This window comes from Agelaius phoeniceus, chromosome 24, assembly GCF_051311805.1.
Source record: "Agelaius phoeniceus isolate bAgePho1 chromosome 24, bAgePho1.hap1, whole genome shotgun sequence".
NCBI classification, from domain to species: domain Eukaryota; kingdom Metazoa; phylum Chordata; class Aves; order Passeriformes; family Icteridae; genus Agelaius; species Agelaius phoeniceus.
Genome location: NC_135288.1, coordinates 5,729,379 through 5,799,507, shown reverse-complemented (window position 1 = coordinate 5,799,507; position 70,129 = coordinate 5,729,379). Strand labels below are relative to the sequence as shown.

General features: G+C 44.8%; 3 protein-coding genes across 5 annotated transcripts in view; 1 reads left to right on the top strand and 2 right to left on the bottom strand.

Moving 5' to 3' along the window:
* Positions 1 to 9,923: 9,923 nt before the first annotated feature.
* LOC129129783 (transcription factor HES-5-like) lies at positions 9,924 to 12,103 on the top strand. The gene is made up of 3 exons (XM_054647838.2): positions 9,924 to 10,477; positions 10,695 to 10,875; positions 11,005 to 12,103. Exons 1-3 carry the CDS (start codon positions 10,415 to 10,417, stop codon positions 11,244 to 11,246), a joined length of 486 nt encoding a protein of 161 aa, XP_054503813.1. The 5' UTR covers positions 9,924 to 10,414; the 3' UTR covers positions 11,247 to 12,103.
* Positions 12,104 to 16,884: 4,781 nt separating this feature from the next.
* MMEL1 (membrane metalloendopeptidase like 1) lies at positions 16,885 to 48,987 on the bottom strand. Of its 2 annotated transcripts, none has more exons than XM_077190335.1 (23): positions 48,788 to 48,987; positions 42,789 to 42,952; positions 34,071 to 34,130; positions 32,899 to 33,060; positions 32,423 to 32,503; positions 31,751 to 31,846; positions 31,387 to 31,505; positions 30,620 to 30,685; positions 28,304 to 28,438; positions 27,614 to 27,703; positions 27,246 to 27,382; positions 26,690 to 26,783; positions 25,783 to 25,911; positions 24,715 to 24,813; positions 24,255 to 24,338; positions 23,893 to 23,996; positions 23,067 to 23,125; positions 22,359 to 22,478; positions 21,259 to 21,392; positions 20,851 to 20,916; positions 19,818 to 19,913; positions 19,486 to 19,562; positions 16,885 to 17,868 (listed from the first exon to the last, which is right to left on the bottom strand). In XM_077190335.1, exons 2-23 carry the CDS (start codon positions 42,940 to 42,942, stop codon positions 17,769 to 17,771), a joined length of 2,262 nt encoding a protein of 753 aa, XP_077046450.1. In that variant the 5' UTR covers positions 42,943 to 42,952; positions 48,788 to 48,987; the 3' UTR covers positions 16,885 to 17,768. The 2 variants fall into 2 exon arrangements, with proteins under 2 accessions (XP_077046450.1, XP_077046449.1); XM_077190334.1 differs by lacking the exon at positions 48,788 to 48,987 and adding an exon at positions 43,081 to 43,893.
* An 11,841-nt stretch (positions 48,988 to 60,828) lies between these two features.
* Positions 60,829 to 70,129, bottom strand: part of TTC34 (tetratricopeptide repeat domain 34) — a 16,136-nt gene continuing 6,835 nt past the window's right edge. Inside the window, exons 6-8 of one of the 2 annotated variants that reach the window (XM_054647989.2) lie at positions 69,614 to 69,881; positions 68,458 to 68,672; positions 60,829 to 62,917 (exon numbers count right to left, since the gene is read on the bottom strand). In XM_054647989.2, coding sequence (XP_054503964.2) covers positions 62,399 to 62,917; positions 68,458 to 68,672; positions 69,614 to 69,881 — 1,002 coding nt within the window. In that variant the 3' untranslated portion in view covers positions 60,829 to 62,398. The remainder of the gene's footprint in view (positions 62,918 to 68,457; positions 68,673 to 69,613; positions 69,882 to 70,129) is intronic. The other variant, XM_077190309.1, reaches the window with a different exon arrangement.

Sequence of the window (70,129 nt, the reverse complement as noted above, 5' to 3'; positions counted from 1 at the left end):
GTGAGGATGAAGCCAGCTCTGACCTCAGTTTCAGGGGGAATGTGCTGATGGCAGCAATGACACTGCCAGAGTCCCAGGCAGACCCACCTGGGGGGGAAATCTTTGGATTATCTTTGGATTATCTTTGGATGCTGTTCAAAACGATAAACCCTGGTAAACTGCTGGGTCTGTGTGTCACTGCTGGGTGATCTGATCTAATGGTGAAGGTGCACAGATTTCAGCACCACAAATCCCTGCAGTGTTAGCACATCCCCTCCTCACCCTCCTGTTCTCACAGCTTCCTCCCTGGAGGTTCTTGGCCAAGGACCTGTTTGAGGTGACCCCTAATTATCCTCTGGCAGCTCTTAATTGAGGAGCCACTGCTTCCTTTGGTGTCTCCAAGATGAAGATCCCTTCTCCCAGCCCTAACCCTGCCCTTAACCCTAACCCTAATCCTGCCTATCATGCTCTGCTCAGGGTCCTTCAGTGACATGAAACACAGAAAATAATATAAAAATTGTTTGGCTGGAAGGAAATATATAAAGAAATAACCATGACAAACTTGTTATTCAGGACTGGTTTCTGTTCCCACAGGGAACTCTGCATGTGAACCAGTGGAGTGGGAGTCAAGGGAAATCTGCTTCTTCCAGGGGAAAAGGTTATGTTGTTATTAGAACTGTTGTATGAAATATTCCATTAAATGTCATTAACATGGCATTATCTTGCCTCCTTGAGACACCAGAACCCACTAAAAAAGGGGTCTTAATACTGTAAAGTCCATTCTTCACAGATTTAACCTTTTTAATTAGTTTTTCTTCAGATCCAGAATGTTTAATATACTGCCATTCCCAGGTGCATGAGTGAAGGAAAGTGGACTTTGATCATTAAGAAACATGTGAGACAACTTGATCTGCATTTTTAGGGTTGTTAGAGCCAAAAGCAATTTTCTATAGCTGCTTGTGTGGTGACCCCCGAGCAGCCATGCCCCAACGACATAGTCCTTCTACAGAGAGTATCACAAATAATTAAAAATTAAGGAGAATTTATTATTTTTCTGCCCAGCTGAAATTCCCACAAGTCACCTCTCGGCACATTCAAGAGTGCACAAGAGGGATTTATTATTTCCTGGTATATTGACTCTGAAAGGTCCGGGGATTACAGCTGCTTTGCACATGAATGGCTGGAGTGTGTTGTACAAAAGGCATGGTCTGTGGGATAATGGGCTTGGATGTGGGAAAGAGCTGACCCTGGGGGAGAGCAGGCTGGTGCCTGATGGCAGGAATCAATTATGGCTCAAAGGAACACATTGCCCTGGGAGCAGGCTTGGCGGGAGCCACCATGGGCTCTGTTTATCACCCTCCTCCTTCCAAACCTGGAAAAAACAACCAGGGGATGGATTCTGGCCTTCTGCTCCTCCCTGGGACTCAGGGCTGGGTTGCTGAGGAGTTTGGAGATGCTGCTGCTCCCCACCTCTGGGATGGGGCTGAGGGATCTCCTGTCACCCTGATTTTTTAAGATTTTCTGAGCCTTCTGATGTTTACATTCCTGCAATGAACTTTCTCACACACTCCATTTAAATAACTTATTGTTTTGCATTCTTTTATGGAGGAGGAGAAATTTGATGGGCTGTCGGTTTGTCCAGTGTCATTGGAGAGGTGGCACTGTCACTTTTGGAAAACTATAAATTGTTGGAGCCAGAAAATAAAAAGTCCTAAAGTCCTTTTTGCCTTGGAAAGAGCAGCGAGTCTGTGTCGTTTTGTGTCCTGTAGTGACAGATCTCCCACGTGCAGCCAGATGGGTTTGAGGTCCCTCCCAACCATCCTGGTGTTAGGAAAATTAACCCACAAACACCAGAGGTTTATGTCCAAAAAGGAGACAGAGAAGCCCTTTGAATTTATTCCAATAAAGGCAGAGGCCATGGGGCATCCCCTGGGGTCTCTCCAATTTTTGGAGGATGCAGCCTCCTTTTTATCCCCATTTCCAGCCACATTTCCCTTCTCTCTTTCCCCATCTCTGAGGTACTTGAGAGGTTCAGACTTCCCAAAACACCTGATACCAAAGATTTCCCTCTATTGTATAACGCTCCCTTTTAATTTTTAATTCTTATGGAATTTAGGGGTTTTTCCCCATTTCTGAGGTACTTGAGAGGTTCAGACTTCCCAAAACACCTGATACCAAAGATTCCCCTCTATTGTATAACCCTCCCTTTTCATTTTTAATTCTTACTGAATTTTGGGTTTTTTTTCTTCCCCATGGTTTCTTTCATCTCTCAATGTCTAATTTCGTTTATCAGCAAACCCAAAGTTTACTTGTAAAAGCAAATATCTCTTTCCATTCATCAATCAGTGGAATCCTTCCCATTGTTTTTTTATCTCCCAGTGCTGGTTTTATCCACCAGCAGCCCCACAGCTTGTTTGGAAACACAAATCCACCATTCCTCTCAACTGGGAGCTCCCTGAAAGTCCCCTGGAACTCCCCATCAGTCCCCTGCCCTGTCCTGGCCAAGGGAGGACACAGCCTGTCACTGACAATGCAGGGTGGACAGCAAACAGAAGCTGCTGGGTTCATGCACTTCTGTCACTGTTTGGTTTTGGGTGAGTTTTTTAGGAGGTGGTGGCACCCAGCCCTTACAATGGGCTCTGCGCTTCTGTGGGTCTGGCAGTGCTGCCAACCTTCCAAATATCAAAATTTGGGCTCTGGGGAGCCAAGAAATAGGCTGAACATCACAGAGGTTTAACAGAAACAATTTGATGTTTCCCATAAAAATAAAAGCATTTTGATGGAATTTTTTTTTTTTTTTTTTGCTGAGCATTTGGATTGATAGAATTAATTTTCTCTCTTTATAGAATGATGAGGCTTGGATGTGAAGTCCTGCTGAAGGCCCCAAGTATTATGAGTGCCCTGATAAAAGCCCCAAGACTCAGCAAACAGTGCTGCCAAGCTTTTGGCAGGGAGCAGGTGTCCTGCAGAGAGGATATTCCAGCAGAGCAGGTTGGGAATGGGACATGTGGCTCCTGAAGTCTGGCCCCAGCAAGCACTTAGTGTCATTAACCAGAGGGGAATGGTGTTTCTGTGCCAGGCAGGAGGGTCCTGGCAGCACCAGCAATTAACCCCATCTGCATGGGGCAGATATTTAATCACCCAGAGGCCACGAGGGCAGTGCTGGGAGATAAGAGCCAGAGGCATCCATGGTGTCCCCTGAGCCTCCTTTGCTTGTCCCTGCCTTGGGAACAAGTCTATGGCCTGAAGAGTCATCTCCCTTATGCCCCACTGGATTGCTCCTTTTCCCTCGAGCTCAGCCTGGGGTTTGGGGTGAGTTTTGGGGTGGGTTTTGGGGTGTTAGCTCCCACTGGAACTCATTTTCTTGTGCTTGGCAGCCATCAGTCACCAGCTGCAGAGCCCAAAGTGTCCCAGAGCTCCTGTGAGGTCCTGCCCTGCCAGGCAGGTGGGTTTTGGAGACATCTTTGTGTTGTGGTCCCAGGGCAAGGGAGGAGATGAGAAACTTGACTCCATGTTTCAGAAGGCTGATTAATTATTTTATGATATATGTTATATGAAAAGAAAATAATATATTAAAACTATACTAAAAGAATAGAAGAAATTATTTCATCAGAAGGCTAGCGAGGAATAGAAAGGAATGGAATGATAATAAAATCTTGTGACTGACCAGAGTCTGAGACAGCTGGACTGTGATTGGCCATTAATTAGAAACAACCACATGAGACCAATCAAAGATGAGCCTGTTGCATTCCACAGCAGCAGGTAATTATTGTTTGCATTTCGTTTCTGAGGCCTCTCAGCTTCTCAGGAGAAAAATCCCAGCAAAAGCATTTTTCAGAAAATATGTCAGGGACACCTTTGCCACTCTCAGCTGGCAGCGGAATGAAGAGAGGGTGTCTGATCAAAGCAAGAAGGGCTTTCAAGAGGTGGAAAATCTGCTCCTGAGCCAGGCAAAGGACTGGCAGAGGGGCACACACAGGAGCTGCCAGGCCATGGGCAGGGTTGGGTGCTCTCATCTCCATCCACAGGACAAGGCACGTTGTCAGATTTCCTCATATTCCCTTAGGAGTCCATTCAGGGCCCACTGCATCCCTTCCCTGAGGAGCTCCAATCCCAGGACAACCATCCCTGCTGGAAGCAGCTGAGCAGAATTCCATGGTGCTGACAGACAGACAGACAGACAGACAGACAGACAGACTTGCCCAGGGACTAAGCACAGCTGCAGGGGTATGAATAAGCAAATGAAAAAACTTAGTTTACTTTCTGGAGAGATGGAGTTATTTTCTGTTGAGCACAACAATAAGTATTTCCTGATTGGGGATTTATCTTCATTTCCAGCTGTTTCATGGGCTTAGAAAAATTATGCTAAATAACGTTTTCAAAGCCCACTGCTGCACCTGAGGGCAAAGGAGAACTTTGGTATCTGCTTATCTGGGTGGTGCATGGCTGTGAGTGTGGTCCAGCCTGGAAATCCAATTCCTCCCACAAGCAAGGGAGCTGGCCCCATTCAGAGATGCCAAAGCTAATTAAAACAAAAGTTGGTGCTGAGCATTTTTGCAAACCAGATGTCTCAAACAACCTCCTGGCCATAGAAGCCTGGGACCTGAAGGCTGTTTGAAATCTTGAAATCTTGGTTTTTCTCCCCTCAGCCTCATTTTCCCTCCTTTGTAAACCACTGTGCTAATAATACATCCTCACCCACGGAGGAGGTCGCTGAGAATTCATTAGCTGGTATTTGTAAAGCACTTTGAAAATGCAAAGCCAGTGCATTATTCCTACTCTTCTGGATGCTTTCCATGTTATTAAAATCAGGATTTCAGAAAGGCTTATCTGGGATCAAAACAGCATCCCAAACTTGAAAGGAAGCACGACTGTTAAACCATCAAGTGTCGCCTCCCCCTCCAGCCAGATGTTAAGCCCCAAAGAACTGAAGTGGCACAAGGAATTACTTTCCCAAGTTCCCCCAGCTGGGCTGACAGGCCTTGATCAATGGTTTTCTCCACGGTGAGGGCTATGCAGATGGTCTGCCCAGAGCAAGGTTTCTGTGCAGTACAAAGGGAAGTCAAACACCATTTCTAATTCAGCTTGTAGCATGGCACACTTCCTTTATCCTGAGCCTGAATGCCCTGAATGGGAGAGCAGTGTGGGAAACTGGAGGGAACTCCACACTCACCAGGGCTGTGGGGCTCTGAGACACCCCTGTCCTCAAACCACATCTGCCTGTGACAGCCAGGGGGGGAAAGGAGTGACAGATCGAAAAATCAGATTATAAAACCTGCACGGAGGGAAAGCAAACCATGAGGAAAAAGGAAAAAAAAATAAAAAAATTAAAAATAAAAAGGGAAGGAAGCTGTGAAGGCAGACAGAAATTGCACCAGCCAAGCAGCAGGACAGGGAAGGGCAGGGAGGAAATGTAGGGAAGGGTTAGGAGGAAAGATGGGAGGAAATGACAGGGAAAGGAGCTGCAGGGCAGACTTGCTCATCCACCAAAGCCAGCTGTCCCACTGGAGGTGGCAGAGGTGGTCAGATTGCTCTGAGAATTCTAATCCACATCCCCTGTTTGCCTCTTTAACTCCCCAATCTGTTTAATACATCTCAGGAAATGCAGCAACTCCTGTGGAGCATGAAGGTATTGTGAGAGTTTTGTATGGCCCATGTGGAGCCATGGGAGCTGAGAAAACTCAGCCAAATTTTATACCAGCAATACCAGCTGGAGAAAAGAAATGAGAAACAACAGATCTGATTCTTGTTTTGGTATTTGGCAGGAGAAAATGCAAATTTTGATTAGGTTTTGCTAAATTCTGAGGTAGTCATGGAGGTAATTTGTATTTACACGTTTACAGAGATCAGAAATAGCTCCAGAGGTAGGAAGTCTGCAGAGCAAATCTTGGAGTCCAGATTCTCTGTTGGCCTCAGTGTGGATCTCAGTAAGGCCCTTGGGATTGGACCAATTTTATTTCCCACCTCAGGATGCTCTGCAGGACTCAGCACTGGCTAAATATCCCAATTTTGCTGTTTTTCCTGTTCCCAGTTCATCTCTGCCCCTGCTCCCCTTTCTGAATGACTCACTAACACACAGCTGGGGAAGTTTGCTGGGGAAGTTTGCCTTGCTCCTATTCTGGAGTTTCCCACACCTTCCTTAACCACATTGCCTCCTGTCACAAAGGAAGTGTGCCCGACTACAAACCACATTAGCAACGGTGCTTGGCTCTGCTTTGTGTTCAGTGGGAAACCCCTGCTCCCAAAAGGCCATCTGGGCAGCACGGGCTGCCAGGGCAGCACTGGGAGCATCTCTCCACACTTGGGAAAGCAGCACCATCCTTAGGGCTGTCTAAAGGGCCAACATCTGGCAGGGGTTCTGGGGCAAGGCTGTTGCTGATGCCCTGTTTCAAACATCCAGATCTGTGGTGTTTGTGGGGTCCCCAGGAGGAGGTGAGAGAGGAGAGTCTGGCTCCACGTTCTCAGAAGGCTGATTTATTATTATACTATATTATATTATATTATATTATATTATATTATATTATATTATATTACATTACATTACATTACATTACATTATATTACATTATATTACATTATCATATAATTATATTAATAATATAATTATATTATATTAAAGAATGCTATACTATACTAAAAATATATACACTACATATATATACTATACTAAACTAATATATATACTAAACATATATTATATATGTTTTTTTACTATATATACCGTATATATTTATATAAAAATATATTTTACTTATATATATTATTTTTATATATTAAATATAATTTTATTTATTAAATATATTTTATTTATATATATTATATATATTTACATAAATATAAATATAAATATATATATTTATACTATATATACACTATACATATATAATATATATAATATAGTATCTATATAGTAGTGTGTAATATAGTATCTATATAGTAGTGTGTATATACAGTATATATAGTATATATGTAGTATATGTAGTATATATATACTGTATATATACACACAGTATAGAATAGTATATATATACTAAATATATACTATACTAAAACTATACTAAAGAAAGAGAAAATTAATTTTTTTTAATTTTTTTTTTTTACTGGGCATTTGGACTTTGTATTCAGCTTCCTCAGGTGCAGGTTCTGGGTCGGTTTGGATGCTGGTGGGGAGGAAATTCTGAGCACTGGGCCAGTGCACAACCACTCCCAAGAGCAAGGAGGGTGAGGTTGATTCCATGGGCTGTTCCCATGGAAATAATGTAGTTTTTATCTGGGTGCTGCGTGGAGAACCACAGGAAAGCAGCAAGAGGGAAACAAAAATTTTCTCTAGCAAAACTTCCCTGCCCATCCCAGGACTGGCACTTTTCTTCTTCCTGTGCTCAGTTAATGAGCTGGAGTAACGAGTCCCAGCTCTGGAGTTTCTGTTTCAGGGAATCTCCCTGAGAGGGATGCTCAGAGGGGAAAATTGGTTTCAGAGGTGGAGGAATTAATGTAGTTTTTATCTGGGTGCTGAGTGGAGAATCAGAGGAAAGCAGCAAGAGGGAAACAGCAATTTTCTCCAGCAAAGCTTCCTTGCCCATCACAGGACTGGCACTTTTCTTCTTCCTGTGCTCAGTTAATGAGCTGGAGAAACGAGTCCCAGCTCTGCAGTTTCTGTTTCAGGGAATCTCTTGCACAGAGGGCAAGATTGGTTTCAGAGGTGGCATTACATGGGCTCAGAGATAATCCACAGGCTTTGAGGAGAACATGTGAAACGGTGTCACAAAAGCTTTCCCACAAGTTGACATAAAAGACCCTGAGCTCAACAGCTGCTGCTCTGTGCTGGGAGAGGGGAGCCCATTCAGGGCAGCACAATGGGGATGGAAAAGCAGAGCCTGGAAGAGGTCATTGAAGCCTTACCTGGTGCACCAATAATGAGCTGCAGAGGGAGGGAGAAATGTGTCCCTGTGCTCTGGGGGTGTGCGTTCACATTGATGTGGCCACACACACATGAATGTAAAGGTGAGCTCACCTACAGGTATATTAATGTGAATACAACTGGTATTTACTCACTGCAGTAAGAGCTCCACAAACATAAACCCTGACATTACCTGTTGGATAAATTGCTGGCAGATTTGGTTCAGGTTTTCCAGCAGGAATCCCTGGCTGTGTTTTCATCAGCTCTCCCAGCTGCAGGCACCTCCTGAGCACAGACACAGCAACTGGCCCAGGGGAGGATAATGAGGAATCAGGAATTTGATTTCTAATAAGTTTATGAGGGTATAAATCTCTTCTGCACTCAGTTTTCCTTTGTTTATAGACTAAATGAAAATAATTAGAGTAAAATGTGATTTGAGGAGGAAGCAAGAGGCAGCATGTGATACTGAACTGATTCTGAAACAATCCCAAGACCCTTCTCCACAAGTATTTGTCTTGCAGGTATTTGGAAACAGAAACATAAAGCACCTATGAGAGTTTTCTAAAAGGCTGCATAAGGACCTGAGGGAAGGGAATATTAGGAAAACTGATCCACAAACACCAGAGGTTTATGTCCAAAAAGGAGACAGAGGAGTCCCTTTTTACTTTATTCCAATAAAGGGAGAGGCCATGGGGCATTCCCCTGGGATCTCTCCAATTTTTGGAGGATGCAGCCTCCTTTTTATCCCCATTTCCTGGCTGCATTCCCCTTCTCTCTTTCCCCATTTCTGAGGTACTTGAGAGGCACAGACTTCCCAAAACACCTGATACCAGAGATTTCCCTCTAATGCATAACCCTCCCTTTTAATTTTTAATTCTTATGGAATTTAGGGGTTTTCCCCATTGTTTCCCTTTATTCGAATAAAGTAAAAGAACTCCTCTGTCTTCTTTTTGGACATAAACCTCTGGTGTTTGTGGATTAATTTTCCTAACAGTTATCACCTAAAACTATATTTAACACACTACTTAAGAAAATTAATACATTACTTTCTAACATAACACATATAATATTCATTTTAATATTTGCAAAAAGCCAATCATAAACCACGCATTTTTCACAATATCCGCTTTAATATTTGCGAGAAGCCAATCATAAAATACACATTTTTGCATGACCTAAAACTATATTTAACACATTAAAGAAAATGAATACAACATAACTTTCTAACATAACACATGTAATATTCATTTTAATATTCGCAAAAAGCCAATCATAAAATAGGCATTTTTCACAATATTCACTTTAATATTTGCAAAAAACCAATCATAAAATACACATTTTTGACGATATTCACTTTAATATTTGCAAAATTCCAATCATAAACCACACATTTTTCACAACATTCACTTTAATATTTGCAAAATTCCAATCATAAAATATGCATTTTTCACAATATTCACTTTAATATTTGCGAAAAGCCAGTAATAAAATAATATGCATTTTCCACAATATTCATTTTAATATTTGTGAAAAGCCAATCATAAAATGCACATTTTCCACAATATTCATTTGAATATTTGCGAAAAGCCAATCACAAAATGCGCATTTTTCGCAATATTCATTGAATATTTGCGAAAAGCCAATCACAAAATGCACATTTTCCACAATATTCATTTGAATATTTGCGAAAAGCCAATCACAAAATGCGCATTTTCCACAATATTCATTTGAATATTTGCGAAAAGCCAATCACAAAATGTGCATTTTCCACAATATTCATTTTAATATTTGCGAAAAGCCAATCATTACATAGGCATTTTCCACAACATTCATTTGAATATTCGCGAAAAGCCAATCACAAAATGCGCAGTTTCCGCAATATTCATTTGAATATTTGCGAAAAGCCAATCATAAAACGCGCATTTTCCACAACATTCACTTTAATATTTGTGAAAAGCCAATCACAAAATGCACATTTTCCACAATATTAATTTGAATATTTGCGAAAAGCCAGTCACAAAATGCCCATTTTTCAGAGGCAGGAGCTGCTGGCGTGTGCCTGGTGCCTGCTGCAGCGTGCGCCTGGAGCAGCAATCCCTCCATGGGCAGCTGACCTTCCTCCTGCCTCCTCCTCCTCCTCCTCCTCCTCCTTCCTCCTCCTGCCTGTGACCCCCGGGCTGCCCCTGGAATGCCACAGATCCCTGGCATTAGTCAGCAGCCTTCCCCAGCCCTTTCCCAGCTCCTGACACGCACACGGAACCGCGCTCGCGGCCTTTCGGGGAGCGCGCACTCCCCACCTGCTCATCTGGGAGAAGAAGAAGGTCATTATCCCCTGAGCTATTCAGTGCCACTGGAGCATGCAAGAATAGCTGCTTCTGCCTTTGTGCTGCCCCGTGGCAGGGATTGGCTGTGGAGTGTGGGAAACGCCGCCGAGCCGCAGACCCACACGCTCAGGGTGTATAAATATCAGCTACGGGCAGCTCCCAGCAGCACGTTCCTCCTGGATTCCGCTCCAGATCCTCTCTCTGCTCAGGACAGATGGCTCCCAGCGCTGTTTTCCTGGAGCCCGACAGCCTGCTGACACCAAAGGAGAAAAACAAAGTAAGTGCAGGCGCAGCAGAGCAGTTTGCACCAGATGAGACCTTGCCTGGCTCTGCTGAGGAGCAGCGGTGGGCAGCAAACAGCCCTGGGGAGGGTCAGGGACAGGATCCTTTCATCACAGGGCTCTTTTCCTTTGCTTTTTGCAGCTGAGGAAGCCGGTGGAGGGTCAGGGAGAGGATCCTTTAATCACAGGGCTCTTTTCCTTTGCTTTTTGCAGCTGAGGAAGCCGGTGGTGGAGAAAATGCGCCGGGACCGGATTAACAGCAGCATCGAGCAGCTGAAGCTGCTCCTGGAGAAGGAGTTCCAGAGGCACCAGCCCAACTCCAAGCTGGAGAAAGCCGACATCCTGGAGATGACTGTCAGCTACCTGAAGCAGCAGAGCCAGCTGCAGATGAAGAGTAAGTATTGAATTTTCTTTCAGTCTCCATTTTACCATAAATCTGTGACTGTTGTGTGAATCTCGAGCCATGGACAGCTGTTCTAAACTATTCTTTCTTCCCTTCTCCCTCTTTTCCTCCCTTCTCCAGCTGCAGGATCCTTCCATAAAAGCTCCCAGTTTGACTTCAGAGAGGGCTACTCCAGGTGTTTGCAAGAAGCTTTCTATTTCCTCTCTCTCCACAAAGTCCGAACTGAAACACAGACCAAACTTTTAAGCCACTTCCAGAAGAGCCAGGCAGCTGCTCCAGAGGTCTCCTTCTGCCCTGGGAATGCCAGTGCCCTGAAACAAGTGTCTCCAAAGGACAGCAGCCCTCTCTGGAGGCCCTGGTAATCAGAGGAGTCCTCACTGCACAGACCTGTGACAGTCCAGAGGAAGGATCTGACTGCATCTGATAGTCCGGCTCTGATCCTCTCTCCCGTAGGGAATTTTATTTCCCCCCACTTGTTTTATTTATGTGTGAGAGAATGCCGTGCTTTTAACTTTTTTTGGGGTCCTCTGGCAAAAGCTGAGGTGTTCTGTTTAGTGTTGAAGCTGTGTAGGCACTGGTGCAGTGCTGCCCAGGCAGGGGCAACGTCTTCAGAATGAAGGAGGGTGTTTGTAAATGTTACACTTGTGATGGACAGGAATTGCTGTAGGAGATTTTCTCTGATATTCCCAGTAAGAGCCATCAGCATTGCTCTGGCTTGACTGACAACTCTGGTTGGCTCAGTCACTCTGGAGGATAAATTGATTCCCTTTGGTTCATGCACACTTGATTGAAGTATTTCCCTCTGTTTGCTCATCAGTTGTGCAGCATCAGAAACGGGTTTGGTTTTGGTTTGGATTTCTCTCCCATGGCCCTTTCATAGTCCTGTACATACAGTGTGAGGGATGACCAGGAGTTAGGAAACTATGTGGAATATTTCTACTATTTGATGCTTTTTTCAATTTAGAGAAAGAGTATGTTATTGCTTTATGTTAAAGAAAAGTAGTAGGTAACAGGCTTTATTTGTCAATGTTATACATTTTGGGTGTAAGCTATGCTTTTTTTAGCATTTTCATTATAATAATGATTTTTATCTGTATTGAGTGGTTGAATTCCTGGTGGATGATGTTTCTCCCAGTGCTGGGACTGCCCTATGGCTTACCTGCATACTGTGTATGCATCTCTGTGTGTGTAGAGAGCAATAAAATGCATTTGTGTGCAACTTCTGTGTGGGTCTCTCCATCTGAAGGATGTGCAGCTGCCTGCACCTCTGAGAAAGGCTGTCATTCTGAAGAAATGGGGTTTTTTTGTAAAGCTCAAGGAACTCCCATTCATGTTTACTTTGTACATTCTTGTGAATCCCACAGATTTCTGCAGAATCCCACTGAGCATTCCCTCAGTCCTGTCCCAAAACCCCTCACCTGTCCTGCACCTGCCCAGAACCTGACTCCTATTTCCACAGCATTTGGTCACAAATTTTGCCCACCAAGCCAAGTTTTGAGGGTTGGGGTTGTACCAGGTTTAGTGAGGTTTGTTCCAGGATTTAAGAGGTTGGTTTTCTGGGCTTTGAGGGGTGAATTTAGGCCAGGATTAGTGGGGTTTGTACCAGGATTTAAGGGGCTGGTTTCTACCAGGATTTGAGGCCTTGGTTTGCCAGGTTTTGAGGGGTGGGGTTGTGCCAGCTTTAGAGGGGTTTGTATCAGGGTTTAAGGGCTTGATTTTCTGGGCTTTGAGGGGTGAGTTTAGGCCAGGATTAGTGGGGTTTGTACCAGGATTTGAGGGGTTGGTTTGCCAGGTTTTGAAGGGTGAGTTTATGCCAGGTTTAGTGGGGTTTTTACCAGGATTTGAGGGCTTGGTTTGCCAGGTTTTGAGGGTGAGCTTATGCCAGGTTTAGAGGGGCTTCTATCAGGTTTTGAGGGCTTGGTTTTTACCAGAATTTGAGGGCCTGGTTTTCCAGGTTTTGAGGGGTTTGTACCAGGATTTAAGGGCTTGGTTTGCCAGGTTTTGAGGGATGAGTTTATGCCAGGTTTAGTGGGGTTTCTACCAGGATTTGAAGGCTTGGTTTGCCAGGTTTTGAGGGGTGGGTTTGTGCCAGGTTTAGTGGGGCTTCTAACAGGATTGGAGGGGTTGGTTTTTACCAGGTTTTGAGGGCCTGGTTTTCCAGGTTTTGAGGGGTAAGTTTATGCCAGGTTTAGTGGGGTTTTTACCAGGGTTTAAGGGCTTAGTTTACCAGGTTTTGAGGGGTGAGTTTATGCCAGGTTTAGTGGGGTTTTTACCAGGGTTTAAGGGCTTAGTTTACCAGGTTTTGAGGGGTGAGTTTATGCCAGGTTTATTGGAGTTTTTACCAGGGTTTAAGGGCTTAGTTTACCAGGTTTTGAGGGGTGAGTTTGTGCCAGGTTTAGTGGGGTTTTTACCAGGATTTGAGGGGTTGGTTTTTACCAAGATTTGAGGGCTTGGTTTACCAGGTTTTGAGGGGTGAGTTTGTGCCAGGTTTAGTGGGGTTTTTACCAGGATTTGAGGGGTTGGTTTTTACCAAGATTTGAGGGCTTGGTTTACCAGGTTTTGAGGGGTGGGTTTGTGCCAGGCTTTGAGGGCTTGGCTTGGGATTCGAGGGGTTTTGAGGGGGTTGTGCCACAATTTAAGGGGTTTGTCCGGCTTTGAGGCGTTTTCTCCCATCACACCTGAGGAGCAGAACACTTCCCCAGCTCCACCTGTGCCAGCAATCATGGAAATCCTTGTCTCTGTGGTTCTGCTGGCTGCTGCAGCTGCCCTCACAAATATCTGGGAAAGGAGGAAAAGTTATGTGCCCCACAAATATGAAGAACATCACAGTAAAGGGGCAGTTTTGTAATAACACCCTGAAGAATGATCTGATTTCTCCCGCTGAAAATTCCCCTCCCTGCTTGTTGGTGGGGCTGTTTCCTTTCCTTTGCAGCAGTGCAGGAGTCAGAGGTACCTCTCTTTTTGGGTAATGCATTAAAATCTGATTTGAGAGTGACCCAACAGAGATTCTTGCTCTTAAGAGAGCAGTAGAAGCCTGGCTGTTAGAGTGGAAAGAGTGGGATTTGCTGATAAAAGCTGATAAAAGCTGACTCTTTATACTCTGTGTTTCCCTTTGACGTGGTTTTGATGTTAATGAGGAGAAAGGAGATCAAACAACTCTTCCTGTGCAGGAACTTGGTGCCTACCCCAAAGAAACCAGGCCTGAATTGGACATGGTTTGAACTGTGACACACAATGGGGATGGTTAAAAAACCCAAGCACAACCCCCCCCCTTTTTTTTTTTCTTTTTTTTTTCCCTAAATCATCATGAAGAGAAAGGCAGCTTGAAAATGAAAAGGAGGGTTTGCAAAGGAGTTAATGAAACAGCCCAGTGGCATCTTGTGAAGCATCAAAGTTGGCAATAGCTGAGTGATCAAGGCACTGGGAGTGTCACAGGGGCTGGAAACTCTTCCTTTTTACATCCCCTTCAGGAGCAGTGGGCTGTGTGGAATGCCTGAATTTTTCTTCTTACCCCATGGACAGTTGACACTTGGTATGCATTAATTGTTCCACTTGTTGCTTGTTGGTGGGAAAAAAAATTGGCTTTTTTTTTTTTTTCCCATTTTAAACATTCTGCACAATACACAATGCAGTTTCCAAATGGATTTTTGTACAGATTTTTTTCAGTTTTTAGGAGAAAAGAAAGGAATTGTACACAGCAATTCCATGTAAAACAAATTTAAAAAATTCCATTGTGCCAAGCAAACTATGTAGTTTTTAGTAAATAAAGTTAACATCCACTGTGTCCACTGTGTCTAAAAATAAAGTTTTTACTGAAGAAAACACATTCTCTTTCTGGAGAGAGAATGTAAGTTCTTCTTACTGATGAAATTTCCTGGTACCTGCAGAAAGGAAAACTCTGAGTTATGTGGGTGTTGGCTTTGCCTTAAGGAAAAGGATTTTTCAGGAAGAGCATCCCTGTGAATGTTTTTAAGGAAGAATTTGGTGAGGATAGAAATGCTTTAGCTATCAGAACTGTTTATAAAATGAGACGTGGAAGAATCTGGAGAGGCGCAGAAGAAAGCCCTGAATGGGTGTGCTGGGACATCTGGGAGGTGACATCCACATGGCCATGAGGAGTGGAAAAAAAGGGAAATATTGGCTTTTTTTTTTTTCTTTAGGAAAATATGATAGACAAAATCTTAATTTTTTTTTTTTTTTTTTTTTTTTTTACCGTGTTGGTTTTTTCCAGCAGAATTAGTTCTGGGTGTTTTTGCAGAGTAAGGTGATGTTTCAGAAATTCTGTGGTTTTTAGGAGTGTCTGTGCAAAATCCCGGCTGCTGCAGGTGAGCTGGGAGCTCTGCACAGCCAGGGACAGGGGTTCAGCATCCACCAGGATCGGCAATCCACCAACTAAAAGCGAATTATTTTGCAGGATTCGATGCCTGCACCAGCTGCTGTTCCATGGAGCTAAAAGCCGCTCCTGTGGGATGAGTTTTTGTCTTTTAGGAGGCTGGAGCAGGATTTGTCACCAGGTGGCAGCATGGGAGAGGGAAAGGCTTCGGATTCCTCCTGGGGAGCATCAGGATCTTCCTTCTTTTCCCGAGCATAAATAAATAAATAAATAAAGCTTCTCCGAGGCTTCACTGTCTACCATCTAAAGTGCAGCGAAACACCTCCGGGTGCAGAACTTCGCCCAGGGTTGAGGCATTTTGTGATCGTGGAAAGGTGACACAGCGGTCAGTAGGAATTCAGGGCCGTTTCTGTCATCCCCAGTTGGTGAGCGGGCACAGTACCAGGGCCAGGGGGGCTGCAAGGGGAGGCTGGAGCTCCTGCCCTTGGCACTGGCACAAACTGGGGGCTGGAAAGTGTTCTGCAGATGGGAGATGGTGCTGGGAAGGATGAGAGTTTGACAAGAAAGTCTCACAGGTGTGTGTGTGTGCTTGGCAGAAAGATTTTTGAATGTAGAGGCTGATGAAGGAATAGAGATGGAAGCAAGTTTTGATATAGAAGAAAGGAATTGCTGAGCCAGTCTCACTGGATAACCAAGGAGGCAAAGGGTGTGTGAGTTAGAAGGGGTTTTTATGACTTAGAACAAAGGATAAACCCACCTCAAACAAGGAGATGTTTTTACCAAGCAGGAAGAGAGCACAGGCAAACAAGTCAGCAAAGTTACAAGAAGAAAAAAAGGTCTCAGAATTTTCCACTGCAAGAAAACTGAAAAACAACTTCTAGCTTGAACTGTAATGTGCTAACTTTTAGTGATTGGAGAACAGTAACATGAATATGGTAATTATAGTAGTTATGACAGGCTATAGGTAAAAGTTAAGGCATAGATTGGTTCTATGTATTAAGATGCTCAGCAAAGAAAAGTATAGAATGCATTGTAACCAAAAGAAAAGTCTAGAATGCATTGTAACCAAAAGAAAAGTCTAGAATGCATTTGTAACCAAACCCACAGGGTGTCCAGGCCTGCCTGCAGCTGGAGCTGACAGCTGTGGGCACAGCTCTGTCACCCATGACCCTGGGCTGCTGTAACCTCTCGGATACAATAAGCTGCATTTTGTATACAAGAAACTGCATTTTGTATATAATAAACTGCATTTTGTATACAATAAACTGCATTTTGAAGAGCTGCCTGGAGTCCCACACCCCTCATTCTGGGTCTTACAAGATGGGATAAACTTACATGAAAAAACAGAGGAACTTCCATGTGCTGTGTGTGCAAGTGTTGATTCACTTGGAATTAACCCTCCCAGGCACATTTTAGGTATCCCTTTAGCAGCTGCATGTGCCAGAACCTTTTAGTGGCCCATCTCCAGGGCTCAGAGATTTTGCAGAGTCACACAGGCAGCTACTGCCTTGTGATTCCTGTGCTAGGAAGAAAAGCATTTGCTGGAATAATATTCAGAACTCACTATTAAATGTTGCAAGTTTAAGATATTCTCATTATATTAGGATGCTTACCAAGGAAAGCCCCCCATATAGAAATCCTGGCTGAATTCACCACCATGATTTTTTTTTCTTTTAAATTTTATTAAAAATTAATACATGTTACATTTTCAAGTGTAAATACTGAAAAATAGCCTATGGCAAAAGAAAAAGGCACAGGATTAAAACCAGCTTAATTGTTTCCATGGATACACGTCTGCTATTTGGCAAAAGGTATTTTATACACTTTCTACAAGAATAAGCATCATTTTAAATATATCTCTGAAGGGTGGGACCCTGTAATTTAACCATAAAGACAGAATTTGTACTCCTACAATGTGATAATTGTAGTGATGCCTCACTTGAAGGGAGTTCTTTGGAGCAGAGGAACTCAAGTGCAGGAGGAGAGTGCGACAGGCATCTTGACACAGAGCTCACTGTCACCACAAATAGCAATCCATGAACAACAAAGCAGTGATCAAAGTGCAGGGGCACAGACAGCACGAGAGTTTACACCAGCCCTAACCTGGTCTGGGGGAAAAATGCACCAGAACCAGAACCAGAACACTGGAAACGGAGCAGTGGAACAGTCTCAGACAGCATTGCTGAGCCCCCAGAAAGCGGGGCTGGCGTATTAAAATTATTATTCCTTTCTGAAAAATAGATTCGTGGCTGCTTGTTGGTTTCGTTTTCTTGTGTAAGAATGAGTCCTTGTAACCCTGAAGCAGTGTCTCAGTAACAGTCAGGATGTCCTTGGAAACAGTCCTTGAGCCTGGGGACACAGCGTGGCTTCGCCAGCCCCGAGCTCCATCCCCGTCATGCCTGTGAGATTCCCAGTGGCACTGGGGACAGCTGAGGGCTTCCCTGGCTCTCCCTGCAGCAGCTGCCCCTGCTGCTGCCCCTGGGGCTGAGCAGGACACCGGGCACATCCCTGCCAGCAGCTGGTGGTGGTGTCACCAGTGTCCCATCCTGGGTTACCACACGCGGCACGTCCCCGCGGGGTGCATGGCCGTGCCCTTCTTGCAGTGGAACACCTCGGAGAAGGCCTCAAAGTTCTGCAGGGAGCCCATCACCCTAAACAGAGAGAAGGGACTCTCATTTACATGGAAAATTGCTGCTCTGGGGGAACAGAAAGTGGCTTGGGGCCTCATGTTGGGGAAGATGAAACAGGAAAGCTGTATAAATATGACTGCCTGGCAAAAGATTTTGAGAATATGGAAACTATAAGTGAGATTGAAATGAAAGCAAGCTTTGAGATCCCTCAGTTACTGAACAACTGGAAAACAATGGCATGGCTGGCTGAAGGTGATCCCCTTTTGATGGAACAACACCCTCTGCTTGCAGGCAGCTCCAAGGGTCAGAGCAGACCCTACCAGCTTGGCAGAAGGGGTCCAAAAAGGAGTTTTTAGGGTTTAAAATGTAACACAGAATGGTGATGTAATGATTCTTATAGGCTGCATGTAAATGCTATAGGATTTGTATATTGTACTAGATTGGTTAGTGAGAATTAGAATATTCAGCACAGAAGAAGATTTATGGTATTGTAACGGGAACCTTGCTCTCTTTTACTCTTCCTCACTCTCTCATCCTCTTTACCATGCTCTTGCCTTCTTTCTCTTTACCTCTCTCTCTTTTTTGGGCCTGCTCTGAGCTGTGGCTGGCAGCTCCCAGCAGGGTCCTGCACCCAGGCCCTTTGCAATAAACCCCAAGTTCCAAGCCCTGGATTCAGAGATCTCTCATCTCCCTCCATCCCAACCATCCTACCCCTAATGATCCTACACATCAGAACTTGATTGCAGCTCAGAATATGGGATGCCTTAGGAAATATTAAGGTAATATGAGCAATGAAATGCCAGGACAGAGTGGGTTTGGTCCTGCTCTATCCCCTATTGTCACTGTCAGATTTTCTGAAAAATCCCTTCACCAGGATTTCTTCTCCTGGGAAGCTGAGAGGCCTCAGAGAAAAATGAAAACAACAATTATCTGATTGCTTCTCCTGTGTTTGCTGCTTTGGGATGTGGTCTGGAGATTGTTTACCAACAGGTGCATGTTTGATTTGTTTTATGTGAATTGTTTTTAATTAATGACCAATCACCATCAGCTGTGTCAGACTCTGAGGAGTTAGTCACGAGTTTTTATTATTCATTTTTGTTAAGCCTTCTATCTGTATCCTTTCTGTATTCTCTTTATAGTTTTAGTATAGCAATATAATGTAATATAATATAATGTAATATAATATAATATAATATAATGTAATATAATGTAATGTAATATAATGTAATATAATATAATATAATATAATATAATATAATATAATATAATATAATATAATATAATATAATATAATATAATATAATATAATATAATATAATATAATATAATATAATATAATATAATATAATATAATATAATATAAACCTTCTGGGAACATGGAGTCAGATTCATCTCTTCCCTTGTCCTGGGGACCCAGCAAAGACCACACCCTATGGACTGGCAAATTTACCTGCAGGTAAGTTCTCTCCTGCAGTGTCCTACAAGCCATGGGAGAAAATCTGGAAATCACTTGGGAGTTATCTTGTTATCAGTTATCAATTATAAGTAACAGTAATCTGTTATCAGACTCTCCTGTGCTGTCGTGGTGCAAGGGGTTGGATGAAGTGAGTTGTGAGTTAGTAAATGAATAAAACACACCTGTACTTCAGAGGGCTGTGAACATCTGTCTTTATGGACTGACTGGCATATTCTGGTCTGTAGGAACCACACCAGACCTGCACAGGGAGATTCATCATTAATGGCTCAGTATTGGGAATTCATGTTGGGAATCTCTCAGTGGCTTTCCTAAGAGCCATCCCAGTTTGCTATGATATCACTGGGGTATGTTTTATAGACAGGCAGAACAGATGCAATTATTTATTAATTAGCTGTTGTTTTATCAAGGTCTGGTGCTCTGGGACAGATCTATCTGCCCTTGATTCCCCCCAGCAAAGTCCAAGGGCCTGAGGCACAGCCCTGTGTGTTCTCACCTGGGCAAAGTTGAGGAAGAAAAGCTGTTTGTGGGACATGTTCAGTCCAGGCAGCTTTGGCTCCTTCCCTTCCTGTTCCAGCCACTTCAAGTAGGCCTGGAAATGATCACAGATCAACTCAGAGGAGCAGCAGGAGGATTTTGAATGGGAGGAGGGATTTTAGTCACCATATGCATTAACCAGCATGCTTCCCTTCTGTATTTGTATACATTTTCTCTCTCTAATACAAACAGTGCAGAGAATTTTATGAAAAAGCTGTCAGCATAAGCACTGTTGACTTCATGGTCTCTTTCTACAGGAATTTCTATCTGTAAATAAAGTGTTAAATCTCCTCTGCTTCTCTATAGTGATGATTTTTCTCTCTTCAGGTAACTGCTCATTAAATAGCAGATAACAACCTTGCTCAATGTTAAATCCATTACCTGTTATTGTTGCACGTTATTTGGCCAATTTGCTTTTTTTAGGTATATTGACGTGATGGAGACAAGTTAATGTGCCCTCATGCTGGTTAATTCCCAACATTCTGTTTCTGCAGCCTCTCAGGTGCTGAGGCAGGCCCAGAGCATGAAACAAAAGGGAGAATAAGGGTAAAAAGAGATCCAGCACCAGGGAACATCCATGGATTCCATGTGCAGGCACTTTGTGTCACCCCACACATTCCCTCCACACCTGTCACGGCTTTTAGAACAATCCTAATGAAGTAATTAATTGGAATGGTGTCCCTTAGGGCTGGAATTTAAATTTCCAAAAATTCTACAAACACCATACTCAAAACACCAAAGATAAAAGGTTTTACTGTGCCATCTGTTAGGGTTCTTTGTAGGGAAGGACTTTCCCTGCTCACACCTGAGCTCCACCTTTGGGCTGCTCCTGGGTGCAAGAATGGCAGCAAGCCATGGGCTCATGAGCTTCCAGGTGTGCACCTGAGGTTTTAGCTTTTAGAATATGCTAATAACATGTTAATTGTCAAATTAATTTAGCATAGAATAGTTCACAGAACAGGTAAAGTTAAGGTTTTAAAGTTGAGGATTACCTTATAAGCCTGTCGGACTCCTCCGTTATCTGCAATGTTTTCTCCTAATGTGCTTATGCCACTGACCTGTGAAAATAATAATTAAAATAAAATAAAAAAAGAATGACAGTCATACAACAGCCTGACATGCCTGGAGCAGAGGGAAGATGTGACTTTGTGCTGGCACAAGAAAGGAGAGAATGAAATTAGAGAAGTCACAGTGTAAGAGCTGTAGGTTGGAACAGAACACACACAAATATAACATGGACAGAACATCACTGCACACAGACCCTGGCCTTTCTGGGCCACACCAGCGTCCCCAGTTCATCCCAGCCCTGTAGCAGATGGGGTTTGTGCTTATCCCCCATGGGGATCCCCTGTGAAATTCAGTATTTGTGCAAAGCCAGAGCTGTGGCTGTTGTCACTCACGTTCTGTCCCCCTGCCAGCTCCCAGGTGTAATTCCCATACTGGTGCACCATGCACAGGGACTGCTCCTTGAAATGCAGTGCTGAGAAGTTGCTCCACCAGTCCAGCATGTTCCCATCCTTGTCAAAATTCCTACCTGCAGGAAAGCCCAGGGATAAAAGGAAAGTTTTGAGCAAGATTTTAAAGCTGCTGCTCTTGCAGTGTAGCAGCTGGGATGTTGGAGCTGCACTTTCCTCCTTGAATTTAGATGTTCAGAAATATTTTGGGCACAGTTTATTCTCTTTGTCACAAAGGAGTGGAATTGTGGTCTCTGTTATTCCCTGATTTCCTGTAAAATCTGCAGCCCAGGTATAGCTCCAAGGCCTGGTTTTATTTCCATGCGGATTTTGCAGATATTGTGTAACAAAAACCTTCCCTCAGCTCTGAGGTGCTGGTTCTGTGTGACCACATGACAGAACTGAGGTTTATAGAGAATTAAAAGCTGGAATTGCAGTTCTGGAGTTTGTGTTCTTGGCTCTCTGGCTAGAACAAGGCTTTTCTTTGCTCTGGAACTCAGTTTCTGAGGCAGTTTCTCTCATCTGCACAAACTTATTGAGCATAAAAAAACCACATGGAAGAAACTCCTGACTGGTAGAGTCAGAAGTGAGCTTTTCCCCCAAATTCTTTTACATGGCATTTGAGAAATTCTAAAAAGTCAATTTATTTCAAGCATTTGGGTCAAAAAACAAAGTCTCCTGGGATTTCAAGACACTACTGACAGTTGTTCTAACCCAAAAACATTGTTCACAGATTTCACTGTATTCAGGAGCCCACAGATCTGCTTGTTTTGTGTTTCTGATCTGATGATGCTGTAAAAATAAAATTTTTTTTCCTGAGAATTGTCATTTCCTCAATTTTTTTTTTTAACACCTGCTCATTTCTTGTGCTCTGTTCAGGAAACACTCCCTGCAAAACTTTCCCCAGAGTGTTCTCAGTGTGCTCCTATTGCTGCTGAGCTGGATGTGGCTGTGCAGGGATTTCAGTCCCAGTGCACTTTAATCCCTGCCATTCCTGCCACGAGTTTTGGCTGAAATAAAAACATTTTTTTCAGTCATCTCCTCACCGTTGTCATCGAAGCCATGAGTGATCTCGTGCCCAATAACCATCCCAATCCCTCCAAAGTTCAGGGCCTGGGGCTGGTGCTTGCTGAAGAAGGGGGGCTGGAGAATCCCAGCAGGAAAAACTGCAAATGCAGGGAGAAAGAGGGAAATGCTGTAAGGTGGCTTAATTTTGCATCACTGGCAGGCAGATTGTTTGCTTGGTGTAAGGGTCAGGAAGGAACAGAAAATATAAAATGATTAGAAACAAGCTCATGCCTCATGTGAAATTGTTTCTCTCTTGATAAATGGAAAATGACAAGTTAATAAAGGTTTAATTTAGCACATCTGCAGCTGCAGTACCTCCCTGTTTGAGACCCAAGCAGCATTTACATTAAGCTTAGCTTACTTTCTGCAGTCTGGATGGCTCTCAGCAGTGCCATTGCACAGAGCAAACTGCAGGGCTGCCCCATGGGCATGAGGAGCAGCCTGGGACACACTGGGGGCATTCTCTGGGTGCTGGCACTGGGGCTGTGCCAGGCCTTCAAACCCAAGGCTGCTCAGTGACGGGGGATAAAACTGGGGAGATGAATATTCACCAGCAAAGTGCTCGAGCTGAATGGCCAGGCAGCCTTGCCCACAATCCCTGGATGGGCACAGGCAGGTTTGCCTCTGGATGCAGACCTGAGCTGTTGTGTGGATAAAAGCAGCTGGTTAAAAGGGTATAAACCTACCTATCTGGTTCCTGTTGGGGGAATAGAATGCATTGACCACTGCAGCTCCAATTATCCATCTGAAAATAAATGTTGCACACAGTTAGTCATGATGGGTTTTTTCCCCCAGACATTTTTGAAATTTAATTCTGGTTAAAAAGTGCAAGGTATATAGGAAAGGATTTTAAGGAATATAATCCTTTCAGGGATTATTTATTCATATCTATATCTATATCTATATCTATATCTATATCTATATCTATATCTATATCTATATCTATATCTATATCATCTATATCTATATCTAATTTTTATATATATCTATACCTATATCTATATCTACATCTATATCTAATCTATATCTATATCTATATATCTATATTTATATATCTCTATATATGTATAAATGTATGTGTATATATGTATACATATATACATACACATATATGTACTATATATCTATATATATATGTAATATATATATTCTCAGGAATGTAGATATGGATATATAAAGAAATATAATTTCCTTGTTAGGAAGGAAGAACCTTGTAACAAGAAGGAAAACCCTTATAAAGGGATTATATATATAAGGCAAAAATTAATGTAGGAAAAAGGGTGCATTGATCACAGCTGATACCAGGAAATACCTGATGGCTTCTTTATGTGCAGCTTTCATCCCAAACACACAACATTCAAGGGGCAGAGCATTTTTCACTTTACCTTAGAATAGTTTAATTCCTTGACTATCTCAGCCACAGGCATCCCCAGGTGCCCACAGCATGAGCTGAACACCCCCACCATTAACCCAGAATTTAGGCTGTGTCTGCGGCTCTGTCTGGAAACTCACATATCTTGGTCAACTCTCTCTCTCAGCTTTTTCAGGCTCTTCTGGGCTCCAGCTCTCAGGTTTTCCAGGATGTTCTCGAAGTAGCTGTGTTCACTGAAGTTTAACTGCACAAACAGGGATCCAAGCACATTGGTCAGCTGAGCAGGAAGAGGAACTCCTCGTCCCACTGAATGTCCTCTAAAGGACGTTTTGGTTGCATGGTTTCACTGAATAGTTGGTTCTTTGCACCAATTGTTTATTAATGTGTTTATTTTGATGTCCTTGGAAAGGGCAGTTGCACAGGTACAAATATTCCAGCGTGAAGAAAGCAAAGGCAGGGGTTTATTTTGAGGGATTTAGTGAGATATGCACAAAACACTTACATTGGCATATTCCAGGTCCAGTTTCTCATTGTGATCTTCCAAAATGTAATCTGGGTAGCCAATTTGTTCTTTGATTGCCATTGCCTGGAAGAAAAGAGTTGAATGTTTCCTCTTAATTGTGGTTTTTGTCAGTGTGCTGTTGTTGGGTTGTTTTTACTAAAGTTTCAATACAAAGAACAGTTAAATGTTTGGGTTTTTTTCTTGGCTTTGGAATGGTGCTGATGGTCCTGAGGTCAATTAAAAGTTGGAAATGGTTTTTTTTTTTTTGGGAATTGTGTCACATCCAGTTGGCATTTTTATTGATGTGGGCTAACAAAGGATTGAAAGGAAAGGACAATGTAACAGGATCATAATGTCCTCTTTTCCTCTTGTTTGTGGAGAAACTGGATATGGTGGTACTACAAAATTCCAAATATTTCATGTTTATGAGGGAAAACTGAAGTTCTTTGTTGTGTCTGACCTTCTCACGAGCTTTCTCCTTGGATGCCTCATCCATCCACTGTAACTCATCCAAGGTCTCCACGAACACTTCACGGATCTTCTCTATTAAATCTCTGACCTGAAAGAGAGCCAGGGAGACACTCATCATTGCCATGCCCTATTCCCAGCTAAGGAGGGATGAAAAGCTTCCTGCTGGAAGGCCATGTCTCCAAATTCTGTGCTCTAAACCATGGTACTGAGCACCTGAAAGCGTGGATGTGGCAGCATGGTCCGGGAGTGGAACAGATAACTCTCCCAGGCATCGCTCTGGGAAAAGCTGTGAGAAGCTCAGAGAAAAGAATTAAAACAATTCTTATCTTGGTCTGTGCACCTGGTATTTATGAACGTGTGGAATGTTGTACGTGATTTTTATAGAGAGAGATGTACAAGAAAGCGTTGTTCCTAACTATCCAATGGCATGAGAAATGTTGTTTGAGGACCAATCAGGTTCTGGGAGAACGATCCTGCCCATAAATATGGGGAGTTTGGTAATAAAATTTTGCTTTATGCCTTCTGAGATTTTGGAGTGAAATGTCATTTGCTTCTCGCTGTTCCTAATACAACAATGACATAAAAGAGCATCACAAATGAGTCCTTGCACCTTCCTGACTGCTGGATAACTCTCCCAGGCACCAGAGGGAATGGGCACTGAGGCCATTGTGGATGTGTTGCTGTTGAGTCAGGAGCAACCACAGCCTCCCAAGGCATTCAGAAGGCTAACTCACTTTATCAGAAAACCCATTCCTTTTTATATTCCTCAGGTGGACCTGATTGGTCCCTTAATCAAAAAACCATCACCATTGGTCCCTTAATCAAAAAACCATCACCATTGGCTAATTAAGAAGACACCCACTTGCAAACAACCTTATGGGCTGTAAACAGCTTATTACAAAACACCAGGCGCAGATTGTTCAGAATTCTTTCTCTCCAGCTCCCTAAAGCCTCCCAGGCCGACTCATGGCAAAGCTTATCTAGCTCTCTCCCTCTCTCTGACCAGAGAGCTGCCACCAGAGTGGATGTACAGTAGTATGAAGGGTAAACTACATACCATCCTCTTGCTCTCACCAGCAAAAGTCTCCCGGACATACATGGCTCCCACCGCGTTCTCCAGGTTGTTGTTGACGTAGCTCACGCACTCCCTCCAGCGCGCCTCCTCCAGCGTCGTCCCGTACAGGGCCTGCAGCACCAGAGCCCACATTAACCCAAAGCTCTTCCAAGCACTGCTTGAATTAACCCAAAGGTTTCAAACCACTGCCTGAATTAACCCAAATGCTGCATAAATTAACCCAAAGGTTTCAAAGCACCACCTAAATTAACCCAAAGGTTTCAAACCACCACCTAAATTAATCCAAAGCTTTCAAAGCACTGCCTAAATTAACCAAAAGGTTTCAAACCGCTGCCTAAATTAACCCAAACACTCCCTAAATTAACCCAAAGCTTTAAAAGCACCGCCTAAATTAACCCAAATGCTGCATAAATTAACCCAAAGCTTTCAAAGCACCGCCTAAATTAACCCAAAGGTTTCAAACCGCCACCTAAATTAACCCAAAGGTTTCAAACCGCCACCTAAATTAATCCAAAGGTTTCAAAGCACCACCTAAATTAACTCAAACACTGCCTAAATGAACCCAAAGGTTTCAAACCACCACCTAAATAAACCAAAAGCTTTCAAACCACCACCTAAAATAACCCACCCAAATTAACCCAAAGGTTCCAAACCACTGCCTAAATTAACCCAAAGGTTCCAAACCGCTGCCTAAATTAACCCAAAGGTTCCCACTGCTGCGACTGGGCTCGTTTGAGGATTCCGTGATGTAATCACAGAATCTAGAATGGTTTGGGCTGGGAGGGAGCTCAAAGTTTCATCTCTTTCCAAAGCCCTGGCAGGGTTTTTGTGCCGAGCAGGCTGGGTTTGGTGGCAGTGGCGCTCTCCTCTTGATGAAGAGAGGAAATACCTTCCTGTAGCTGGCCCGAGCGTCCTTGAAGCGCCGGCTCAAGCTGCTGACCCGGTCGATCACCAGCCGCCAGATGAGGTAGTTCTGGATGGTGCTGTGTGGGAAAGCAGAGCTGAGCTTAACCCCCCGTAAAAACCAGCACTAGGGCAGGCAGTCAGAGAGGAATCTCAGTTTTGGATGGAGACAAGGAAGGAAATCATTGCTGCCAGTCCTGGGTGTCACAGCATCTCATTCAACTGCAGAGTCATCCAGCCTGAGGGTTGGGCTGTCATGTCTGTTCTGGGATTCATTTCTTATTTTTCTTCCTTCTAGAGTGTAACAAGAGCTAAGCCTGTCATGTGTTTTTTTCTTCCCATTTAACCTTTTCTAAGCAAGCAGCAAAATGAGACACCTTGTACTGCAGTATTTGGAATTTGAAACCTCCAAGGGCATTTCCTGTATTTTACAGGGGTCTCATTTTCCCTCAGTAGCTCAGAACTAGCAAAGGGGGTCCAATAATTGACATTTCAGCAATCCTTCTCTGACTTTTGTCCTACCTATCCTGCAGTTTCTTTACCTGGCTGAGTACTTGGAGATAATTGCTTTCAGCTCTTGCAGATAAGGCATCCCATACACAACCACCTCTTCCTCTGGGTCCACCTGAACACTCACTGAGGACATGACACGTTGGATGAAGAAGGTCCAGTTAAATTCCTAGGCAGACAGAGAGACATTGCAGTGCTGGATGATTAAATGCCTCAGTAACTGGACTTTTGACAGTCTTATGACCTTGAATGCAGCTTTTAAAGAGATTCTGGAGGCAAAATCAGGAATGGGAATGATTTTGTACCTCTTTGTTGAAGCACTGATCAATTCACAAAGCCATTTCCAACTGGCAAGTAATTAAGAGACCCTGAAGTATGAGACTGCTCATGAAACACTTACATTGAATGCAAACTTTTCCTGCAGCTCTGCTAAGGTCATTTTGTTGTACAACAAGGTCACATCGTGCCTTTCCTCTGCTGGGGTGGTGGCCTGGAGACATTCACAAGGTTATTACTGGAATCAACTGACAGAAATATCAATGGCTGAAATCACATGCAGGTGCACACACACACACACTCCAATAATATTCAGATTAACCAGTTTGTTTTGGGAAAAGAAAAATCATTTGGTTTTGCCCAGTGCTGCTTCCAAAAATTCAGTACAGGAGCCTGGGTCCCCCCTGTTCAATAATGTTTCAAGGGTGTGTTGAGCCAAGTGGTTCCTTCTGTTCTCTTTAGAGTGGGAGGATTTCTGGGGGATTTTTAGGGTGCTGTAGGTTATTAAGGATGCAAGGGAGCCTGCCCTGGTGTTATCCCAGTGCATGGTTAGCAGAAGGTGAATTATCCTGCTTTAGAAGAGTTCCAAATAGAAATAAGGCTGGGACTGGAGCAGCACAGCAGGCAGAATTAGAGACACAGGGGCTCTGATTTTTGGGCTGCTCATGGCACAGAAAGTCTTCTTCCCCCGCTTGTTCTGCTCTGTGGCTTTTCTGCTGCATTGAAAACTGCTGCACAAACCAGCAAGAGACTCTCCCCCCCTCACCCCTTGCTCCCCACAGCTTCCTGAGGAGTCCTTGACCTCTCTACTCACGTTTGCAATCTCTGTTTCGAGCTCCATGACCTTTGCCATCTCCTCTTGGACAAAGGAATCATCCCTGGACACGTTCTTGTCCTCCCGGATCATTTTGGCGATGGTGATCATGAACTGCAGGTAAGCTTCCCTCACCTGCACTCGGACACAGAACGGGCAGAAAAGGTTTGCTGTCCATCATTTCATGGAATCCCAGAATGGTTGGGCTGGGAAGGACCTTAAAGCCCATCCAGTGCCACTCCTGTCATGGCAGGGACACTTTCCACTGTCCCAGGTGGCTCCAAGCCTTGTCCAACCCAACCTGGGGCACTTCCAGGGGTGGAGCAGCCACAGCTTCTCTGGGCACCCTGTGCCAGGGCCTCACCACCCTCACAGGGAAGAATTTCATCCCAATATCCCCTCTAACCCTGCCCTCTGTCAGTTTGAACCCATTCCCTCCTCGTCCTGTCACTCCAGGCCCTTGTAAACAATCTCTCTTCACCATTTCTGGGGTTCATCTTCACATTTCTCATCCAGCAAAGCATTCTCTTTGTCATGAATACCTTACAGGGCACTTGCCAGCCTCAAAACAAAAATTCTCCTCCTCTGTGCCATGCAAGCCTGGCATTCTGAGTTAGAATTACTGCTTGGGCAAAGAGGAGGCTCTGTGCTTTGCGTTACACTATGGGAACAGCGATCCAAAATTCCAGGGTGAACAGGGAAGGTTTGAGTCCTCTGAAAGCAATACCATAAATCCTCTCAGGTCTGGTTTTAGTGCCTGAAAGGAAAGCTCTGTTTCAGACAGTTCCCAGTGGCACCTTTGCTTTATTCCTGATGGGAGGCTCTGACTGATTTATGCCTCAGAAAGGGCCTTGAAAAGACATTTGGCTGCTGAGGAAGTGCTGATCCCTGATGCAGGAAAACTTGATGCTACCTGCTCTTCTCCTCACATATTTTTCTCCCTCTCTAGAGCCTGGAAGCCAGATAAACACAGTGGCTGTGGTGAAATCGAGTCTGGGCACTTACAGATGATGATTTGTGGTTTTAGGCTGAATGCTGAGCCTTAATCAGGCCAGACTCCCCCAGGCCTCAGGAGGAGTTTTGCCAAAAGATGCTGGACTAAGCACAGGGGGAGTTTGGGTCATCAGAGCTGGGCTCATTGTCTGGGGGCAGCGAGCTGGTAAATACAAATAAAAAGGGGTTGTGTCTCCTCCTTGGTCATTAGGATTAAAAGCACAGCCTCAGCCCCCCTGCTTTGTGCCTTCAAATTAAAGCTGTATTGGCCAGAACTGGTTTTCTTTCTCTAATTTAGGATTGTCTCTGCACTCTACCTGATTTCCTACCTCCTCCAAGTCAATCTGTGTCTGACCTTCATGCCCCAATGCATAAATATCTCTCTTTTCTGCTCTGGGTGCTGCTGTGGAGGTGACACTTGCAGGGGAGATTCCCAGGTCAGCAGCTTTCCACACTTTTCCATTTCCAGATTGTTTTGTCCCAGAACCTGGGAGCACCTAAAGGTGCCCAGAAGGTGTGGGGACGATCCCCTATAAACCTGACAGGGCTATATTTTAGCTAAATTCTATATAAAGTGTAGCCAAACACACTGAAGTGAGAAGAAAACTCTTCCCACTGATGTTTTCATCTGCCTTTACAACCACGAGACAAAAGAGTCTCAAATGCTGATTGTTGTCCCTCTGTATTCCCTTCCATTCTTGTTAGGAAAATTGGTTTGATGTTGGGCTGCAAATGCTCTTTGTTAGCAAGGCATAATTGAGGAAAATAAAATGTACTAAAGCAGTATTTTCATCTTGGAAACAGACAAATTATCTGGCTCTGTTTGCAGCAGCTTTCTGTGTATTTACAGAAACAGTGTTTTTGCAGAATCAGTGGTTTTGCCCTGAGCATTGGCAGAGGAAAGCAGCTAGAAAATAATCTCTCACAATTTCATGTAATTTTGGGGGAAGGGGAGGGTAAGTGGCAGCAGATTCCTACTTGCTGTGCACCAGGGATTCAGAGGAAGATACAAGCAAATCCCCTGCACTCAAAATGTGAAGCTGTCCTTCAAAATGAGACTCTGTAAGCTACAAAACACAATTTTATTTTCTCATAACCTTCCTCATGAGTTGCCCAGCTCTGGGCAGGCCTGGTATTTTTACCGTTGTTCAGTCCTTTTGTAAACTTTACAAAATGTTGGTTTAATTAGGAAAAAACATAGCAATGAATGTCACAGCCTAGTTGTGATTGTTGCATAGTGTGAAAATTCACGTGCTGGGGTTTTTGAAAGCACAGGGATAAGGAATAAAGTTGTTTTAGTGGCACAAAACAAGGGATACTTACTCTCTGATAGTTGCCCCCATTAAAGTAGTAGTCCCTGGATGGCATTCCCAAACTTGGCTGGTCAATCTAGGGGAAATGCATTTCTCTGGTTAGTGGTGAACAGGAGCTGGGGCTGCCCAAAGGAATCCTTGAAGGGCAGCAGGAGATGCTGTGAGGGATAAATTCTCTATAAAGAGAATTTAGCACTCGGCGTTGGGGTGACCCCACTCCACACACCCAGAGAATTTGGGCTCTCCTGGGTCTGGGGGAGGTGGAGGGTACAGCTCTTATCTCTGGGTTTCCAGATAAGAACAGGGTGGGTCTTAGTGTGGGTTATAAAGCAAATTTTTTCAGAAGTCACGGAGACCCAAGAACTAATTTAAGTAACTTTTCTATGTTGCTTGACTTTAGGGCTGAGGGTTCTTGCACAACCATCCATCAACAAACTCTGAAATACTCTTTATGTGCTTTAAACCCATGGTTTCCTGCTATATATTAAACCTCATCCTCATTTTTGTAAGTCACAAGAATTTACAGCCCTTAAATGCTGTAAACCAGCAAAAGTTCCATTGATCCTTATTTCTTTTGCTGAAACAAAAAATTATGCTGCCATAAACCATTTCCCAATATGTCTTTGAGACAGATCTGACACTGGGGGTACAGAGCCATTATCTACATTTTGCCATTATTGTTCAATGAGAAGCTCCTCTGTCTGCAGTGTAAATAACAATCCATTGTGATTTTCTGGCATGTAAATAATCCCCTGTCCTTTTTTTTTTTTCCCTTACATAAATGATGTGCCTGCTGGAATCCCTGTCGTCATTCCACACGAACATGTCGATGAGGACACGTTTGTTAAACCTGGAGTTCATGATGGAAAGGGTTTCCTCCATGCTCCAGCTTGGCTCTGGGAGAGAAAAGGGGAAAAAAAATTCAGTCAATTTGTCAATCTGTGTCAGACTGATTGTAGTTGTGCAGTTCACAAGCTGAATTTTTGGAGATCTATTTAAATGGATCAATGAGTATTAAATGTGTGATACTCTGACTTGTGTTTGGGAAGAGGAACTGAAAATGGAAGGATTTATTTTGGTGACAATGGCCTCTCTGCTTCAGTAAATAATTCTGACTGAGCCCTCCCAGGCCCAGCATTACCTCTGGTCTTACTCCAGTCTGCAGAAGCCACTGGCCAATCTCCAACCATCCTCAAGGCCTGCAGCAGGGGCAGGGAATCTCGTTGCTCTATAAGACCTGAGGGAGCAAAGACAAATTCTTCATTGTTTTCATCCAAAAATAATTGTTTTCATTTGCTCTATAAGACCTGAGGGAGCAAAGACAAATTCTGTATTTTTTCCATCCAAAAATAAAATTAGGAAAAATAGGTAACAGGCCTAACAGCTTAAATTTGCAACTGAATGTGTCATAGCAAAAAATAAGAGATGTCCCGAAACCATCCTATGTAAGTCTTCAGAAAAGGAATGAAAATATTTTTGTATAATAATAATTATACATAATAATTATAACTTCTGTGATATTTCCAGGGCTGGTTTGGATTGGGTTGGTTGGGGAAAGACGAGCTGGGCCAGGTTTGTGCCTTCTGAAGGAAAGGCTTTGCATCCACACCAGGGGTGGGTACCCAACATCCACCCTTTCCACATCCCAAATGGGTATTTTGAGGTTTAATAAAATACCAAGGCATCTTCATCCATCTGAAGAGGAATTTTCCAGGAATTAGACAGATATTGACTGGATTTTGCTCAAAATGCTTTGTTTTTTCTGTACAGCTGGTTTTGAACAGGGCAATTGATGGAACAAGAAGACACTCACTCTCATTCATGCAGGACTTGTAAAGGATTTTAGCTTTCTGAAATGCTTCTCTGTCCCCTTGGTCTGAAGTCTCCAGCACACCTGGGGAAGGAACCATTGCAGTGAGATTCGTGCCCTGGAGACCTTTGATCATTTTACAGAAACCCCTGAGGATTCAGGGCTGTGAATTGTAGGCTGCAATTACTGTCAAACTGGAAAGCTCTTCACACTATTAATGAAATAAAGTGTCAGGAGGAAGGACCTGCAGACAGCTTGCCCTGCTCCTTTTGGAATCAGCACCCAACCACCTCTGGATAATTTTTAGTGGGAACAGGATGTCCCCACAAAATGGGTGTAGTGATGTAGAGATACAAGGACCAGAGAGAAAAAAAATCCCAATGAACACTTTTGCACAAGATGAATTCTCTGTCTGATGTGCAGTGAGGAGCCTCTGAAATAAGCAGAGGTTTCTGGGGATGGAGCAGCTTCATCCCTACCTTTGAGGATGATCTCCAGCTCGTCCCTCAGGATGTCAAAGATGCTGTATCTGGAGCTGGTCTCTGGGATCACATGCCTGTTCAGCCAGCCCCCACAGGCATACTGGTAGAAATCCTGGCATGGGTCAGCTGTGGGGTCCATGTTCTGGATGATTCTGGCGGCTGGGCAGCGAAAATGGAGAGCTGAATTCTACAGACTGCCCAGGAACCTCTGGGACTGCTGAAGACACTCAGGGAGCTGCTTGGCAAAACTCATTCCCGCACATTATGACTTGAGGAATCCTATTTTCTGCTTAGAAATGGATCTGAAGGGCAGGTGAGGAAGGGAAGATCTGAATGGCAGATGGAGAAGGGCAGATGTGGAATGGCAGATGTAGAATTGCAGATGTAGAATGGCAGTTGTGGAATGGCAGATGTGAATGGCAGATGTGGAATGGCAGATGAAGAATTGCAGATGTGAAGGGAAGGTGTGGAATAGCAGATGTAGAATTGCAGGTGTGGAATGGCAGATGGAGAATGGCAGGTGTGGAATGGCAGGTGTGGAATGGCAGATGTAGAATTTCAGATGGAGAATGGCAGATGTGGAATGGCAGATGAAGAACTGCAGGTGTGGAATGGCAGATGTGGAATGGCAGATGTAGAATTGCAGGTGTGGAATGGCAGATGTGAATGGCAGATGTAGGATGGCAGATGTGGAATGGCAGGTGTGGAATGGCAGATGTGGAATGGCAGATGTAGAACAGCACATCTGGATGGCAGAAGAGTTGTCCCAGAGCACAAGACCTTGCAGGGAAGAGTGCCCAGTGCTTCCCTGGGCTCCAGTTTAGGCACTGCCCAAAAAAACCCAGTGTTCCCATGGGGGTGTTGGGAACATCTGTGCTGGACCCTCACCTCTCTTGAGGTGTAGATACCACCAATAAAAAGATGAATGCCCCATGAGAGAGAAAATTCAGTCTAAAGGGAATTTTATTCTGCTTATAGACAGATTGTGTTGGTCAGTCCACGGCCTTTGCCACACTGGCAATTTCCCTGTGCCTCTTATGAATGATATTCCTTACCCCAGGGGAAATCTCATTCCTTCTCATCCTAAACTGTGAATTATCTCTTTTTCAGGTTCAGGACCAGCCCACAAAGCCTCCCCTGTGCAGCAGGAATTCCCAACGCCCCATTACCTGCTGTCACACACCCAGGGGTGGTACAGATGTCGCCCGAGTTGGTGCCATAGCGGGAACCTGCAGGGAGAGGAGGAGAACAGATGGAATTACTTGTTTTGGAAGGGAATTCCTCCCAAAGTCACTCACCAGAGCCCAATCCCAGTGACAGCTCAGTGGTTTGAGAGCAGGAGAGTGAATGTTGGTGCCTGTCAAAGACATCAGATGACAACTGTGAAGAAATCTGGGGATTTTTGAGGAAAATTTATTGGCAGCAGCACTACAACAACCTTGACAGTGAGTTTTATCTCTCCTGGAAGGAGAATAAGACCATCTTTTCTACCTGCTAACTGCCTCCACAGCCTACCCAAAGTGTGGGACCCTTTTTTAGATAATCCATTAAAATGCTCTGAGCGTCTTTGAAGTCAATGACACTGAGAGGTTTAAACAGGGGGCAAAAAGCCCAGAGCTGGGTTGGTGCTGCTCTGAGCCACCAGGATCCAATTTAGGAAATTAAATGGCATTAATTTCTCCAGGTATTTGTGTGCTGGGGAGGGCCAGCCTGTCACAGCCTCCTTTGGCCACAGTTTCATGAGGATCTGGAATTTTCAGTGCAGGAACAAGGAGACTGTGTGGACCTGTGCTCAAATTTGAGTTCAGCATGGAAAAGGCCACTGAAGTCCTGCCCTTGACTGTTCATTTTCTATTCCTGAGTGCTTGCTTTGTGAAGTTCTCCCAGTGCAGAAGACACCCAAAAAAGCCATGCACACACATCATTTTTGGTGCTGAGTATTCAAGTGAAGGTTCTGGTGATGCTGGGCAGGTGTCAGGTCCCTCCATGAGCTGCACTGGGAGGGATCTGAGGGATCTCCTTGGCCCTGGGAAGGAAATTAATTTTGCTGCTTTAATTTCCCATTTAAGAAACTGGATGTCTTGCTTTACTACCCACTTATATCAAACAGGCAACGATGTGGTTCCACTCTGAAAAACAAAATCTCGGTCCTTTCCAGCAGATTTAGCCATTTTTAAGCTTTGTTTTTGATCCTTGTTTGCAGAAAAGGGTTACCAAAAAAAATCACTTTCAATGCAAGTAAGTGCTTTACATGAGAGCAAACAAGATTACAGTAATTCAGAGGGAAATGAAACAGTGGGGGAGAAAAGAGGGCTTTGAAGTTCATCACTGGAAGTGCCATAAAAAGCCCCCACTGTGCTGGGGAATGTCCAGGGTTCAGCTGAGCGTGGCTGTGCTGGGTGGGAGCACATCTGCAAGAGACAAATTCTGTGTATTCTGTGTCCTGCCCTGAATTTGGGATGTCCTGCCCAAATTCTGTGTCTGGCAACCTGAACAGGGGAGGAACAAAATACCTGGAACAATGGGAAGAGTCATAGAGTTAGCTATATTTTTCTTTTTCTTTTTTTTTTTTTTCTTATTTCTTTTTTTTCTTTTTTTTTTTTTTGGTGTTTGTTTCAGCATTTGTTGGGATTTTTTTTTTCCGTGCCAAATTTTTGGAGTTTCTTAAACCCTCTCATAATTAACCAATGGGCAAAAATCAAACCTAAAAGCTCAGGGAATCTCCAAGGGGGAAACAAAATACTTGGAGGAAAAGAAACGAGTAGTTCAAGGACAAAAAGGAAAGGAGCAATAGCAAAGAGCAAAGTGAGGAAGAAAAAATTGTACTACAAGAATTTTGTAGCAGGATCTGTTAAATTTTGTGGAGACAATTTCTCATTGTTTCCCAGGCAGGACTGAAATGATTTATTTATTTATTTAATTCAAAAATCAAAGCTTCTCTCTGTACTATAACCTGACAATGTCTCTCTTCATTTTCTGCTTTGAGTGAGGTTTGAGCTCCCCTCCCTTCCCCAGGGCCTCGTGGCTGTGATGCTGTAACTGAGCAGGATGAGCAGGGGAGCCAGAGTTTGGAATTCCAGGGCTCTGAAACTCTGCCCCAAACCCAGGCCATGGGAAATGGCTGGGGAGGAGAGCTCGGTTTACCTGGAAAAGTGTCTCCTTTGTTTCTCTGTCAATTCTGATCTTTCATTCCTCAGGACCTTTCCTGCCACAGCCTCTGGTCATGACCAGCTCTGCCCTCTTTGGCTTTGCGGTCTCAGATCTTTGCTCACTCAGCTGGAGCTTTTCACCTCCCAAAAACTAGAAACGAACTTAAAATGCACCTTCTGAATTCTCAACTGCCTTTTGTTTTCTCCATTAATTTTCTAGAACAACAACCTGAGTTTTCAGTAGAGACACAGGTATTTCTCTTTTTATCAGAATTAATTTTCTAGAACAACAGCCCAAGTTTTCAATAGGTGTTTATGTATTTATCACTGGTATTTATATATTTATATTTATATTTATATTTATATATTTATTTATAGCTAATCTATATATTTATTTATTTTCAATAGTTATTTATATATTTATCACTTGTATTTATATATTTATATTTATATTTATTTATATATTTGTATTTATTTATATATTTATTTATATATTTATTTATTTATAGTTAATTCATATATTTATTTATTTTCAATAGGTATTTATATATTTATCACAGGTATTTATATATTTATCTCAATTTTCTAGAACAGCCCAAGTTTTCAGCAGAAACACAGGTATTTCTCTATTTCTCTCATTAGTCTTCTAGAACAACAGCCCAAGTTTTCAGCAGACACACAGATATTTCTCTATTTATCTGAATTGATTTTCTGGAACAACAGCCCAAGTTTTCAGTAGAAGCACAGATATTTCTCCATTTATCTCAATTACTTTTCTAGGACAACAGCCCAAGTTTTCAGCAGACACCCAGGTATTTCTCTCTTTATTTTCCTCCCTGGTCAAGCCTTGCTGACAGGCTGAGTTGCAGTGATGGAGGGGCTCCTGCTTTGGCATCCATTTCAGCCTGACACAGCAGCAGCAGAGAATTGATCAGGCAAGAGGAGCTTTAATGGAGATAAATGCAATGCCCTGAGCTGAGGGACTGCTCCAAACGGAGGAAAATGAGGGAAATGAAGCGCTCCAGAGGTGAACTGCTCACCTGAGAGCTGGGAGATGCTTCAGCACCCTGGGGGCACTCTAGAGGATTTTATTGTCTTAATTTGGCCCCACAAGGAGCCACTGAGCCCTGTCCTGGCCAGCAGCAGGGGCAGAAAATCAACTTGTGGCATCTCTGCAGCCCCACGAGCAGCTCAGCTTTGGGGTGATGGTGCTTTTCAAACCCAAATTGCTTTTCCAGAGCCTTACTGCAGCTCCTTTTAAAGAGAATAAAAGCCAAGCCTTCAGCAGGGCTCTGGAGGACACAGCTTGTGTTTGGTGTCTCCCCATTTCCTGACCACAACTTGTGGCACCTCTGGGTGGCTGCAGCTCCTTCAGCAGCTCATTTTGGGGTGATGGTGCTTTTCAAACCTAAATTGCTTTTCCAGAGCCTTGCTGCAGCTCCTTTTAAAGAGAATAAAAGCCAAGCCAACCTTCTCCAGGGCTCTGGAGGACACAGCTTGTGCTTGGTGTCTCCCCATTTCCTGACCACAACTTGTGGCACGTCTGGGTGGCTGCAGCCCCATGAGCAGCTCACTTTTAGGGTGATGGTGCTTTGCAAACCCAAACTGCTTTTCCAGAGCCTTGCTGCAGCTCATTTTAAAGAGAATAAAAGCCAAGCCTTCAGCAGGGCTCTGGAGGACACAGCTTGTGCTTGGTGTCTCCCCATTTCCTGACCAGCAGCAGGAACAGAAAATCAACTTGTGGCATCTCTGGGTGGCTGCAGCTCCTTCAGCAGCTCATTTTGGGGTGATGGTGCTTTTCAAACCCAAATTGCTTTTCCAGAGCTTTACTGCAGCTCCTTTTAAAGAGAACAAAAGCCAAGCCAACCTTCTCCAGGGCTCTGGAGGACACAGCTTGTGCTTGGTGTCTCCCCATTTCCTGACCACAACTTGTGGCACCTCTGGGTGGCTGCAGCCCCATGAGCGGCTCACTTTTAGGGTGATGGTGCTTTTCAAACCTAAATTGCTTTTCCAGAGCCTTAGTGCAGCTCATTTTAAAGAGAACAAAAGCCAAGCCAAGGCTCCTGCAGGGCTCTGGAGGACACAGCTTGTGTTTGGTGCCTTTGGAGGAGCACAGATGGCTGGGGATGGCACACATGGTGACAATTAGAGCCACAGTTGTCACCAGGCGCTCGCTCATGTGGGAGCTTTTACCTCTCAGCACCTTCCCTTTTCTCAGATCTCCTCTGGCACTGCAAGCTGCCCTTGTTGCTGTAAGAACAGAAATTTGCTCTCAGCAAACAAGGGAATTGCCAAATTCAGGTTTTCTGTCTCAGGGAGGGCTGCCTGTGCCAGGTGGCAGCGCCTTCACAAGGAGAGCAGAACACAAATGTTTGGTTTTATTCCACCTTTCCTAGGATTTCTTGCCTAGAACCACGGCTGAGCCAGAATTTGGTGTAAGAACCAGCAAATTTTGTATTTATTTGCCCATTTTGCAGGCCTGCCTGGCCTGTCAGCCCCCATTACTGCTCTACATTCGTGTGGCTCCATCTGACAGGGACTGAGCAGAGCCCTGCCACCCAAAATGTCATCATGCAGAACACAAATGTTTGGTTTTATTCCACCTTTCCTAGGATTTCTTGCCTAGAACCACGGCTGAGCCAGAATTTGGTGTGAGAATCAGTAAATTTTGTGTTTATTGTGTTCATTTGACTGTTTTGCAGGCCTGCCTGGCCTGTCACTCCCCATTACTGCTCTGCATTCATGTGGCTCCATCTGACAGGGACTGAGCAGAGCCCTGCCACCCAAAATGTCATCATGCCACCCAAAATTTCATCATGCCCAGTGTGTTAGCTGCCACTTGGTGAAATCCTGCATCTCCCCTCCATTGCTGGCTCGTTAGGGAAGGCTCCATTCGAGCAGCACTGAAGGAGAGGAGCCAGGGCTCTGCCACCAGCTCCCCTCAGTTTTTAGGTTAGATATTGCTCCTGCTCAGCAGGCTGGTGTAAATCTGTTATTTGAAGTGCACAACAATCACATTCAGCACAGGAAATGCAGTAAAAAAAAAAAAAAAAAAAAAAAAAAGTGTTTTTTTTTTGTTCAAAACCACCTCCAGAACAAGGTGCTGCTTGGTTTGTGTTTGTTTGTTTGGAGAGAGCAGAGGGCTGGGACCTTCCTGACAGCCAGCAGGGACAATCCTGGGGATGCAGACACAAAAACATCAGTGAACCTTCCTCCTCAGAGGCAGAAATTCAAGGAAATAACCAGAATTACAGGAGCAGCAATTGGGTGAGGCTGGAAGTCGTTTGAGGAGCTGCTGAGTGATTTGATGTGTCAGCTACAGAGAGGTTTGAGATGTTCCCCAGGCTGTGACTTTCCAGCAAGGGAGGAGGTTTGGGTTCAGGAAATGCTGAGAGGGAGCTGTGAAACAGCTGCTGAGATGGGGTGAGGGAAGGATTGAGAACCTGTCACCCAAATATTACTTTATTCTTCTTATGTTTTCTTTCAGCTTATTTATCTGAATTAATTTTCTAGAACAACAGCCCAGGTTCTCAGTAGAAACACAGGTATTTCTCTATTTATTTATCTGAATTAATTTTCTAGAACAACAGCCCAGGTTTTCAGCAGAAACACAGGTATTTCTCTATTTATCTGAATTAATTTTCTGGAACAACAGCCTGAGTTTTCAGTAGAAACACAGGTATTTCTCTATTTATCTGAATTAATTTTCTAGAACAACAGCCCGAGTTTCCAGCAGAAACACAGATATTTCTCTATTTATCTCAATTACTTTTCTAGAACAACAGCCCAAGTTTTCTGTATAAACACAGATATTTATCTATTTATCTGAATTGATTTTCTAGAACAACAGCCCAAGTTTTCTGTATAAACACAGGTATTTCTCTATTTATCGGAATTACTTTTCTAGAACAACAGCCCGAGTTTTCAGCAGAAACACAGAAACACCCTCAGATGAGGGTGTTTTTTTTGGGTCTGAAAAGTTCCTTGGATGTCAAAAATCCCCAAATTGTGTCCAGACCTCTGTAACTGCACTGCTGTGAGAGCTTGAGTGTTTTTGTTGGCCAGGAATAGAGATAAAAATCCCAGTCAGCATTAACAGAACTCCAGGCATTATTGCTGTGCCCACAGGCCTATTTCATGCACCACAGTGCTCTTCTGCAAGATAGATACAAGCAGAAAATTATTCTCCCTGAAGCACAGAGCCTAAACATGCCTTTAGAAATTAAAAAAAAATAAAAGTGAATGCAAAGCAGGACAGGCAGTGCTTTAATTTTCTAATTTAATTCCTAATTACAAGCGAAACAAAATTATTTTTAGAAGCCTGGGTAGTGTCATTCTGACCAAGGGTGCATCAAGGTGAAGTGAGAAATCCAGATGTGCTCTTGGTGAGCAATCCAGTGTCCCATGCACATTCCAAAATTAACATTTCAGTGGGATTAGCAATTAGGAGGTTCCCAGGACAACACTGGTGGTTGCATCACATGAAGGGTGCTCAGCCACATTGGCCTTTTCCTGTTGTTCTGTGGGATTTCTGTGGCACAGCTCTGAGCCAGAGGTGCTTTTCCCACGGGGAAAAAGGGATTTGAGGCTTTTGCCTGAGCATTGGGAATGGGCTGAAGTGTGACAGCAAAACAGAGCTAAGGGGAGGGCGCTGGGACAAAACTTTCCAAGCCAAATAAAAGATATTTCTGCTGCAGGAAGAGTGTGCAGAGCTCTTACTGCCTCAGCTCTTGGCCCAGGCAATGCATGTGGACAGTGCTCTGTGAGGATGCAGCTCCTGCTGCTCATCTCCCACCAGGAATTTCATTTCCCACCTGGAATTTTCCTTTCCCACCTGGAATCTCATTTCCCACCAGGAATTTCATCTCCCACCTGAATTTTCCTTTCCCACCTGGAATTTCCTTTCCCACTTGGAATTTCATCTCCCACTTGGAATTTCCTTTCCCACCTTGAATCTGCTTTCCCATCTGGAATTTTCTTTCCCACCTGGAATTTCATTTCCCATCTGGAATTTCCTTTCCCATCTGAAATTTCATTTCCCATCTGGAATTTCCTTTCCCACCTGGAATCTCCTTTCCCATCTGGAATTTCCTTTCCCATCTGAAATTTCCTTTCCCACCTGGAATTTCCTTTCCCACCTGTAATCTCATTTCCCACCTGGAATTTCATCTCCTGCCTGGAATCACCTAAAGCCGGAGGCTGCTCCAGCTGTGAGCTGGGATGGGGACAGAGGCACAAAGTGGCTCCAGGGCACAGCTGGACACATCTGGTGTGGGGTGTGAGGGGCACGGGGCAGCAGAACATCAGCCCCGCACTCAGGGCTCAGCCTGGGAAACATTTCCAGGGAAAATTTAATTGCAGATATGAGCCTGAGGAAAGAATATTTAGGTTTTAGACCTGTTTTCTCACAGATAAGCCTTCCTTAAACACACGCAGTGAGCACAGACTCTGCCTCTGGGTTTGGGTGAGACCAGCACCTGGGCAAATGTTATTAATACCTGAATTGTGCATTGTCTGGAGCCAGCAAAGGATGTGGGGCAGATTTCCCAAGTCCTTTCTGCATGCAGGCAGCAAAACCCAGCCAAGCCCAATGTTTGACACAGAAACTCCTCCTCCAGGACCTGGCTCTGGGGAATTTCTTTCCTCTCCTCTCCCGAGCTAATAGAATAAACTTTCAGATGAACTCTATCAATTCTAAACACTCAGATTTTGCCTGGTGTTTTGCTGGTGGCAAAAGGAGTGAACAGTAACAAGGCTTTTTTAATGAATTATTGCTCAGGATTGTGCAGTGTTTCACTCACAAGTGCTGAAAATGCAGCTCCCTGCAGCAGGGGAGGCAGAGACAGTGTTTTGCTGCTGTGCTTTGCTCCAGTTTTGCTGCTCCCACTTTAATTTCGCTCTCCAGCGTTTTAACGAAGCTCCCGGTCCAGGAGGCTTTGATGGAAGTGACAAACACGAGGCAGAGCTGCTCCCAAGCATTTGATGCTTCACGGGGTTTTAAAGTGGGACTTTGCGCTTGCCGTGCCAGCGGGGAAAACTTGGGTTTTACCAAGTGTGCTCTGCAGTTAAAATATTTAGGCAAAACACTTCAAAATAACGTGCCTCAATGTCAGGTTTCTGGCAAGGTATTTGCATTCAAGTCACTGAAGCAAAAAGCAAATCACACTTAGAGATCCAACTGCCTGTTGGAATATTTTAAAAGTCTCCTTTTCCTCAGCAGCAAGTGGCTTTTTTTTTTTTTTTTTTTTTTTTTTAGGCTTTCACATTGTAATAAGCAATTTCCCCTTCAGGGAGATTGTTTTTAGAAGTGTTTTAAAGCAGCTGTTGCTTTAAAAACCCTGGCAATGATGAATCTTGGCTTGTGCTCGGATAAAATAAGGAAATGTCAGTCCTCACACACAGACACACACCTTCCCTCTGAAACAGCACACCAGCTTTGTCAAAACAGCTCTGAATCCAACAAACTGCACGGAATTAAATAAAAGCATGGAATCTCGCGGAGCATAATTCAAAATTTAAGTGAAAGCCAACACAAGCTGGAAGCAAGGCAGAGAGAGCTCAGTCCCCCACAGAGGTGACCTCATGGTCTCCCTTTATTTTTGTTTTCATTTAGCTCTGACGGGGAAAAAAAAAACAAAAAAAAAAAAGAAAAAAAAAAGACTTTTTCTGCTTTTCTGCTTTTCTGCTGTTTGCAGAGGGAAGGGGAAGAGATTATTCAGATTATTCCCAGGTTCTTACCTCTGCTGCTGGCATAGAGGATCACCAGGGCGACGGCAGCACAAGTCATGAGGAGCAGCAGGACAGCCAGCCCGATGGCCACAAAGCTCCAGGGCTTCTTCCCAGATTTGGTCGATTTTTCCACAATATCCATTTGACTTTCTGATTTCCCCATTATTGTAACTCTAAATCGGGGAGGGGAGGGCGAGAAAGGGTTAACAGCACGGCTACATCAGGACAGGGAGAAGGAAAAAAAAAAAAAAAAGGAAGCAGGATAAAAACAAAGAGAAAAAGAAAAAGTCCAAGTTATTACATGTATTTGTCCATCTGATTGTCCACAGATTTGCCAAGATCATTCTCCATCTCCCGTGCCTGCGTGTCTGCTCTGGGGGGTGTCTGGCAGTGTCACAACTTCAGGAGCCTCTTTGGGAAGTCTGGAAAAGTCTCATGACCAGGTTGGGCAACTCCTTTCTCGCAGGCAGGGAAGGAGGGGGGCAAAGAGCCGCTTTCACCGCCCGCTTCCAAAGTATTCCCTGAATAATCGGAATAATCCCTCCGTGGCGCTGGGCAGCTCCGCAGGGCTCTGTCAGCAGCCGGGGGAGCTGCGCTGGGACCCTCGCAGGGCTCTGTCACCTCTGTCACCATTCAGGGCAGCCGGGCTGGGATCCTCGCAGGCTCTGTCACCTCTGTCACCATTCAAGGAATCCGGGCTGCGACCCTCGCAGGCTCTGTCACCTCTGTCACCTCTCAGGGCAGCCGGGCTGGGACCCTCGCAGGGCTCTGTCACCACTCAAGGAATCCGGGCTGGGACCCTCGCAGGCTCTGTCACCACTCAGGGCAGCCGGGCTGGGACCCTCGCCGGTGCCCGGGAGCGGCTCCGGGGGCGCAGGACGGGCACAGCGGGCGGCTCCGGGTACGGCGGGCGGCTCCGGGAGGCTGCGGCTCTGCCAGGCTGCTCCGAGCCATGCTCAGGCTTGGGAGCTCAGCCCCGAGCCCTTCCCAGCTCCAGGAAGATGCTCCGGAGGGGAGGAGGGAGTGGGATGGGCTGGAGGCGCTCCGAGCGCGGCGGCGGCTCCCGAGCTGCCCGGGGCTCTGTTAGCCCGGAATGCACACGGGATTGTCTTAGCCCCGGGGCTCGGTTAGCCCGGGATTCTGTTATCCCCGGGGCTCTGTTAGCCCGGAATCCACACGGGATTGTGTTATCCCTGAATCCACTCGGGATTGTGTTATCCCCGGGGTTCTGTTATCCCGGGATGACACCCGGGATTGTGTTAGCCCCGGGGTTCTGTTATCCCTGAATGCAACCCAGGGTTCTGTTACTCTGGAATCCCACCCAGGATCCTGTTATCCTTGGAATGCCACCCAGGATTCTGTTATTCCTGAATGCCACCCGGGGTTCTGTTACCCCTTAAATGCCACCCGGGGTTCTGTTACCCCTGGAATTCCACCCGGGGTTCTGGAATCCCTCAATGCCACCCTGGATTCTGTTATCCCCGGAATGCCACCCGGGATCCTGTCACCCCTGCAGCCACCCCATTATTCTGTTCTCCCCGGGATGCCACCCAGGATTCTGTTACCCCTGGATTTCCACCCGGGATTCTGTTACCCCTGGATTTCCACCCGGGATTCTGTTATCCCTGCGATTCCACCCGGGATCCTGTTACCCCCGGGATGCCACCCGGATTCTGTTGTCCCTGAAGTGCCACCCGTTGTTCTGTTATGCCTGAATTCCACCCGGGATTCTGTTACCCCGTTTTTTTTTTTTGGCCGCTGCCCTCCATGGGAACCCGCTGGGGCTCTCCGGCTTCCCCGAGCGCCGGCAGCTTTGGGGTGGGATGAACGGAGAAGCGCGAACAAACGGGCTGATTTATGGGCTGTTGCAGGCAGTGCACACAATTCCTGCATGGAAATACGGCTGGGAACAGCTGGGACAAAAAAAAAAACTGACTAAAAGCAAGGGCAGGGTGGGTTTCCCATGGGTTTTGTTTCACCCCGGGAGGAGGGAGGAGCAGGCTGGGGCTGGGGCTGGGGCTGGGGGTGTTTTCCTCTCACTGCGGGATTTCACGTGGCAGAAATGCCAGCCTGTGCCTCTGCACTCCGAGTTTTGTGTGTGAGCTCAGGAGGAGGTGCTGGGGGCAGAGCAGGGGCTCCTTTGAGGCTGTTTGCTGGGACACCCAGTGTCCCAAGAATGGGGAACAATAAACACCAATTCCTTCTCCCAGTCACCATTCTGCCTCAAAACCCCTGGGAGAACTTCCCTTTCATATTTTTTTTCTCTCCAGAGTCAGGTTAACTCGGGCTCCTGGCAAGTGTGAAGGCAGCAATTCTGATCCCAGCAGCTGAGGAGGAGTGGGAGAACCCAGGGATGGGAAATGCTCCTGGGTGTCCATATGGCAAACAGAGCTGCAGAAGGCAGGGGCACTGCTAAGGACAAATCTATATCTTTAATTAGGATTTAAGTGATCTCTTGTTTCTGTTTGCAGAAATTTCTGCAGCTAACAAAGATTAGTTTATGGGAATCTTCCTTGTTGTTGAGTAGCTTTACTCTTACTTTACAACTAAGCTGGCTCTGAGTAGGATCTACCTGGTTGACATAAAAGTGCAACAGGCAGGTGCCTCACAGGACTTAATGCGGCAATTTTTGTAGATTTAACATAGTTAATTTTGTAGATTTAATGTGGCTATTCTCATAGATTTAATTGGCATTTTTTGTAGATTTAACATAGCTAATTTTGTAGATTTAATGTGGCTATTCTCATAGATTTAATTGGCATTTTTTGTAGATTTAATGTGGTTATTTTTCATAGATTTAATGTGGCATTTTTGTAGATTTAATGTCATTAATTTTGTAGATTTAATGTGGTTATTCTCATAGATTTAATGTAGTTATTTTTGTAGATTTAATGTGTTTTTTCTCATAGATTTAATGTGGCATTTTTGTAGATTTAATGTCGTTAATTTTGTAGATTTAATGTGGCTATTCTCATAGATTTAATGTAGTTTTTCCTCATAGATTTAATGTAGCTATTTTTTGGTACATTTTATGTAGTTATTCCCATAGATTTAATGTAGATTTTCTCATTGATGTAATGCATTTATTCTTACACCATGGCCATAAGACACTGCAGGGTATTATTTTGCCCATTTTGGAGATGCCAAGATGCCAAGAATCTAAGACCTTTATTCCTTCTGCTGTGCTAAGTAAAAAATAAAAAAAACCCAACCCAACTGAAACAACCAACCCAACAAAACTCAAGAAACCCCTTGTTTTCTGCGTGAGCAGCACCAGCAACTGTAAAGGACTTATTTGCAGCATCGTTAATTTTGATTATCTTGAGCAACCGTGAGCGGTCACAGGGATGGAGCAATCCATCATCCTGGCAGTGCAGCAGGGTCCCTGTTCTGGCCACTGCTTCAGAGGGGACAGAGCTGCTTTGATTTCTGACAGTCTCACCCTCACCTTGGAGCCTCTGTGGCAAAGGCAGCTCCACGCTGGGAAGCGGAATGGGGTTGCTCTGTTATTTTATTTCCCCCTAAATCTCACATTCAATTAAATTATTCATCATTTAATCAGCGCCTGCAGAAATTCTCACCTGCTGGTCCACCCCACCATCTATCAGCCCTTCATTTTACAAAAGAGCTTTTTTAAAAAAGCTTAATCCCCTCTTTGCAATCCTGGGAAGGTGAACACTGCTCTGGGGGTTTCTCCTTCCAGAGATTGAGGAACTGTGGGGGTTTTTGGTTCCTGGAAAACATCCTCTCTCCCCACAGCAATGTAGACACAAACCAGATGAAGCAATGAGGCATTTGCTGTTTGGGTTGGGCCACTTTGAAAGGATTTTTCCCTTTTTGCTTACTTTGGAACTTTGCAGAGGAGGTTCTCCTGTTACTGGAAATTGGAAGTGTAAAGAGCTCGAAGTGGGGCAGGGTTACAGCTTGGAAAAAGCCTCAAATCAGGGATTTTTACCCTTGGATCCTGCAGGGATGGGGCTTGAGCAGCCAAGCCTCTTTGTGGGGTGTGTTTAGCGGGAACTCAGAGACCCCACATGTGAATATTTACTCCAAAAGTGTCTCCTCAGGCACGAGGCATCCCAAACTGCACAGAACTCCTGAACACAGAGAGGGAGCAGCTCTGGGGCTTTATGCAGTGCTTTTCTCCTTGGGAAAAATTCTCAAGTCTGGGGGGAATTTAGGGAAGAGATTCCAGCCCTGGACAGCAAATATTTGAGCTGGTGCTTCACCTGTCTGGGAGACAGCACTTGAATATTTTTGTCTTCATATTTCCCCTGGAGAATCTGGAATAATTACAGCTGTACCTGGGACACTGAGCTGGCATGAGGCTCTTCAAGGATATTTTTACCTTGCTCAGAAGTTTGGTTGCTGTGTCATAGCTGCCACAATGTCAAGTTGACCTTCAACTCCTCCTTCTGAAGGAATTGATTCTGAAGATGGAAAATGTCATGAGTTGTGTATTTTTCCCCCCCTCTGCCTGTGTTTGTTTTGCCACCAGTGATGTAAACCTCAAAAACTTTGTGCTTATAAGAATACATGAGAATATATAACCTAAAATTATATATATATATATGCACCGATAGTATTATATGAGAATATATTACCTGCTTTAGTTGCCTGCCCAATTTTTGTACCGTTTTTATTGTTAATATTAATGAGATTGAATGCTCTGGGTCACCTGAATAGATGATCCCGTGGTTGCTGCTCCCAGAAATCCAGGGAGTGGATGTGCAGTAGAGCAGTGATTTCCCAGCTGGAGCTCTGGGGCTCTCCTGCAGGAATTAAACAGCTCCACCAAATGTGAAATGTGAAAACAACTCCATGTCCTAAAGCAATCTGAGCCAAGCAGGACGTGGCAGCATCTTTAGTGGGATTTGTCTTAAGAGTTGTTGCCATGGAAACAAGGTCTCCATCTCTATCTGGTACATCCTTATAGATATCTATATAAATATATATATTTCTATGTCCACATCTACCTGAGATGTGAGGGAAATTCTCTTCCCTCTGGCTGTCAGGGTTGGTAGTTTGCCCTGTATCCTTTGCCTATGCATAAAAAAAAAAAAAATTATTTGAGGCAGTTCTGTGCCAGTGGAAGTGCAATTCCAGATCTGGAATCACCTGTAGTGTGTGAAGTGCAGGTTAGAAATTATCAGCTCCTCTGTGTGAGGAGCAGCTCCAAAACTCCTCCAAGACTGCTTAAAATCCCTTTTATTTTTTACCTTTTTTGGTTTTAGTACAATAAAGAACCATGAGTCTGGAGAGAGAGCTGTTACCTGCTGTCATCTGAGTTTCAACGTTCAGCTTAAACATACACAAAGATCTATTTCTTCTGTGTGCATAAATTAATCTAAACAGGAAAACTGACCTGCACCAAGATTTATAATGCATGTGTAAAATGGTCAGTTTAGTAACCAGAACAGTGTCCATTATTCCAGTCAAAATGCCAGCAAATGAGATTATGATACACTTTTCACTTAAATCCAGAAGGAAATCTGAAGCTATAGGGGTGACATTAAAACAAAAAAAAGCCCAACCCAGCAGCCTCTCCCTGGTGAATCAGCAGATGCCTGGCTCCAGGACAATGGCTGGATGTAGCCTGTGATTTATTGTGGCAGGGATGCTGCCCACAGAGGGGAACTCATTGTGCTCAGAAAGAACGGGTTTGTCTCTGAGAGCCAGCGGAACCCTGTCATCTGTCAGCCAGCAGAAAAGAAATAAAGCCCAGCATTGAAATATCTCCTTGAGGCAGCTTGGCTGCCAGCTGCAAGGGGTGGAAATAAGTCCAGGTAGAGGCACAGCCCAAACAGTTTAGAATTGGGAAAACCTCGAAGTTTGGGTGATGTTTCAAAACTCTCCCTTTAGAGATGAGCATCCTTGGAGCATCCCCCAGAATTAAAAACGATCAGGTATCAGTGTTGTTATGCAGGAAAGGTCCAGCAGCTCCTGCCCTGAGTTTCTGGATGCACTCACTGCAGAGACAAGCAGGTAAAAAGGTGAAGGTGCCTTACCTGGCTGTTGTGGAGGAGGTTTTTCAGCTGCAGAGGTGCCTCGAGCGGTTTGTGGGGTGGAACTGGGCTGTTTGTGTTCCCTGGCAGTCGGAAAGAAACGTTTGTTCATGTTGCCAGCACTGAGGCTCTCCCCAGGAATGGTCCTTGCAAAGTGCTGAGCCCAAATCTCCCTCTCTCCCCCTCACTCACGCGCAGGTGGCTCCCAGTGCCCAATGAATTAAATGCTCTGAGACTTCTCAGGGATTTAACCCCTTCCAACACGTCTGAAATCACTTGGTTTGATGTCTAGACTGGAAATTAGGTTGTGTAGCAGGGCTGCCTTTAAGAGGACAAGGTGATTTCCTGGCTTCTCAGCATGTGGAGAATTCTCTTCTATTCCAGTAATTAATCCTTAGGAAAGTTCTCGTTTTCCATGAGGTGCTTTACCTTTTTCCCCAAGAGGTTTTTCAAGACTTCTGGAGTGCAGGTGTCTCATTTTCACACCCCATTTCACTACTGAAATTATTTCAGTATTGCAATTATATTCTTAATGAAAAAACCACTTCAAAATTACATGCACATGACTTGAAAGGCATAAAGGTTTGGGTTTTTTTGTCTTGTTTTGCTGTATAGGAAGACAGATTCCAAACAAAATAAATCTCATAAATAAAATAAAAATAAATAAAATAAAAATAAATAAATCTCATAAATAAAATAAACAAAATAAGATATTTTACCTTAAATTATTTTCAGTTACAGAGCACATGCAAGTTTCAGCTGTTCCATTAAATGTACTGCTTTTAAAAATGACAAGGAGATGATTCCTGTTTCCAAGGGACAGGGGCTGGGGACAGGGGCTGGGGACAGGGACAACTTGCAGCTCTTTGACCATAATAGAAAATGTACAAATAATGTCATCTTCAAAGCACCGTGTACTCGGAACGAAGAGGTACTGACAGGCATCTGAAAGAGAGAATTATCCCCATTTTACAGATGAAAGGGAGTCACACAGAGAATCAAAGTCAAGATTAGATTAATAGACATTGATGCCACAGGAGCTATTATGTCTTGTCTGGCAGAACAGAGCAGAGGATTTCACACAGATTGCTCCATTAAATCCCTAATCTCTGTTTGGGCTGAGGAAAGACCTCCAGAGCTGCCACAAAGACACTGCACCATCTTCCAGTGAGTTACTTGTGGGGCACTACTGGAAGTTCACGTCCTATCCCAGCAGGAGTTGACTTAAATTCCTGCTGCCTCAGATAATTTTCTTTGAATAATATTTTTAAGAGCCTCCCCCCTCCATATCACCTGAAATCTCCCTTACATTTGTGCTCCCTCAGGGTGGTTATTGAGTTGTTCTTTTCATGTGGGAGATGAGGGCCAAAAGGATGTTGGAGTGGGAAAAGTTTAATCTTGATTTAATATTGATAAAAGAATTTTTTTTTTTTTTTTTGCCAGTGAGAATAATCAATCACTGGAAGAGCCTGGCCAGGGACCTGATAAGGTCCAGCTCACTGGAATTTTATAAGATTTCCCAGGCTGGGCAGGGTGATGGATAATCTTATCCAGGACCCCTTCCCACTGAGGTTGGCTCAAGTGACCTTTTGGTGTCCCTTCCAGCCTGGGGCTGTTCCATGACTCTGTGTAAAAGGTTTTGTGCATAGGAACTGCTGTAAGTGTGTGCTTAAAAGTTGTGTTGGATCAGGTCCCGGGGCCCAAATCCAGCACCAGTCAGAGGGAATGTTCCCAGTTTCCCTGCTGAGAATGGTTTGGATCTTTCCAAACGACACAGTCTATTCTCAACTGTCACTTCCGTGGCATTTTCCTCTACATCTGTGCTTGATGTGTGATTATCCTGCAGTTCATCAGGCAGGTTTATTAGGAGTCTTAATTGGATTGCATTAGCTGGCATTTAAGCCATCCAAGCCATTTGAGAATGCAATCAATTAAAACATCCAAGCACATCAATGCTGTGGACACAGGGCAATTTCTGTAGATGGCTAATTAATTACCTGTTTACTTCAGGAAGCTGATCAAGAATGGCCAAATGATGCACAAGAAGAAAAGAAACAACATTGCAAAAGATCCTCTTGGCAAGGCTGCAAAAATTAGCACATGGCAAGGTATAATTGTTCCCATTGTTCAAATCTACAGTGGGAGAACAAACCCTACACCGTGACAGGCACTCAGAGGTGTTCCCAATAATTTCAGATTTGAATGTGACTCGCAGAGAACAGATGGAGCACATTACCAGTGCTGGGATGCCTTCTAACAGCACACCTGAGCATTCCAAGCAATCAAGGAGCTCTCTCAGGTGGTCATTTCAAGGGGGGAAATGCTAATCCCTGTCAGTTTTCCATTTCATCCACTACTGATCTGGATCTGAGGCTGGGGCTCTGTGGGGACTCCAGATCCCTCACTCTGGGCCAGCCCAAGGAGGTTTTTGGTGTGGCAGCACCCACCTGGAGATGAGAGCACAAATGAGGGGGATAACAAAATGCAAACCAGGGGGGAATGGAATCATTAGCATCCTCCTGCTCCCTCCTACAATCCCCCCCAGCGTTACAGCTAAATTTTCTCATTTACTGATGCAGTTCAGGAATGAGGCATGCAAACTGATTATGAGCTACTGCTCTTAATTTCCTTTAGAGTCCAGGGGGAAATTCTTATTCTCGTTCATTCTCTGCAACTCCTGACTCTTTGGGGCTGTGCAGGGAACACAGAAACACAGAAATGATCACTTGGCTGGTGACACACGTAAACCACAGCTGCTCTGGCACAGAACATGTCCCCAGTGGCTCTCAGGGACACAAGGGAGGCTTGCCAAGGTTCCCAGGAGGTCTTGGGGCCATGCCTGTTGTGCCCAAGGTAGACTTTGGAAGTGAATTAATTGAAAATTACCTGGTTGCACACCTCAGAGGTGAAGGTTCCACACCTGTATTGAGGTGTGGGACCCAGAGGGTCAGTGGCACCAGGCTGTGACTTCAGGGAGGGCCAGGACAGGAGCTGCTTTCTCACTTTTCTCAATTGCTGGTTCATGAGTAAGGCACTAAAAACAGCATCACTGTGATCATGAGTGGTTTCCACTCTCTGCTGACATCTTTGGGACTGGCTCATGTTCTCCAGCCTCCCATTTGGGGTGGAAATTTGTCCCCCACCCACCCTCAGATATCCTCAGCTGCTGAGAGCTACAACCAGCAATATCAGCAGTGTTTGTTTTCTGCCCTCCAGGCACTTCTGGGAGCCAAGAAACCACTGCTCCTGAGCTCAGGGTTGTGTGTACACACCTGTGGGCAGGTGCAGTATCTGGAAAAGTCATTCCTGAAATGCACAGCAGGAGCAGGAGGGGAAGGAGTCTCCTGAATACCACAGCTTTGGGTTGTAAATAATGACCTGCTTTTCTTAAGGTGCCCCTGAGTAATGGCTGAGTGAAGCAGCAGATCCCAGCCCAGAGCAGCATGGCTGAAATCCAAGGGAAGCAGCCAAGGCTCCAAAGGCAGGCTCCAGAGCCAGGGATCATTTCATGTACCACATCCAATTTCTGGTGACAGCAGCTCCTCGGAGCCCTGGCAAATTGGAAACTGCTGGATGCAGCAGCAGCACAATGATAACAGTTAATCTTCTGCAGGGGCATGATGGTGAAAGAAATGGCTTTTAGATTAGCTGTCATTAGAGTGGAACATCTGCCCCTGCAAGCCAAGGGGACTGTCCTCACTTGGGCACAAGGATAACTCATTAAATTCCTGGGTTTGATGGCTTTGGGCCAGAGCCACACTTCCACCAGCTCTGGAGCTGGGAAGGACAATGACCTGGGCTCAAAGGCAGGAAAAATAATTCCCTGGAGATGTGTCAGCTTCCAGAGCAGCTGCAGAAGTTGGTTCCTGTGTTTAGGTTCCCTCAGTACCTGGGAGCGCACAGCGAAGTGAAATGGGAAATATTAATGGGAGTGATGGGGTTTAAAAGGAAATGAAACCTTCTGAGATCACAAAAGCTCAAAGTTCAGCTCTGCCTGAACTCTGAGGAAAAGCTTCCAGTGGAATATTTAATTCCAAACACTTTGCCATCATTTCTAAGCTGTTCTTTGCCTGCTGGACTGTAGAACACAGAGGTCAGGACACTTGTCTAACTCTGTGATGCAAATATTCTCACATCTGATTTTCCTTTCACATGCTTGGAGGGAATGTTGAATACTTCAGAGGGGCAACCCTGGCAGGGTGCTGTTTGTGCAGGAACATTCTCAACCATGATTTCACATTTTCTTTCAGCATTCATTACCTGGTGATGATGTACAACACGGTTACTGAGGGTGCAGAATATTTTAGAGGAACAAAATTTATGGAGAGCAAAGAAATAGTTAGTGTCTGTACAGAGCTCAGTGCTGATGAAACAACAGATATTTAAGCTGTAATTAATTAATGACTGCAAGTTGGATTACAAACAGGTGTCCAGTTTCATCTTTTATTAGGCAGTATTTCCTCCTTGATTACATTAATCTTGATTAATATAAATCTACTTGAATTCTTCACAGCTGTGTGACATTTCCAGCAGAATTCCCTGAGGATATGTCCTACAGCACATTGTGCAAGCAGCAATAAAGTTCCTTTTCTGTGTATTCACCCTTGGGTTTCTTGCACAGGGTGAGGGAAGGGTCTCAAAGCAGTGGGAAAGAGCTACATCATTGCCACATTGTCTTTCTGCTGCTTGCATTACCCGGTCCACAAATGTGGTGAATGGTTCAGACAAGTCCTGGCTAATCAGATTTTAGGCTTTTTCAAAACTTCCTGCAGGCTGAATTTGCAAAAAGGCTCTGCGAGCCATCTTTTTAATGTCATCTAATGCTGTTCTGGGTAAATTCACTTGATTATCATTCTGATCATCAGGAGGGTCACCAGTCAGCTTAGACATGACAAGGGTACGAAGGTCTGCATCACTACTCTAAGTGGCTAGTACCCCTGTAAGCAGTCTTTTCCATTTGAGTTCCCATAGCACATATTGTGAGGCTGTGAGAATTATAGCAGCAAGATTTTTACAGTCATTTGGTGTGGGTGTGTGTCCTTCCAGGGTACTTTTCAGCATTTGTTTAAAATATGGGGAGTAGATACCACTGTCCCTTATTGCTTTTTGCAATTCTTTTATCTCATGAGGCAACCTGTGTTCTAGGACCAGCGGCTTGCTGGCTGAATAGCACAGGCATAGCTAAAGGATTTAAACTTTCTTCTTTGCAAATCTGGCTTCTGACTTCATCCCAGTCTGTTAGGTGAAAATTATCAAAAGATTATTGTGAGTTTTCTAATTTTAGGATTAATGCCATCGAATTTTCAGGGTTTAGTGTTTAATTTTGGGTTGAGAAACCAGTCCCAAACACTGGGGGGGACTTTGGAGCTATTTGGGAACAGTTCTTTTTCGAAATTCTTTTGTGTTGGGATCAGGGGGTTGGAATTTGCAGGGGCAAAATAATTCTGTCTGTCCTGTATTTATTAAAGCAGCTGTCATATTCCAGCCTCCCCCTCCTCGTCGCACGGTTTGTGTGCGGGGATGTGGCGGACGAATCGTGACACAAAGCAGTCCCACTCGGTGCTAGGGTTGCGGAGAGCGAAAACGCGGAGGCACACCAGGTGTGGCTGGTGCAGGGTCCCCCCCGCGCTGCGGAGGGATCTCTCGGTGATGCGGCCGAGAGAGATCCGGCAGAGGGGGAGACGCGGAAGGATACATGCAAGGCGATGCAGTTTTCGCCTGCTGTGGTGCCGTGTATCGACCCGGTGGCGGCGGAAGCGGCGTGCCCCGGCACAGGGATGCCGGCTGTGGCCGGACAGCGGCGCGCAGTGGCTCGGAACCGGGACCGGGCTGTCCCGGTCAGCTGCGGCCAGAGCAGTGGGGGGTGGCGGCGGGGCCGTGGAGATAGAACTGCGCATGGGTGCGGCTGATCCCGGAAGCAGCGCTGTGGTTGGATGAGGCGGCGCGGAGTGATATCGCGGGGTTGTGGGGGTGCGGGGGGGTTGTAGCAATGTGCGTGCGTGGGTTACGTCCCTACCGTCAGCGTGGGGGGGGCGGTGGCGGAGCTGCGGAAATGGGAGACGCGGCTGCGGCCGCGGTCGTGGTCGCAGGAGGCGGCGGAGCGGCGCCATCCGGCAGCTCTGAAGAGGGGGGCCGCGGGGGGGAAGGCGCGGCTCGGCGCGCCGTGGAGCGGCGGCGGCAGGAGCGGGAAGGCGACCACGGGCGGCGGCGGGGCAGCCTCGTCAGCGGGAGATGATGCCGGGGCGGCGGGAGGCGGGAGATGATCCCGGGGCGGCGGGAGGAGCAGCGTGGAGGCGGGGGGCCGCGGGGGGGAAGGCGCGGCTCGGCGCGCCGTGGAGCGGCGGCGGCAGGAGCGGGAAGGCGACCACGGGCGGCGGCGGGGCAGCCTCGTCAGCGGGAGATGATCCCGGGGCGGCGGGAGGAGCAGCGTGGAGGCGGGGGGCCGCGGGGGGGAAGGCGCGGCTCGGCGCGCCATGGAGCGGCGGCGGCAGGAGCGGGAAGGCGACCACGGGCGGCGGCGGGGCAGCCTCGTCAGCGGGAGATGATCCCGGGGCGGCGGGAGGCGGGAGATGATCCCGGGGCGGCGGGAGGAGCAGCGTGGAGGCGGCGGGATTCTGCTGGGGGGGGTTTGTCGGCGGCTGGACTGCGGCGTGCAGCCGCTGGGAGCCGGGGTCCCCGCTGGCCCGGCGGGCAGGGGCGGCGCTGAGGGGACGCTGCGCTGGAGCGGCGCGGCGCCGGCACGGGGTGGCTGGGGCGCCCCGGTGCCAGCGCAAGCGGTGCCGTGCCGGGACCGGGGGATCGCGCCCAAACGCCGGCAGGGGCGGGGCCAGCGTGGGCGTCTGAGCTGCGGCGGGGCCCGTGGGCAGCTCGGGGCGTGCGGCGCGCGCTTGAACGGCAGGTTCGGGGGGGGGGGGGGGGGGGGCAGAGCTTCCCGCGGCAACGCGCACAGGGGGCGCTGCGGACGCCGCGCGGCCGCGCCAGGCGCGCACGGCACTGCAGAGCCGGGAGCGGCAGGGAACTGCAAAGCCGCGGCAGCAGCGGCGGGACTTGGGCCAGCACCGGCCCCGCTGTGTCGGTAAAGGGGGCGAGGGGGACCTGGGGGGGCGGCAGGAGCGGCCGCACTCGCGGATAACGGGCGGGAAGCGGCGGAATCGGAGGGGGCGGGGCCGCGGTAACGCTGGTGGGCGGGCCCGTAAAAGCGGAGTTGAGGGACAGGGCCCGCGGTACCGGGGACGGCAGGGACCAACGGGATGGCAAAGGCGGGGCTGGCGGGAGCGGCGGGAGGCGCCGGGGGGGGGGGCGGGTGTCGGGACCGCGAGAGCAGGGGGCGGGGCGGCAGGGGCAGACAGGACTGCGGGGTCCGACGGGGAGGTGAGGGGCGGGTCCCGTTGGAGACACGCGGCGGCAAGGGGCGGGCCCGCAGGAGGGGCGGGGCGACTGCTGCGGGCACCCCCCGTGCGGCAAACACAGCTCAAAGCAGCGCCCTGCAAGCTGGGGCCAGCGCTGCGGCAGTCATGGCCCGGCGGGAAATACTATTAAAAAGTGCTTAAAACACCTGTGTCCAAAATTTCTGGGAAAAACGGCAGAATGGCAATTTTGCGACAGTCGCGCTTTACGGCACTTTACGACAATGGCGCTCCACGACACCCATTACGGCAGTCGTGCTTTACGGCGCCTTTTACGACAGTCGTGCTTCACGGCGCCTTTTACGACAGTCGCGCATCACGGCACCTTTTGCGACAGTCGCGCTTTACGGCAGGTTTGCGACAGTCGCGCTTTACGGCACCTTTGCGACAGTAGCGCTTTACGGCACCTTTTACGACAGTGTTGCTTTACGGCACCTTTTACGACAGTTTGCGGCAGTCGCGCTTTACTGCACCTTTTGCGACAGTCGCGCTTTACGGCAGGTTTGCGACAGTCGTGCTTTACGGCACCTTTTACGACAGTCGCGCTTTACGGCAGGTTTACGACAGTCGCGCTTTACGGCACCTTTTACGACAGTCGCGCTTTACGGCAGGTTTGCGACAGTCGCGCTTTACGGCACCTTTGCGACAGTCGTGCTTTACGGCACCTTTTACGACAGTTTGCGGCAGTCGCGCTTTACGGCACCTTTTGCGACAGTCGCGCTTTACGGCACCTTTTACGACAGTCGTGCTTTACGGCACCTTTTACGACAGTGTTGCTTTACGGCAGGTTTGCGACAGTGTTGCTTTACGGCACCTTTTACGACAGTCGCGCTTTACGGCACCTTTTGCGACAGTCGCGCTTTACGGCACCTTTTACGACAGTCGCGCTTTACGGCAGGTTTGCGACAGTGTTGCTTTACGGCACCTTTTACGACAGTTTGCGGCAGTCGCGCTTTACGGCACCTTTTGCGACAGTCGCGCTTTACGGCACCTTTTACGACAGTCGCGCTTTACGGCACCTTTTACGACAGTCGCGCTTTACGGCACCTTTTACGACAGTGTTGCTTTACGGCAGGTTTGCGACAGTCGTGCTTTACGGCACCTTTTACGACAGCGTTGCTTTACGGCAGGTTTGCGACAGTCGCGCTTTACGGCACCTTTTACGACAGTCGTGCTTTACGGCACCTTTTACGACAGTGTTGCTTTACGGCAGGTTTGCGACAGTCGTGCTTTACGGCACCTTTTACGACAGTTTGCGGCAGTCGCGCTTTACGGCACATTTTGCGACAGTCGCGCTTTACGGCACCTTTTACGACAGTCGTGCTTTACGGCACCTTTTACGACACTTTGCGGCAGCCGTGCTTTACGGCACCTTTTGCGACAGTCGCGCTTTACGGCACCTTTTACGACAGCCGTGCTTTACGGCACCTTTTACGACAGTCGTGCTTTACGGCAGGTTTACGACGGTCGTGCTTTACGGCACCTTTTACGACACTTTGCGGCAGCCGTGCTTTACGGCACCTTTTACGACAGTCGTGCTTTACGGCACCTTTTACGACAGTTTTGCTTTACGGCAGGTTTGCGACAGCCGTGCTTTACGGCACCTTTTACGACAGCCGTGCTTTACGGCACCTTTTACGACAGTCGTGCTTTACGGTACCTTTACGACACTTTGCGGCAGTCGCGCTTTACGGCACCTTTTACGACAGTCGCGCTTTTACGGCATTTTTACATCAGTCCCGCTTTACGGCACTACCCTTTATGGAACTTTTACAGTACTTTACAGCACTTTACAGTTTTTATTTTGTTTTTCATTTAATTTAATTATTTTTTTGATTTAATTTTCTCATTTTTAATTTTTCTCATTTTTAAGTTTTTTAATTAATTTTTTAAATGTAATTATTTTTTTATTTTTTAATTTTTAAAGCTTTTTATTTTATTTTTTATTTAATTTTTATTTAATTTTTATTTTTTATTATTTTTAAAGCTTTTTATTTTATTTTTTAAATTTTATTTTTTATTCAATTTTTATTTCTAATTTTTCTTTTTTAAGTTTTTTTTATTTAATTTTTTTAATTTTATTTTTTATTTAATTTTTTAAAAAATTATTCTAATTTATAGCTTTTTATTTTATTTTTTAATTTTATTTTTTAATTAATTTTTATTTTTAATTTTTCCTTTTTTAAAAGTTTTTTATTTTTTTATTTTTTATTTAATTTTTATTTTTAATTTTTATATTTTACAGCTTTTTATCTTTTTTATAATTATATTTTTTATTTAATTTATTTAATTTTTATTTTTAATTTTTCAAGTTTATTTTTTTCTAATTTTATTTTTTATTTTTTATTTTTAATTCTATTTTTAAATCTTTTTATTAATTTTTTAATTTTTTAATTTAATTTTTATTCTATTTTTAAAGCTTTTTATTTTATTTTTTAATATTATTTTTCATTTAATTTTTTGAATTATTCTATTTTTCAAGGTTTTTATTTTTTAAATTTTATTTTTTATTTATTTTTTCTTTTTAATTTTTCTTTTTTTAAGGTTTTTATTTGTTTTTTTTAATTTTATTTTTTGTTTAATTTTTAGTTTTTTATTCTGTTTTTAATGTTTTTTATTTTTTTAATTTTATTTTTTATTTCATTTTTTCTTTAATTTTTATATTTTTAACGTTTTTATTTTTTTCTAATTTTATTTTTTATTTAATTTTTATTTTTAATTATTCTATTTTTAAAGCTTTTTATTTATTTTTTAATTTTATTTTTCATTTAAGTTTTTTAAATTACTCTATTTTTAAAGCTTTTTATTTTGTTTTTTATTTATTTTTTATTTTTAGTTTTTCTTTTTTTAAGTTTTTTACTTGATTTTTTAAATTTTATTTTTTATTTAATTTTTATTTTTTATTATTTTATTTTTAAAGTTTTTTTTATTTTTTAATTTTATTTTTTATTTAATTTTTATTTTTGATTTTTATATTTTAAAGCTTTTTTATTTTTTAATTTTATTTTTTATTTAATTTTCATTTTTAATTTTTCTATTTTCAAAGCTTTTTATTTTATTTTTTAATTTTATTTTTTGTATTTAATTTTTAGTTTTAATTATTCTATTTTTAAAGCTTTTTATTTTTTTTTTTAATATTATTTTTCATTTAATTTTTTAAAATTATTCTATTTTTCGAGGTTTTTATTTTAATTTTTAAATTTTATTTTTTTATTTAATTTTTTAAAAAATTATTCTATTTTTAAAGTTTTTTATTTAATTTTTTAATTTTATTTTTATTTAATTTTTATTTTTAATTTTTCCATTTTTAAAGCTTTTTTTTTTTTTTTTTTTAAGTTTGGTGCTGCCTAGACCAACTCAAGCTGGTGATTTTGGTGGTGTTTGAGGGTCTTGCATTACAGCACTACCTTTTATGGAACTTTTATGGCACTTTACAGTTTTTATTTTCTTGTTCCTTTATTTTAAATTTATTTTGTTATTTTAATTTTATTTAATTTTTATTTTTAATTTTTCTATTTTTAAAGCATCTTATTTTATTTTATTTTGTTCTGCCCAGACCTGCTGTAGTGCAATTTATACTTTGTAATACTTCGAAGTAATTTTATTTGGTATCTCCATATTTTTCCCACATGGTTTATCCCAAACTGTACCCCCCTCCCTTAACCTGTGTTTTCCCTCTCCCGGGATGAGATCATCCCCAAACGCCCACCCTGGCTCTCTGTCAATCACTCAGATCCCATCCCCTCCATGCAGAAGTTTTGGTCCAAGTCGTCGAGTGATTGTCCAGAGGCCAGGGGTCAGCCCCCCAAGCCTTGCCCCATACACTGTCCTAAATGTCCATCCCCCAGTGCCCATCCCTTAGGGTCACTTAATGGTTGGTAGGGTGTTCTCTACTGTCGGTTTCCACCTCCCTTTAAATGTAACCTTGGCACATCTCCCCGGGGCTCTCGGCAGGAGGCCCCTGAGGTGCAGGAGCTCCTTTGGGATCCTAATAAAACCTTGGATTAACCCCTGCTAAGAGTCGGCCCTTTATCTTCTACCGTGGTCTCTGGTGTCTCTTGTGCTGCACGGGTGCCCAGCCCAGCTGCCCTCAGTACCCTCGGGGCACTGAGAGTGTCTCCCCCCCAGCCCAGGTGCCCTCAGCACCCTCGGGGCACACACAGAGAGTGTCTGCCCCCCAGCCCAGGTGCCCTCAGTACCCTCGGGGCACTGAGAGTGTCTCCCCCCCAGCCCAGGTGCCCTCAGTACCCTCGGGGCACAGAGAGTGTCTGCCCCCAGCCCAGGTGCCCTCAGTGCCCTCGGGGCACACACAGAGAGTGTCTCCCTGCCAGCCCAGGTGCCCTCAGCACCCTCGGGGCACACACAGAGAGTGTCTCCCTGCCAGCCCAGGTGCCCTCAGCACCCTCGAGGCACACACACAGAGTGTCTCCCCCCAGCCCAGGTGCCCTCAGCACCCTCGGGGCACACACAGAGAGTGTCTCCCCGCTCTCGGCCATGTTGAGGCTGCCCCCCGGTGTCTGCCGACTCGGGACCGGCCGAGGGTTACTGAGGGGCTCGCACAAACCCACTCAGCCGCTGATTGTGGTGGTGTTTGAAGGTCCCCAGGACAAGGGAAGAGATGAGAATCTTGACTCCACCTTTCAGAAGGCTGAAATATTATTTTATGATCTCTATTATATTAAAAGAAAATGAGATATTAGAACTATACTAAAAGAGCAAGGAGACATCAGAAAGCTGGAAAGGAATGAATAATAAAAACCTGGGACTGCTCACAGCCCCGACACCGCTGGACCATGATTGGTCATCAAGTAGAAACAATGCACAGGAGACTAATCCAAGATGCCCCTGTTGCTAAACCATCTCCAGCCCACACTCCACAGCCAGCAGATTGTTATTGGTTCCATTTCTGTTCTGAGGCTTCTCAGGAGAAAAATCCCAGCAAAATGATTTCCATCAAGCACGTCAGTGCCAGGTGATGGCACAGGCAACATTGGCTGGCGAGGTCACTGTGTCATCCCTGCCAGCCCAGGTGTCACAGCAAGGAGGAGAGAGTTCACCCTGTGCTCAGCCTGCAATACAGAGCAATACACATTAACACAAGATGATAACCTTTTTCTGTTTTCATTACATGTTGATTTATTGTTACAGGAAACCCAAACCAACAAAAGCACACAAAAAACAACACTCATCTACCCTTAACACCCCCTTCAGATGACACACAAACTCACCATCCCTCTCATCACAACTGCTAAATTACACCCCAGCAGCCATTGGTCCTCGGGAACGTAGTTCCTGGTAGCCTCCAAAAGATCCTCCTGCCTGACAAAAACCCCAGTCCCTGGATGGTCTGCACCCAAACTTTGGTGATTAACGTTGCCTCGCAGACTGACCAGGACCGAGGGAAAAAAAAAAAACCCGGCTGGGGATTTTTTATTCTAAATTTAAAAATGAGTTAAAAAACCTGAAAAGCAAAAGTCACACACACAAGTTTAAATCCAGTCAGGTCCCTCACTCTGGGTTAGCCCAAGGAGGTTTTTGGTGTGGCAGCAGGAGAAGGGTGTAACACACCCTTTCAAATTATATTTTATTCCTATATTTTATTCCTAGTGACACTGATGAGGCTTTTTCCCCATAATGTGCATCAAGATGCTGTGGGAGAGCTTCTTTCCAAGCATTAAATTATATCCTTAAACAACTGTCGGCTCCATTTGCAAGCTGAAAAAAAAAATCTGGATCATGTTTTCCTTCCAGTAGTAACCAATAACCAACAGACAGGGCCTTCACAAACACCTTACAGGAGTTACTTCTGACTGATCCTTTTGACTGGCCCATAAAAATAAGGCCAATTGATTGAACAGTGTTAAAGCTCATCAATACATGATTATTATTCATGAGCTGCAATTGATTTGAATGTTTTCCTTCAGTAGGACTGGAACCTGTGTGTTAGAATTTGTTGTTTAGCCAGAAAAAAGGCTTTTTTTCACAATGGGGAGTTTACATAATCCACAATAATTTTAAGGAATCCTGAATGCTGCAATTTTCTTTTTTTCCTCATTGCTGTCTTGGTCAGTTTTGTTTTGCTGCTCCATGTTCAGTGTTTGTTGCATATTTATCATCAGCTTCTTATCTTTCTTATCTTCCTCATCTTTCCTTCATTCTTGCAGCCTCCCAGAAAGCAATCAGACTGGAAAATCCCCAAACAGAGAAATCAATGTATGCTACAGCTTGATGCCTCTCTTTTCAGTCTTGCTTTCAGCTTCTGGAGCTCAGAACTTTTACCAATTTTAAGCCCATAGTCTGTGATTTTCCAGGCCTCTTCATAACGCTGCTTTTCAAAGTTATATTGTGCAATTTTGTGAAAAGTTTGGGTTAAAGATTCCCTGCCAGGGCACTCAGAGATGGTGCCCAGGGCCAGGGGCTCATCCAGCTGCAGGGCTTGCATGTAGTGCTGCACTGCTGCCTCCTCCCGAGCCAGGGCCAGCAGCAGGAAGCCCTGGCAGCAGTGATCCCCAGCCTGTGTTTTTGGGCTGTTACAGCCATGCCCTTGGATCACTTTTTCCATGTCTTTCAGAGCTTTTTCATATTTTTTCAGGTGCACCAGGCAGGCAGCTCTGTGCCTCAGGTACCTGGGGTTGGCCCTGCTGGCCAGCACAGCCAGGCTGTGGTAGCCCAGAGCCTGCTGGTGGTTGTGGCCTTTCATCAGCACCTTCCCTTCCTGGGCTGCTGCCTGTGGGGACAGAGTAATCCATGTTAGTTAATAAACGTGTTGCCCTGATTTTTTAAGATTTTTGAAGCTTTCTGATGTTTACATTCTTGTAACAAACTTTCTCACACACCTTCTGTAAATAACTGGTTGTTTTGCATTCTTTTGTGGAAGAAAAGAAATTTGATAGATTGTTAGTTTGCCAAGTGTCATTGGAGAGGTGGCACTGTCACCCTTCAATCCACTGTCACTTTTTTAGAAAACTGTAAATGTTAGAGTTAAAAAATAAACTTCCCTTTTTTCACCTTGAGAGCAGTGCTATGTGCGCTCGTGTTATTTCATGTCCTATAGTGACATAAAGGGGAAAAAATTAGGGGAAAAAAAATCTAGTCTGGACTGGTCATACACACAGACACTAATTAGTTGTTTTATCAAATATTGGAATTACATCTAGCTGGAGAAATAATAATTTTTGCATACAGATAAGAGTTCAGCTGCTCCCTGCATGTGGCCTTTGGGAAGCATTTGTGTCATCAGCCTCATTGCAGGTGACCTGGAAGGGCAGGAAAATCCTTGGAGTGCATTCCAGGGAAACTGGAGTCCAACTTGTCACTAAAATCTTGATTTTGGCTTCCAGACTGAAATAATTCAGGTGCCACCTGGAAAGGGCCATGAGTGGATCCCTGGATTGTGTCCCTGTGTCCCTTTTTTCCGTCTATTCAATCTTATGATATGACCAAGGCAAATCTTATGATATGACCAGGATATAAAACTCTTGGCCCACTGGGAACTTGCTGCTATCTCAGGAGCTTCTAAAGTCCTTTTTTTCTGCACAGAGTTTCTTCTGAATTTGTTTAGATTTCTTAGGAATTATGAACAAAAAGGTGCCTGGACCAACATCCCCAGGTGCTGTCCCACAAATGCAAGAGCTAAAAATGAAATTTTTGTCTCTACTGGAGCTTACCTAAGATTAATTAAAAAAAAAAAAAGGCCAACTGGTGGCTTTGCTAATTGTTAATCTTGAGTGCAATTTGAACTCTCTGCCCTCATCTGAAGGCAAAAACAACAACAAGAAAATAAAGAAGGCTGAAAGAGCCACATAATTTTTAGGTTCATGGAGGTCAATGAAGAAAAGTCCATTAGAAGTATTTGCCTCAAATGGATTTCTCATTATTCCCTTTTATTGGTAATAAATAAAGCTTTTAATGCGCTGCAGCAGAGTGAATATTCAGGTTATAAAGGCTGCCATCAGCAGCTGAGGGCTTGCAAAAGGCTGGGCCAAACAAGCTGAGGCTCAAGCAAAGGATAAATATTTGCATCCTCCTCATTTCAGGGGTAACTCCTGCTTGTGGATGCAGAAATCCAGTTAGCCCAGCCACTGGTTTAGTAGCCACACCTGACAGCCAGGTCAGGTCCTCCAGTTTCTTTGTGTGCCCCTTTTATTTTGGCTGACTGGGGTTAGGATTGATTTCTGTTGGCCAGGACTGAGAACAGGTTCTGCAGGAAAGGAATCAATACTGCAGGGCAAGTCCCAGCACCTCATCTGAGAGCAGTGGCATGAAATAATTTAGTTTATTCTCGTGGTTTAGGAGGAATTCTGCCCCAGTTATTTCATTATAATGCACATTATATATATATTTTGCTATATATATATGTGTGTATATATATATCAACAGATATATATAGCAATATATATCTCTATATAATATATATTGCTAAATAAATATTATATACATATAAAAATATATAAAATATATGTCTATTGCTATTTTTCTTGACATAATATTTATTAAGGAGTCTCTCAGCTTCCATGCAGAGAAATAGCAATAGGACTTCTCCCCAAATAGTGTCAACCCCTGGCTTTAACAATTCTGGCCATAAATTTTCAGGCAGCTTGTCCAAACACATCTCAGATGTCTGTGTACATTTAAAGAGCAGCACATTTGCTTTGTCCTTTGAAATGTTTTTAAAACAACTCCTCGACCCAAGTGTCCCCTCAGTGGCAGGAATTTAACAAGGGATCAAGGTGGAATTGCAGCTGCCTGAGGAGCATCTTGGCAAGAGAAGGTGTTTTTTGTTCCCCCCTAGAAATTCCAGAGTTCTGGATCACATTGTTCCAAGGAACTCAGTGCAGTTCCTCAAGATAGCTTGTGTTTGTGTAGTTAAATTGTCATTTTCAGCCTCTAAGGTGAATTTGTTGTCTCAGAGGCAGAAGAAAACACAATGGTTGTTGTTGTTGTTGTGCTGAATGCTGAATCTGATGCTGGAGGTTTCAGTGCTCTAACCCGGGGCATTTGGGGTTATTGCACCACAATATTGCATTTATTCACTGAGCAATATTGCAATGTGGCATTTCTTCCCATTTCCCTGAGAGTCCCCACATCAAGCCACGAGATTCTGCCTTTCCTGCCACACTTGGAGGAAAAATCCCATCTGAAAAGAAAGGATTCCCTTTCACCCTTGCAGATGGAGCAAGGCTGGACAGTTGGATTCTGGATTCTCTTTTGGCTCTGCCTGATTTAAGGGACCTGAGCTGGGATGTTTTTGGGGTGTAACAGGGAAGGATTAATCAGCAGCTTGCACGTTATCTCCTAACAGAGATAAAGATGAAAACCAGGCCCAGGGAGAGAAGGCAAGGGAAGCCAGAAGGATGGCACGGCTGAGTTCAGCTGCTCCCTGCATGTGGCCTTTGGGAAGCATTTTTGTCATCAGCCTCATTGCAGGTGACCTGGAAGGGCAGGAAAATCCTTGGAGTGCATTCCAGGGAAACTGGAGTCCAACTTGTCATTAAAAGTTTGATTTTGGCTTCCAGACTGAAATAATTCAGGTGCCACCTGGAAAGGGCCATGAGTGGATCCCTGGATTAGGTTTCTGTGTCCCTTTTTTCCATCTATTCACCTCACTGGGTGTAAAAGACTGAACATACACATATTTTTGTAGCATTTTTTGGTTCCTGCCCCTAGGGACCAATCTTATGATATGACCAAGGCTTAATTCCTTAGAAAGAAAAAGAGTGAGGAGTTTACTGGGCATGGAATTTATGGCCAAGGGTCATTCCCTGAGCAGCAAATCCCAGCAGATGGAATGATAAACTCTGAGCTTCGGGAGAGGGTTGGGTGTTTCCAGGAGAGTTTGGAGCAAGTCTTTCCTTCTCCACCTGCACATGCCATGAAGGCCATGTGGAATGGCAACTTCACCTAATTCTGGCACAGACCATGCAGTTTTGGAGACTTTTTTTGTAGGTATCTGGATCTCCACAGCAGCTGCAGCCCCAAGGATCTGTGTGAGGGGTTGAGAATCAGTCGTGCATTTACCCCTGACTTAGGAAAGCCAAGGGTTGAAGCTGCACGAGCAGCAAAGCAAACTCCCTTCCTCTGACCTTTTGCAGCTTAATAAATCTTTCAGATTCCTATTCCCATGGGGCTCTCCCAGTTGTTTACAAACTTCTCAGCATGGGACCCCTTTCACTATAAATAATGGGAGAATTTTATGGCTTTGTTTTCTATGAAATGGGAAAGAGTACATCAAGGAGCTCTCTCCTTCCTCCACCCTTTCCTATTCAGCTTATGGAGAACTATTTTTAGCTCTTCAGACCTGGCTCCAGGATAATGATGACACGTTTTAAAAATGCCTGTAATTCCAAATTCTCAAAAAACAATGTGGCAGAAATGCTTTTGTGCTGGAGTGCTGAGACTGGGTGTGAACTCTGAACTCTTCTTTTCCTACCTGGGAAATTCAGGAACAGAGCAAGCTCCCTCTCCCAGGGTAGGAACCTCAGCAAAGCCAGGCCATCATTGGGAATTTTAGCATTAATTCTGTATGAAAGCTTTTAAAACTTTGCTTTTATTGAGATCTTCCTTTCACAAACCAGAATAAGCTGACAGGCAAAAGGAAGTGCTGCTGGGAAATCCTTTGAGACACTGGGCAGGTGGATGAAACAATTCCTTCCACACCCCAGAGAGCACACACTCATCCCCTGGTCACAAAATAAATCTAAAGACTCCCAGGTGCTTGAGTTCAAACATTGAAAAGCATGAGATGAAAGGGAGCAATGTTTTCTTTTTAAACTCCCAACCCTGGTATTGGGCTCCAGTTTTGGAATCAGCCTGGTCACACCTCTTGTCTCAATCTCTCATGATAAATGAGCCACAGTGAGGGGTTTTATTTCAAACACAGCTGCCAAAAAGAGACAGAAGTAAGTTTCTCTCCCATTTTAAAGGCTTCACTCACGTGTGGCACCAGTGGGTTCTCACTTGTCAGTGCAGTATAAGCGATACAAATGTTAGTTTGATTTTTTTCTTTTCATTTTTCTTTTCTTCCTGACAAGTTTTTTTCTTCCTCCTGTGTTGCCTCAGAAGGGAAGCAGCATGGATGGACTGGGCTGTGAGACCCCCACAGAAGGAGTGATGTGGCAGCAGGGGAAATTCAGCTCTAAAATGTGTCTTCATTTACAGACACCTCCTTAGGGCCTCCCTAGTCACAGTCCCAATTGTTCCTTTATCAGCTTTCTAAAGTGGAAGATTGCAAATTGCCTCTGAAATCTTCCAACTCTTCCCCCTAAGACTGAACTTTTTACATTATTTAGAAGAGAGGGGCTCTTTTCTCTGTAATGGGTCATGTCTGGGGACTGGTAAATTAATACTTGTTTACTTATATCCTCCTGCTGTTCTGTTCAAATACATTCCAAGGACTCCCCTTGCTGCATTAAGGATATCAGCATGTTATTTGTTTTATAACCTGGGAGAGAGCATAACAATATAGCTTCTCACCAGGGTGCACACCAGCAACAAATTGAATAAAAGGAAGCAAACTGATTCTCAGAATCCAGAGCTTCTGGGTAATCAGAACTGCAGATGCTTGGCTGAGTGTTAAAACTCTTCACTATCAATCTGACCTTCTCTTGTCTTATTATTGGAGATACTTTCTGGGTGTACTTTGGGGGAGAAACAAGAAAAAATGCTGAATAATAAATACTTGGGAGGGGGGGATCAGAACTTTGTGGCATTGTTGTGTCAGTTTTAGCTAAGAAAACCAGCCTCAAAGCCTTTATTTTGTAAAAAATGAGATCATATTAGAAATCCTAAATGTTGCACAAAAGAAGGGTGGAAGTATTTAATGTCACTGAATTGAAATACTCAGCTCTTTTCATCATGAAAATGAACAAAACACGAATCCCCCTTCACCAGGAGCCATCCATGAGCCCCGTGTATCCCCCAGAGTACAACAATTAGCAATGATCTGTTAAATCTCTACCTGCTGCCCTCACACCCCCTGAATTTCAGTGTGGGCATCACCAGCTCTTGTGCTAGGGAGACCAAAAAGGAATCCCAAGTGCTCAGATGTGGCAGTTGATGGATTACTAGAGACTGATCAGGGTCACTGCAGTGGAAGAAGTTTGGCTCCAACTCCCTGGCTGAAAAGCCAATTTGTGCCCTATCCATCTGCTGAAACTCTCCCCACGCACTTCTCAAGGCAGGGAGAAATTCCTGCAGAATCCCAGTTTTGCTTCTCAATTATTTCCCCACTGAATCCACAGATGTGGGATCCAAATAAAAGGGCTGTACCTGAGCAAGGTGCTGCTGTTTCTTGGTGTCTACAAAGTTCAGGAGAAAGGCCAAGTCCTTCTCATCTCTCCTGGCCAGGACGCTGAGAGGGGCAGCTGCTCCTGCCACGTTCCTGCCCTGCAGCTGCAGCACAGCCAAGCGAGCCCTGGCTGTGTCCTCAGCAGGACAGTGGCCAAAGGCTTCCTGCAGGTGCTTGAGGGCCTCTTGGTGCCTTCCTGTTGGGGAACACCAGCACAAACTCCATAATCCATCCCATGGGGAGAAAGGTACCGAGAAACCACAGCGAGGCAGGGGTCAGGCAGCCAGTCCACGTCTGAAGGCGTTAATTATGTCACACCCTGTCAGAATTCAGGGCATCTCTCTGGCTGTCCTGGATTGCCAGGACCTCTGCCAGGGGGCACAGAGCCCAAGATGCCTGTGGTTTTGATTATGACCCATGGAGCAAGTTGCCAACCTTATATGAGGATCTGCAAGCCACAAAAGTCTAAGCAGAATAATAATCAGTTTGTCACGGGGTGAAAAATAGATTTTTTGGGGTTTTTGGAATGGGGGTTCAGGGGGCAAGATGGAGGAATCTGGGTGTGTCCAGCCTTTCTCCTTCTTCTTCTTGGCCTCCGTGTTCTGCTATGATGTTGGCACTTTTGGGTTGGTTTAGAGTAGAAGCTCACTGTCTAACATAGGTGATGGGTATTGGGAAGGAATTGTAAATATTGTACATGTAGTTTTCAGTATAAAAGATAACACTGCCCTGAGGGCTGCCAGCGTACCTCTGTCTGACCTGCTGAGTGGAGCTTGGCAGGTCAGGAGAAAGAATTTTATAGATAAGAAGCAATAAACAACTTTGAGACCAAGAACTGAAGAGCTCTGGCTCCTTCTTTGACTGCCAGGCTGGGAAAAGAGACTTTCTAACACATCTTGGGGTCACTTTGACCAGTTAAAGTCCCAAGAATACCCTGTCCCAGAATGTTTTCAAACTTCTCTTCAGAAGTACCATCCAGCACCATCCACCATTACCCAGCACCATCCAGCATTATTCAGCACCGTCCAGCACCATCTAGAACCATCCAGCAACACCCTTGACATTTAATATTTACATCTATCCATTTTCTGCTCCCTCACGAGGCCTGACCAGCTGTGCTGAAGGACTGGAACTCACCATTTGCCATCAGAACGTCAGTATAGAAGATGTGATGTTGTGCAGCCCTGCAGATCTTGGTCAGTGCTTTTGCCATCGTGAGTAGGTCCCCAAGGGTTTCTTCTGCTGGGACATCTTTGGTGGCCATGAGCTCGCTGAGAGTGGCCCTGCCATGCTGGAGGAGCCACCCAGTGACCAACCCTTGGGCCTCAGGCTTCAAGGACAGGATTGCTGGGATCACTGCTCCTGCCTCCAGCTTCAGTGCTGAGATCAGATCTTGCACTGCCTCCTGTGGAAAAACAGCACCAAGGAAAGAAGTGGAAGCAATAATTAAGTATTGATCATTTGTTCTTTCAGCTGCTTTCTGTTCTCTGCTGAGCCACAGAGAAACTCTGCTCTTCCCTGTCCTTGTGCTGCAGCTTTTCCATTTGCACAGCTGATAGGAGGTCATAAAGGCAGGTTTGAATCAGTGTTTGCAAAGTGCTTTAAACTCCTTGGGTTATCACAGAAAATCATGACCAAGGTTTACCCCTCCTT

What these genes read in the sequence shown, in the direction of transcription:
- LOC129129783 (XM_054647838.2), top strand. Translation starts at nt 10,415, where the DNA reads ATGGCTCCCAGCGCTGTTTTCCTGGAGCCCGACAGCCTGCTGACACCA. An exon ending in CACCAAAGGAGAAAAACAAA is followed by an intron (nt 10,478 to 10,694) that starts GTAAGTGCAGGC and finishes TGCTTTTTGCAG; the next exon opens with CTGAGGAAGCCGGTGGTGGA. An exon ending in GAGCCAGCTGCAGATGAAGA is followed by an intron (nt 10,876 to 11,004) that starts GTAAGTATTGAA and finishes TCCCTTCTCCAG; the next exon opens with CTGCAGGATCCTTCCATAAA.
- MMEL1 (XM_077190334.1), bottom strand. Translation starts at nt 43,130, where the DNA reads ATGGAGAATGATCTTGGCAAATCTGTGGACAATCAGATGGACAAATAC. An exon ending in TCGAAACAGAGATTGCAAAC is followed by an intron (nt 27,704 to 28,303) that starts GTGAGTAGAGAG and finishes GAATGTCTCCAG; the next exon opens with GCCACCACCCCAGCAGAGGA. An exon ending in TGGACCTGGAATATGCCAAT is followed by an intron (nt 23,997 to 24,254) that starts GTAAGTGTTTTG and finishes CTGTTTGTGCAG; the next exon opens with TTAAACTTCAGTGAACACAG.